Source organism: Hakea prostrata, chromosome 4 (assembly GCF_041222555.1).
Source record: "Hakea prostrata isolate BN-2017 chromosome 4, UWA_Hpros_2, whole genome shotgun sequence".
Taxonomy (NCBI): Eukaryota; Viridiplantae; Streptophyta; class Magnoliopsida; order Proteales; family Proteaceae; genus Hakea; species Hakea prostrata.
Genome location: NC_142603.1, coordinates 35,019,171 through 35,091,259, shown reverse-complemented (window position 1 = coordinate 35,091,259; position 72,089 = coordinate 35,019,171). Strand labels below are relative to the sequence as shown.

The 72,089-nt window shown below is 39.4% G+C and overlaps 1 protein-coding gene across 6 annotated transcripts; it reads right to left on the bottom strand.

Annotated features, from left to right (window-relative positions):
• Nucleotides 1-24,608: 24,608 nt before the first annotated feature.
• On the bottom strand, nt 24,609-65,670 carry LOC149018734 (GTP-binding protein). Of its 6 annotated transcripts, XM_089152893.1 has the most exons (12): nt 64,835-65,219; nt 64,280-64,434; nt 63,951-64,007; nt 62,819-63,107; nt 61,726-61,870; nt 61,354-61,578; nt 60,938-61,191; nt 58,454-58,656; nt 39,880-40,005; nt 28,439-28,624; nt 26,052-26,189; nt 24,609-25,924 (listed from the first exon to the last, which is right to left on the bottom strand). In XM_089152893.1, exons 4-12 carry the CDS (start codon nt 63,021-63,023, stop codon nt 25,622-25,624), a joined length of 1,785 nt encoding a protein of 594 aa, XP_089009019.1. In that variant the 5' UTR covers nt 63,024-63,107; nt 63,951-64,007; nt 64,280-64,434; nt 64,835-65,219; the 3' UTR covers nt 24,609-25,621. The 6 variants fall into 6 exon arrangements, with proteins under 6 accessions (XP_089009019.1, XP_089009018.1, XP_089009020.1 ...); XM_089152892.1 differs by lacking the exons at nt 64,280-64,434; nt 64,835-65,219 and adding an exon at nt 65,394-65,670; XM_089152894.1 differs by lacking the exons at nt 64,280-64,434; nt 64,835-65,219 and adding an exon at nt 65,231-65,387.
• Nucleotides 65,671-72,089: the final 6,419 nt, after the last annotated feature.

Genomic DNA, 72,089 nt, shown 5'->3' with positions numbered 1-72,089 from the left:
GTTCATCGGGCTAGAGATAGACTTCGATCCATCAAACAAAATGGGGTCAATTTAATGGAGCCACCGAATATTGCAAATGCTTTTGGATCACATTTCAAAAGACTCTATTCCTCTATCTCTCCTACATCCAATGAGGATTACTTTAATCCAATTCGAAATAGGCTTAATGATTCAGATAGATCTTGGATTTTAAGGCCTGTCTTAGAAGAGGAAATAAGAGATGCGGTGTTTAGTGTCAACGCTCTGAACTCTCCACGTCCTGATGGTTTTCCAGGAGTTTTTACCCAAAAGGATGGGAAGAAATCAAGCATGATGTTCTAAGTATGGTCTCCCGATTCTTCAGCTCAGGTACCTTCTCCAAATCACACAATTAGACCTTTTTAGCTTTAATTCCAAAGTTGAAAGTCCAGAATCAGTTGGGGACTTCAGGCCTATCAGTTTATGCAATGTGAGCTATAAAATTATCTCCAAGATCTTGGTTAATCGATTGAAGAAGATTCTTCCTAGCTTAATTTTCTTTTCAGCAAAATGGCTTTGTCAAAGGAAGACATATTCAGGACAATATTTTAATTGCTCATGAACTGATGCATAAAATTCACAGCCATAAAAAGAGGAAAACAGGTTTGATGGCTGTAAAATTGGTTATGAGTAATGTAAAAGAAACGGAACACGAGATTACAGAATGGAAGTAAGAACTTCTAGGAGCGTTACAACGTCGCTTTCCTTAAGACGTAATTCGCCCTCACATCAAGGTGCTATGAGGTACTACGAACCGTCTCCCAGGATACAAAGAAGCCCAACTTCGAGTTGAATCTCTCAAGTTTTGCTAAGCACTCGCAAAACGCTAAGCACTCGCAAAACTCAAGTACAGAGAAGACTTCGGATTTTCGTATATTTTGCTGTTTTGAAGCTAGAAGGTTTTTATAGGCATTGAGGTGCCTCTACTGAATAGTTCATGAGTCTGTTCGTATGGGTGCACCTCTCTTCATACACTGCACACGCACTAGCGTGTCTCATTATTATAAATTAAAGTTAATAGGTGGTACCTATTAATTAACTTGGATTCTGACACCTTGGTTTCCAATGTGGGACTAAATAATAAAACACTTTCCTAAAATAAATTAAGGAAAGTTTCCGCACTTACAAATCCAATAAATATATTATTTTATTATATTAAAAATAATACAACAAGTAAGGCTTATGATAGAATCGAATGGTGTTTTCTGGAAAAAACCTTGAAAGCCCATGGCTTCCCGGAGAAATGGATACAATGGGTCATGTTTTGTGTCTCCACTGTCACTTATACTCCATTGATTAATGGGTCTCCTTCCAATTCATTCTCCCCAACTAGAGGTCGAGGCAAGGGGGATCCTTTATCTTCCTACTTATTTGTTCTTTGTGTGGAGTTGCTGACCTTCCATTTAGAAATGCACAGTCAAAAAAAGAAGTTAAAATGCATCAGTTAAGCAGAGGAGGGGAGAAAATATCACATCTAGCATTTGCTGATGATTTGATATTGTTTGGTTAGGCAACAATAAAAGAAGCCAAAGTCTTTGTTCAGGTCATTCAGCAATATTGCGAGATATCAGGACAAGAATTGAACATCAACAAAACAAGAGCTCACTACAGTCCAAACTCTACATCAACCAAAATAGAGTTATCTTCACAATTTCATATCTCCTCAACTTCATCGGAAGATATTTATCTGGGATTCCTCTTTAGCACTGTAGTACACTGGTTGACAGGGTAAATGCCCGACTTCAAGGATGGAAAGCCAGATTTTTGGCTTCTCTAGGAAAGGCAGTTTTGATTCAATCCACACTTGCCAATATGCCTTCCCACTTCATGTCGTGTTTTTGCCTTCCTTCGGCTATAATGGAGATTCTTGAAAAGCAGATGAGGAATTTTTTCTGGTCCAATGGCAAAAAACAGTAGGTTCACACCATAGACTGGGACACTATTTGCTTGCCTAAATCATTAGGTAGCCTGAACTTCAAATCTATTAGTAATTTTAACCTCGCCCTTCTGTCTCGGAAGGCATGGGATTTATCCAAAACCCCCATTCACTGTGGGGGAGGTTGATGATACAAAAATATTGTCAACAATCCTCTTTCCTAGATGTAGCTCCTCAAGCAAAAGATTCTTGGGGCTGGAAATCTCTTCTCCTAGGTCGGGATCTTCTCAAAAAAGGTCTCATGGGGCAAATTGTCAATGGAAATGACATACATCCTTGGGCAGACTGTTGGATTCCCAATATAGATAAAGACATCGGATGTTTTCCTTTTGCACATACGGCCCCTACAAAAGTAGCAAACTCCATTGATCCTCACACACATTCTTGGGACAGAAATGCTTTACACCAATGGTGGCCTCCAGAAAAGATAAGTCAAATTCTAACACTTCCCGTCTCAGTGTCTGGACTTTCGGATAGGTTAATTTGTCCTGGTAATACAGATGGGAGTTTTTCAGTCAAATCTTCATATAAACTTTCGGTGGAATCAAAAGTCAATTATATAACATCATCTCAGACACAAATGCTTCCCTGGATCCAACTCTGGAAAATGCCACTAAATCCAAGAGTTACTCACTTTATCTGGAAACTTTTGCACAAAAGCCTTCCAACAGCCTCTCTTTTACTTCAAAGAGGATGCTCCTGCTCCCCCATATGTCTTCAACGTGGAGAACGCAATCAAACTCCAGATCATATTTTCATACAATGCTTATTTGCACGGGATGTATGGCAGCTTTTTCAATACTCTTCCATGATCACCAATGGGAACCTTCAGCATATCGTTATTTAGTTGATTGCACAGAGGTCTTTCACAAATGACTCAACTTCCACATACAGGTTTTTCACTGCACTCTGGTTATATTGGAAAGCATATACATCTTTGATAGACAAACCTGACACTTCATCTACTACACAAGTTTATTTTCAATTATGGAAAGGATTACAATTTTATTGTCCTTTTATTGAGGAACTTACTACTCAATGTGATCCAATTACCATTAAGTAGGAGCCTCCTATTCATCCTCACATCAAGTTAAATATGGATGGCTCATTATTCCATAATAAAAAAGTAGCAGGATATGGAGGTATAGTGAGAGATCATCAAGGACAGATGCTATTTTGTTTTGGTTGAGGTGTGGAAGCGCAGGACATCCTCAAAATCGAAGCATTAGCCATTAGACAAGCAATGATCTGGGCACGGGACTTCAACTTATCCCACATCGAGGTAGAATCAGATAATCAAGCAATTATCAACATCCTGCAAAATCCCATTATGCATGCTCCATGGAAGGTATATCCAATTGTTGCAGATATTTTGCACTTGAAGGAGACTTTTGAGTTTACCTCGTTTAGACATGTTCTTCGTGAGGCTAACATGGTAGTGGACTCCCTAGCAAAGGACAACGCTCTAACACAAGATGCATTCTTAACTGTAAACCCCCCCACCCCTTATTTATTGGCTTTTACTGTTTGACTTGTTAGGAGTAGGTTGTAAAAGAGGTTTTTCTTTCCAATAAAGCATTCCTTTCTTACCAAAAAAAAAAAAGAAAAAAAAAAAAGAGAAAGATTTGAATGTGTTAGAAAGCATGTGGCAAAAGGGAAGAGAAAAGGGATGCACAGGGTTCTTGGGTTTTGGTTTCAAATTGCAATAGTTGTATTTTATTTTTTTCTCTTACTTTTTTGTCTTGCTGGGTGTTGTTTCACTTGTTGCATGGAGGCTGTTTTGCCAGACCACATAAATCTTGTCTCTCTTGTGTGTGACTAGTTTTACTTTGTTACTTCTGTTTGTTGTTCCTGTAAAATTAATCTTGTGATGCTCACATCAAAAGTAGAAGGTTGCTTCAACACTAATATAACATTCAGAACTATGAAACCTAAAAATAAACAAATATTACATTAGAGAAATCTGTAAGTTGGAGATATGGTGATATGAGTCTTTGCTTATGTGAGGATTAGGTTCTTCAATGAGAGAGTTTTACTTAGAGATTTTTATCATTAAGTTTTAGTGGAAGAAGAGAACCATCCACCAGCCATGTATGGCTTTGTTCTAAAAGAAACAAACGACTTCTTGTGCATAATTTGCACAAAGTGTTCATTTCGGTCAAACCTGGTTTATTCGGACACACATTCATCTAGACATAGGTGAAAGGAGTGTGGTTGAACCCACATGTGTCGAGGACGCTTCATGTAGAGGATGTCTTTTTCGAGAATGCTACCTTGAGCAGGTCCTAGGATATACTCCGTAGGAATACATTAAATGCAGTGTATGCATAAGGAGATTCCCCATTGTTGAGTATATCCACTTGAAGCTTGCTTCCCACTGGTTTGTCGGGGGGCTCCAAAAAAAGTGTTGTCAAACTGATGGCAAGCTTTAATTGCTGCAAACACTTGGGCAAATGGAATGAGTCAACCTCACTGAGAGAGACCAAATGATCCTCGTGCATCCGACGATCCACCATCATCAGGCAAGACTATAAGTACCAATCATTTGACAGGAATCTGGCAACACTCGTTAACTCTCAAAATCCACCCAACAACTTTATCTGCTCTAGAATTCATTCCTCTTAGCAAGGATTTGTGTTTTCCTTGTCTAACTTTACCTTTGGAGGAAATTGCTTGACCCTTGAGTTGGCACGGTCTCACTTTCCTTCCTTGTGGAAGTGAACCAAAGAGTCTCAAAGCGAATGCATCAATTCGTTGCAGACCAAAGTTGGGAGATTTTTGGAACAACATTTGACGCCATTTATGGGAAACGAGTGTCAAACAAACCTCTAGTTAGTTATTCCTACCCTGTTTTGAGCACGATGGCTAGAGAAGCTTCAGGGAACCTCGCTTTGTGTCTCGCGGGGGTGATGGAAAACAAAAAGGGAAGAAGACACATACCCGCAAGGAGGTTACATCTAGGGATCTCCCTTAGTTGCCTTTTCATGGAGAAAACCCCAAGGGCACGAGACGGCTGTCAACGAGGACCTCCAGGTGCAAGAGGCATATGCCTTCTTGGATTTTACCCCACACGACTCCAATATGTGATGGAGAGTTAGATGTTGGAAATGGGCAATGTCTTCAAGAATATGATGATGCAGCTAAGTCAATTGTTGCCACCAAGGGGTCCTACGGTGGCTCTTCCTAATGCTATAGTTCCCTCCATCGATCAACAGGTTAGGGCCCAGGGAGCAGGTGGAGTGGCATTACTCCCAACTCATTTCGTTTGAGCTCGAGAGGAAGAAGCTAGGCGACAACTCCTGTAGCATGAGGGATCCAAGCTCACTCGTCAATCTTCTAGAGACTTGGCAAGCACAAGCACCCACATTTTGTCCCTCTTGGAGCCTTTGTGTGAAATCCTCACATCTCGAGGAACCCAAAGAAAAGGGAGGAGAAAGGCGATGGAGCCGAATCAAGTGGCTCTATGAACGTGGAAATTTCTATTAGAAGGCCGAACAACCACCGTGATGAGCATCTATATCGAAAAATTTAGGACGTGAACAAAATGTTGTGCAAGCTCAACAAGAAGGTCACTGATGAGATGCATGATGTATTCAACCTAGGCCCTTTTATTCTTGAAATCATGGAGGTTCCCTTTTCCAATAGGCTTCAAAGCACTCGTCTTCTCTTTGTACAATGGGACTACCAACCCCTTGGTGCACGTCAACCACTTTAATGTAGTGATGACCATGTGTGGAGGAGGAGAGGCTCTCAAGTTTCGATCTTTCCCTAGGTCTTTGCCCGGGCTAGCCACCCCTTGGTACTCTAGTCTTCCTAGGCACTCTATCCATAATTTCACTAAGATGGGTTATACCTTCACCACCACCTGTTTCAAAAACGGAATCAAGAAGGACAATCTGTTGACTTTGAGGCAAGGTTGGACAGAGTCAATTCGAGACTTGATTACGCAGTTCAATAAGATCTTGATAAAAATCAAGGATTTGGATGACAAGATGGCATTCAGAGACTTCAAGAGGGCGGTGACGAGTCAGACTTATAGCTTCAATTGTGGAGAAAAAGCCAAAGACTTTGGATGAGTTGCTGGATCTAAGCTAGCAACTGGCTATCATCAAAGAGGTCCTTGAAGCTAATAGAAATGGCAGCAAGGATGAAGGGAATTCTGGAAGTACAAGAGGAGTGATCGGGAGGAGACCTTAGGAAAGAAGAACAACTCAAAGAACCAAAGCGGCAAGCCTTCTTCGAGGAGTGAGCACGTGGACTTCGATAATGAAGAAGCATTCACACCTTTGAACAAGTCACGATCTGTTATCCTTTTGTAGATCTGAGACACAAGGCTACTGAGGAAGCCTAAAAAATTATATGCTCGCCCTGAGAATAGAGCTGATATGTCCAGTACTATGCCTAATAGCCTATCACAAAGATAAAGGGCATCACACGAATGACTGCCGAATGTTGAAGATTGAGATGGAAAAGCTAATTGTCAGAGGTCACCTCAACCAATTTATAAATAAGACTAATCATTCTAGTGAACGTTCTCCATTGTGGAAATGGAGTAGATCTCGGTAGGAGGGAGGAAATATGCTCAAAGAAAGGAACTGATGTTCGTTTTCGATGAAGAACTCCCCAAGATAAACACCATTCTCGAAAGACCTACACCAGAATCTCTCTGGCAAGTCAAAAGAAACACCCTATTCATGGGGATGGTGAAGGTGTCAAAGAACTCAAGGTTCGTACATTGTGAACCTATCACCTTCTCTGAAAAGGAACTAGTGGATGTCAGTACCCCACACAATGATGCGATCGTCATCAAAGTTTGACTGGCCATTCACATAGTGTATCGAGTGTTAGTGGATATTGGGCTGTCCGAAGATATCATTTCCTTAGAAGCATTCCACCATATTAAGATTCATCAGAAGGCTCTAACACCAAATGGAACCCTCTTGTATGGCTTTGCCCGGACTTCCACAAGTGTAGAAGAAAATATTTAGCTAGACCTTATTGTTGGGACTTATCCTCAGCAAGTAACCTTGCCGACCACTTTTATGGTCGTGTGCAGCTTCTCGGCCTACAATGTAATATTAGGGAGACCAACACTGAGCACCCTGGGGGCCATTGTTTCCCTAAGACACATGATGATGAAGTTCCCAATGGAGAATGGGTTGGAGTATGCAAAATTGACCAAATATAGTATCGGAGTTGCTACCTAAACTTCATCAAGAAGCAGCCACCTATGTCCATCGTTAGAATTTCATCGGATGTTGAGGTTCGGGATGATAGAGACAAGGAAAATATGCAAATGAGCTTGTTGAAAAATTGAAAAAATTGAAGCCTGTTCAATTAAGTTCAGACGAACTGGCGAAAGGGACCATGATTGGGTCCGAATAGAGCGAAGATTTCAAAAAAAGGCTATCAAGTTTCTTGCTAGATAACTCTGATTTATTCGCATGGTCTTCCAAGGACATGCCTAGGATTGATCACCAAGTAGTAGAACATAGCTTGTGGATATGTAAAGATGCCAAGCTAGTTATTCAAAGGAGGAGAAAATTTTCAGTTGAAAAACATCAAGCCATCAAAGTAGAAGTGGGGAAATTGGAGAAATCTGGTTTCATCCATCCTGTAGAGTGTTCGGCCTGGTTGACCAATATCACACCCCACTTGACGGTGTCGGTTCAACCCCGACAACTCGTGGGTGTGATCCACAACCACAAGATTTGGTTGCACTATCAGTAATAGATAAAACACAGTCCCTTAATCGAGAGCAAGAAATAAACAGTTCATCAATTAAACTAATAATAAAGTTCCAAAATCCCAAAATGAATACTAAGGAGTAACTAAATAAGAGTATGTGAACTATCACATCCACCTAGCTAGGATCCGATCCACCTGAATACTTGAGGGAGTGATCCATAGTCACAAGATTAGGTTTACATTCAATCACCAAACCAATCCACACACTAACATAATCCTGAGCAAGAACAATAAAATCCAATAATTAATTTGTAATAAAAGTCAAGAGTAAAAAAAAAAAAAAAAAAAAAACTCAGAGATGCGGAAGCGTAATCAAAACTAATAGAATGTCTATTTAAAAACGGAAAGTCAAACTGGGAAAGAAAGGGGAGTTGAATAATACCAAAGTTTATAACTTATATGTATTCTTAATTAAATGATAAATGTGATATTCTAAAGTCTCGGTCATAAATGTGGGACTAAGCTCTGTATGAATAGTCTAGACATGCACATGAGTCACCGTGCACCTTGTCATTCCAGTAATCTGGTACGTCGTACACATCGGTCTTCGGGGTCTTTGATCTTCATATGATGAGGCATCGTGATTTGTAGAAAAGTCTAGAACAACATTTCCACAAGGGATGAGTTCCAAAGAATTCAGCGAGTAATTCAACAATATGCATATCCACATATTCAAATATTAGAAAGTAAAGTATGATGATATGGTATGTAAGTGCAATGCAATAAAGTAATGCTCCTATACTCTAACCAATGCAAGTCTGTATCTAGGTGGACATGCATTAAGGTAAGCCATCAGCCTCCTTTAGGTAGTCTCACACATACCCCAACAGCTCCAACCAAACTGGGTGTTACGACCGTTGTATAGGGATATCAGTCCTCTCATCGACCATGGCTAGGGTTTAGGGCCACACTCTCTCACCACGACTATTGGCATAAGCACTAGTGCGTGTTAGGGTAATACCTAGCCCAATGTAAGTCATCTACTTAATCACATCGTTCTAGGTTTAGATACCTCCCCTATGGCATCAACCAATTTTGTTCAGTATCCTTCCCTATCTAGTCAACGTATCTTATGGCACCAACCAACTTGGATTATGCCTTCTCTTAAATCCATTGGTCATCCACATATGATTGGGGACGGGGGGAGGGAAGCTCACATGCCCTCTTATGGGTTGGTTACCGGTCTTGAACGCCCATCAGCCCACCCCTACCATATGCAACCCTACAAATGAATGGCCCCCACAGTGCGGCTGTGTCTCCTTACGGGTTGGTTACTAGTCTTGGGCACCCACCAACCCAACATTGCTGCCACAATTCACTCAGCATCAATACCCCCACCGATAGCGTAACGACATGATGGGTGTTACCTAACCATATACAACTAGACATCCTAGATTTGCAACCTAAACTACATGTCCATTCTAAGGTTCGTAGGGCAATGATCATGCCACAACCCTAGGTCAAGTCCATAAATAACGTTGTTATTCTCAAACTCAACCATGTCACATCATAATTCAATGTAGCAAGACTAGAACATGATTGTAACTAATTTTAGAATACAAAGTGAATGAAAGAACTATATAATAGTAGCATATAAGTCATTATGCATGTCACATCCACGCACCTGGTACCCTATCTGGCATACCCGAGTGTGTGATCCATAGCCCCGAATGTGAAATCCCCCGGATTTCTACCCCTTTAACCCGTGGCTTCAAAATCGAGAAAACCGGGCCTCGAGTTGACGGAAAATGTGGGCCATTCAAGTGGAGCTTGAAGGGTTGGAAATGGAACCAAGGTTGGTGGATGACCCTTGTGATGACTCATCAACTCTCCTAAAGTTTAATTGAAGAGAGAAGATTAATCTTGATGGTGTAAAAAGGGTGATCTTGGAACGTCCGTAGATCGACGATGGAGAATCCGATTGATGCAAATAAGGTATCAAATCGAAGATCGTCGAAATACCTTTCCAACAAGCCAAAAATAACCAAAATCGGAGTCCATTTGAGGGGTTAAATTGGGACCGGTTGAACGGCCGGTCGACCGCCCCAACCCCCCAGCCATTTTCCAGCTTCGGGGCAGAATCGGGTTTTTCATGTTTAAAACCCTATTTTGAGTTTCTAACCTCTCATACTCGCATTTTAGCAGGCTAGTACGAAGATGAGGCTAAATGAGGAAGAGAAACCAAGGGAAAGTAAGGTTTCTAACCATCTGGACGCGTGCTAACACCCGGATCATTGCGAAAACGTTAGGAAAGGTAAGAATCATCAAACCCTCTTCTTTAAGCTTAGTTTTTGGAGTAGTTCTTCGCAATAAATGATAGATTTGAGTAGTTGTTGCTTGATAGGTGTTTTGAATGCTTGCAAATAGTTTCGTTTATGTTTCCCTCTGGTTTGTAAGTGATTTGTGCGAGTCGTTGCAAACGATTTTGCATTTTGGCTCTCAGACCCAGCCGAGAGCACTTGCGAGAGCCCAAAATTGGGGCTTTTTGATTAAGATGGAATTAGATCAAATTGAAGGTATACTTAGGATCATATTGCTGCCAATTAGACATTCCCAAAGTTTCGTTTCGATTCGACTTTGAATAGATGATGAAATTTGATTTTTGCCGAAACTAGGTTGAGAAAGGTGGGTTCAAAACTAGTTGGCAAATTAAGCTTTTGTTGGGTGATTTTGGAAACTCTATTAAAACCCAATTGACTTCTAATTTATGTCTACTGATCTTCTTACATGATTAGGTTTATTTTGATTATAATCACCAACTCGTAAGTGTGACTTTGTGTAACTTTGGAGAGCTTATGCTAACTAAAAAGGTGAGGAATATACTCAACCTTATCTTGTATGTTTAATTATGTAATTAAATTTCATTAGTGATAATATTGCCTTGTTTTAATATTTATTATCTTGTGATTATGTGTGGGACTTTGCACGAATGAAAGGTAAGCAAGTATATTTGCTTCTATTTTCAATATTCTTTGAAAACAATATGAGAATGTATGGGATGGATGAGACTGAATGGATTGAGTGTTTCTTTTACTTTCAAATTCTAAATCATTGATATGAAGATATATGGATGATGTTGAATTAAATTACTCTTTTTATTTTATGTTTCAAACTAGGGTTGTGGGTTCGCCCATTACCCTAGTGAACTTACATGAGTATGCATCTAGACTTAAGTACATGAATGCTAAGTGTCTAGAAGTGTTTGGCTAGGTAACCTCATGAGTACTACTACCCTTCCGGCAGGGGTATTGAAGCCGGTTAACCCGTGATGTTAGTGGCTGGGTCCTGAGCGTCAAGTAGGCCCATTATCATCATAGAGAGGTAGGGTTGCATATAATAGATAAGGGCTCCTGGGCGCTCAAGACCGGTGAAATGATCCGTGAGAAGACATGGAGAGCATCATGTCCATTATATGTGGACGATCACTGGGTTAAGGAATGGGATCCAACAGATGCCTCCCGTTGAGGATTCCATTTATAGGTGGAAAGGTATTGAACCAAAAGGGCACTAGGCATGAGGGGAGATATCCGGACCATATGTAGTACGAGACTGTATGACTTTGCACTGGGCTAAGGTTATCCTTGACATGCGCCAATCTCATACCAAACGGTGATGTGAGAGAGTGGTGACCTATACCCCAACCATGGCTTGACAGGACTTTACCCAACAACCGCGGAAAACCCAATAGACGTCTCTTGTTGAGGGAGAGTGACTGAGACCGCCCAAAGGAGATTGGTCTACAAACTTAATGCTTGTCTACCATAGAGACCTCATGATATAGTTAGGAGCATAATATCATAATCATCATCATATCACTATCATTAATTACATTATCGATACTCAAGCTATATGTGTGATGTGGAATCTTGTGTACGAATGCATGATATGATGTGGAATCTTGTGGACGAATGTATGATAAGATGTTGAGTTGACCTCACTGAGTTCTGTTGAACTCATTCCTTTTTATATGTCTATGTCTATTAGAATATTCTGCAGGTTATGAGGACTCCTTCCAAGTGGAGGATTCGTTGTCGGCAAGCTTTCTTGAAGAAGTGACTGAAGAAGATGTAGACATGTATGGAGCTTCATGCCTATGCAAAGACTATTCTTATGAGGTTGGATTCCATTAGGGAATCAGTTTAGTTTAATTTCCGCTACAACAAACTATGTTTCATTCAAACTCTGATGTCCATTTTGATTAACTTTAGATATATGGATGACTGTAACCTTTTGATCAATCAAGTTTGATAACTTTATACTTGAACTTGATTTATTCTTGTCCTTTTAATTATGCTATATCTTGCGTTGTATGGAATTGTCAATGAACCTAGGTCCTGCGGTGTATCACCCTCACGGGTATTCGGGTATGGCCGGATCTGGCTGGGTGGGGTGTGACACCGAAGATCAGTATCGAGGAAATCAACCTCCCACATTCACAATAATATAATCAAGAATAAAACTAAATCAATGTTATACTATATTAACTGAAAGATCAAGATACATGTATAATCAGAGTGCGGAAAAAGAATGATACCAATATAATAATCAAATGTAGAGTGTAGCGGAAAAATCACTTTATAGTACAGCGGAATTGTAGATCGAAAGTAAAAAGAAATATTACAACCGATTTCCATAAAAGAAATAGAAAGAAGTAATCAAAACTAAACTAATGTCTCTTCAAACCTATAGAGAACAATTATAAAAGTATAAGTCTCAGTATCTAGATAACGCTGAACTAGCATATGGGTTCTACTAATCCTGGTACGATACATTGTCACCGTGAAATTCTTCACCTCTTTTCAACTCTTGAAATGTCTTTTCACAAGCGTAAGTCCATACAAACTTCTCTTCATTTCTAGTTAGCTTAGTCATTGGGGCAGCCAACCTAGAAAAGTTCTCAATAAACCTTATGTAGTATCCCGCCATTCCTAGAAAACTTCTTATTTCTATCATAGTCTTCAGTCTTTCCCAATTGGCAACTGCTTGTACATTTTTGGGGTCTACACGAATACTTTCGGCTAAAACCACATGGCTTAGAAATACTACCCTTGAGAGCCAAAAATCACACTTGCTAAACTTAGCATAAAGCTTCTTTTCTCCTAGTCTTTGCAAAGTGAAATTTAGATGTTTCACATGCTTTTCTTCACTCTTCGAGTAAATCAAGATGTCGTCGATGAAGACTATCACAAACTTGTCAAGCACATCATGAAATACTCGGTTCATGAGGTCCATGAACACAACGAGGGCATTAGTCAAATCGAAAGGCACAACTCTAAACTCATAGTGACCATATCTTGTTCTAAAAGCTGTCTTGAAAATATCACTTGACCACTCTGTCAAATAAAACATCTTAACATGTTATTCCAAGTATTATGCACATGCTAGTATGTTCAATTTGCATTTTCCCCAAAATCGAAAATTTTCAAAAAATTACGAAAATGCCCTTCTTGCTGAATTCTTCGTAATAACACTGACAATTGATGTCCTTTGTCTTTTCCACAGACATTCACACTATGCAGGGACGAGGACGAGGTCGAGGATGAGGTTGCCTAGTGGATGCCAGGAGAGGTAGGGGTCAGGTTCCAGCTCAGCCACGAGCGGAGGTTCTACGACTTGATCAATTCGACACGCTGCAGGCAGAGTTCCTGTACGAGGGGTACTTTGAGTATTGTCGCATCGAGTTCGGTCGACTACTTCACCTACCGCAGCTCAAGGTATTTAGGATCAGGCAGAGGTTTGACACTATGCAGTGGACTCATCTCTTCACGGCTGACTTGCCCGTGTATCCCGAGCTAGTGAGGTTGTTCTTTAGCAACCTCTCATCTACTAAGGACCCCAGAGGTCAGGGTCATCCTTTTCGACTGATCATCGAGAGCTAGGTTCGGAAGACACAAATTAGGTTTTCCATAAGGACGTTGGCTCAGATTCTCTAGGTGCCTTATTATCCACGCGAGTGTAGGTGGATACCTATAGGAGTTGAGGTGGACAGCTACCTATTACCATATGAGCTTCACGAGATATGTTCCACTCTTTGGAAGAAAATTGGTGCTAAAGTCGACGGAATAGTGGACAGATGACGGATTCGGCTAGAGTTATCGGTCACATTGTGGGCCGAAACATCATGCCGAAGGCTGGACATCATCATCGGGTCACAGTGATGGAGGCCCTAGTCATCTACCGAATTTACATGGGATTTCAGATCGACTTGTCCTACATCATCCAAAACGTCATGATAGATCTGGTAGCGCATCCGAGTACAAGGAACCTTTGTTTTGGACGATCACTGACATTGGTCTTCCGACACTTTGGGGTGAGGCTAGAGGACACACATGTGGTCACTGGAGCTCTGGAATATGTTATTAGGACGAGGACTATTTGACATATGCAGCTCACCTAGACTGAGAGATCTAAGGGTGAGGATGTTGATGACTCAGAGGAGGAGGGTGACGAGTCAGATGGTGGTGGAGAGGATGTGGGTTCAGATAGTGATGATCAGGCCGGAGATGATATTGAGATGCACGAAGCTGATCCGGAGCATCACGAGATTCCCACATCATTGCATTTTGAGATTGGAGGTCCATCACACATAGTTCCAGAGACTTCGGATCTGAGTTCACAGATAAGATCCATGATTTCCATGCTGGAGAGGACGAAGGTCAGATAGGAGCAGATGTACAGTACGATGGAGTCGAGGCAGGAGCATATAGAATTGAGACAGGAGCGGATAGAGTCTCAGCTCACTCAAATTGCCGAGGACGTCAGAGTACTTAGAGATCAAAGACGATCACCTAGATAGATTGTACTTAGGATTTTTCCTTTTATGCTTTATCAGATGTACTCATTGTAAAAAATTCTTAAAAGTAATGAAGTTCACTTTGTTTCACTTTATTATTGTGTATTTATGCACTTTCCTTTTATTGCATTAAGTGATGTTTGTTAAATCATAATTATTGTGTATTATTCAAATAACAAATTATGTTTCATTAATTAAGTTTCTAGTCCAAGTGTTCTATTATTCACTTCTAAGAATAATTATCTCATATTTTGATCTATGACTCAGGAATGTTTCATCATTGCTTTTTGTGGTTAGAATTTCCTTGAACTTTGGGCTTTGATACCACTCTATCACATCCACCCAGCCGGTACCCTACCTGGCATACCCGAGTGTGTGATCCACAGCCTTGAAGAACAAGTATCAAGGAAATCATCCTCCCACATACACAATAACATAATCACGAACAAGATATAATCAATGTGTAATAATATAAACAAGAGATCAAGATATGAAGAGAGAATGCCAATATAATTAGATTGCGAAAATAATTATACCAATGTATAATAATCAAAATGTAGAGTGGGCAGAAAATCACTCCATATAATACAACTTAATGTAGTTTGAAATCTAAAAAGGAAAGATTACAACTGATTCTCAAAAGAAAGGAAAGAAAAGAAGTAATCAAACTAAGCTAAGTTCTCTTCGGTCTTATAAAGTATGTCTTCATAAACATAAACAAAAGAAACTAAACAGAACCGCTTCCATTCCAAAGTAGGGCTAATCTTGGTAAGCATCATAATCATTTGAGGGATCTTCAATGTAATCTTCGTAACCGCTAGCACCTTGAGTGAAGTGTGCTTCATCGGTTTGCGCCTCGTAGTACTGGCCTTCATATTCTTCAGTACCTACAGGATAATCTAACAAAGATATTTGCACAAAAAGGAGTGAGTTCGAAAGAACTCAGCAAGACAAGTTATTCCATAATGACGTAAATAACATGATAGCAAAACATAGTAGATGCAATATGATATAAGACAATGCATGAATGAATCTCACTCTATGTATGCTGGTCTCTATAGGCAGACATGCTTTAAGTCATAGTACTATACTTCTTTGGGAAGGTCTCAAATCACTCATTATCGGTTGGTAATGGGTCCTGCATCCCTTGGGACATTCCATGGCTGGGGTTTAGGTCACCGCTCTCTCACATTACCATTGGTCTAAGTATTGGCGCATGTTAAGGTAAAGCCTAGCCAAATGCAAGTCATTTACTTGGTTATATTAAGTCAGAATCAGATAAGTCCATTCCTCGCCCGGGCGATCCTTTCCAGTATCCTTCTCACTAAAGTCAGCATAATCCCGGACTACGGACTCATCAACCCTATTGGTCATCCACAATTAATAGACGGGAAGCTCTCACGTCCCCTCATGGATATAACTCACTAGTCTCTAGCGCCCATGAGCCCAGGTCTACTATTTGCAACCCTACCAATGAATGGTCCCCACAATGTGATTCATGTCCCCTCACGAATATAACTCACTGGTCTTGAGCGCCCATGAATCCCCATTGCTACAATGGGTTACTCGGTCTCAATACCCTTCTGAATCGGGTTTGATATAACGGGGACATCCTAGCCAAACACTGCTAGACAAGCCCTAGGTATGACATACAATAATCCGAGAAAGCGTCAAAGGGCACCATCGAAAATATCCCATACTATCCCATTGATGTCCAAGGACATAAATGTCAAAAGGACACTCCCCAATCCCAAATCATACATAATCAACCACATTCCCAATTTAGTCACAACATACACAAGCGATATCTCATCACATAGAAAGATACATATAAACATGATCAATTGCATATGTAAATGACTAGGATAAGTAATCATACATGATTCAAGTAACGAAGAAATACATGAATGAGGTACTAATGTACTTGAAGTACTTACAGTAGTAGCATCACACTAAAAAGTATAAGAATGGCAGTGAATCTATGAAATTCCCAAAATAGAAACTAAGATTCACGCAATCTATGTTAATATGGAAACAACTGTCTTTACCTTAAATAGCTTCGATGAATATCCAAAGATCAAAGAGAATGATTCCAAACTTAGCAAATAAACCCTAAACAAGCGTAGATACAACATTAGGAAAGAGGCCTAGAAGATCAGAGGTCAAACAAATCAAATCGGACGAAGAATGCAACTACTGTCAGCCTTGGTCGATTGGGTGGTAGCTTGGCCCAATCGATCAAGCAATCAACCACCTGAACAGTATGCAGCAGAAATTTGATATTTTATCCGAAACTCATTCTACAAGATTCGAAACACTAGGAAACTTGGAGGAAACCTCTAAAATAGTAATCTAATACTAAAATAGCATAGATTAGACACTAACAATGATAAAAAGCAATACTTACTAATTTGGAAACATGACTTTCTAATTCGGTAAAAATCATAATTTTTTATGAAAACATGCTATGAACTCAAGAAAATAACTAGAGATGATAAGATTTCATTCTAGTAGATCATAAGAGTAGATCATTCATGAAACTAATCATGCAAAACAAATCTAACATGCTAGAGAAATCAAATCAAAAGAATGATCATGGCTTCATGACGAAATCACAAGGATCATGATTAAGATCAATATGGAGATCATAGTACCATAAGAATAAATGGAGATTGTAGAAGAGATGATTGCAAGGATGCATTATCTTCTTCGTAATCTCAATACTGAGAATAGATCATAGTAAAAGTAGATCAATATCATACAAGAGAAGATTACTAACCTTTGATTGAAGAACAAGAGATGAAGAACTTGAGATCTTGCAAGAGTTCTTCACAAATACCAAGGAGAGGCTTTGAGAGAGGCTTCCCACGTTCTATGAGGGTTTTGGAAACAAAGGAGGCTAAGAAACACGTACTTCTATTATATAGAGCACCACAAACCTAACAAAGGATCTTTGGCAGATTTTGTCCTTGTTGGTCAATTGGTTGGTCGATTGGCCCAATCGACCACCCAGTCGATCAAGCAAGACAACAAGGCCAAAACAGGTAAATGAAGGTCTAAATCAAATCAAAATCCAATGAGCTTCTCCCAACACAACATATGACTTACCTAGTATAGAGGAATGCCTTCAAATCATATCCAACTACACTTTAAGTCCAACAACTAGTCTCATCCTCATCAAGGTGCAGTTTCATTTCTAATTCTGTCAAAGCTTCCAAGTATGGAACACCATCATCAACTTCCATGGGTTTTGGGTCAAACACCATGTCTTCCTTTGAGATGGCCCATAGTTGGCTACTTCCCTTACTTCGGGTCTTTGGACCTACAAACAATAGGGTTTTCGGGTCAAGGCTAGGGCTGGGTTTCACAGTCACATTGGAGGAAGAGCTCTGGCTTATAAAATTCTGAGGCAAGGATTTTATTGGCCGCGAATGCAACGCGATGCAATGGAGTATGCGAATCAATGTCATTAGTGCCAAATTCATGCTCCTATCCAAAAACAACCAGCTGATCAGTTCTCAATCCAGTGCCATTTTCTATGTGGGGAATGGATATCCCCGGACCATTCCCAGTAGCCTCAGGAGGAAGGAAGTTTATCGTAGCGGTGATTGATTATTTTACCAAATGAGTGGAAGCAGAGGCCTTTAACGACCATTAAAACAATCAGATGGGGAAGTTCTTTCGGAATAGGGTGATAAATAGGTTTGGTCTACCAAAAGTTCTACTAACAGATCACGGCAAGCAATTTGATAATGAAAGATTCAAGGAGTTTTGCGCACATTATCACGTAGAATACAAAAAACTCTTATGTTGCTTATCCACAATGCAATGGACAAATTGAGATAATGAATAGAACACCTAGTGGAATTAAACAACAGTTGGATGAAGAGAATACTCAATGGGTGGAAGAATTGCCACATGTACCTTGGGCTTACAGAACTACTGCACGAACTACTACATGCGAGACCCCATTTAAATTAACATATGGATCTGAGGCCTTAGCCCAAGTGGAGGTGGTAGCAGGATCGGAGAGATCATAGGAGTTTGATCCAGTGATGAATGAGGAAGGGATAAAAGCGAACCTGGAATTCATTGACGAGGTAAGAGAGAATGCGTTGTATAGAAATATAGCGTACCAATGAAGAATAGTAGCCTACTACAATGCAAGGATTAGACCCAAATCTTTCAGAGTTAGAGGTTTGGTCCAGAAAAGAAAAAAAAAAGTTAGCTTCAGATCCAAGGAATTGAGGAAAATTGTTAACGAACTAGGAAGGACCCCACGTAGTAGTCACAATCATTAGTTGAAACACTTATTGGCTTAGAGACCTACACGAAAATTGATTGAGGCGACCTTGGAATGTTATTCACTTCAAGAAATTATCAATAATGTACTCAAAAGTCATTTGGAAGTTAATGGGGATCTTGTACTTAAATTTCTCAACATTCATAATGAAATTTAGAACAAGGCTCTTCACTAGCCATTTTCTCAACAAAGTCCTTCATCAGGAATTTTCTTATAAAGGCTCTTAGTCATCCATTTTTTCAAAAGGCTTCTCTCTAGCCACGGAGGCTCTTGATCAACCATTTTTAATAAAGGCAATACACCACTAAGACTTCTCACAAGTCACTCAGACTTTTCATAAGTCGCTAAGGCATCTACTTAGCCATTTTCATCAAGGTTTTCTAGTCAAGTATCTGCAAGAGTTCCTAACTAGGCCAGCGGTTCCCATCAAATAGCCTGGTCAACTCATCAGAAAGAAATGCAAATATTCGAAAGAATTTTTTTTTTTGTATAGATGGTCATACAACTTCTTCAAGGGGGTATAATATGTGTGAACAACTGATGAATGAACAAATGATGTGTTGCATTCCCATCTCGACAAATTCAAAGTGACAACAAGTGATCAAATCAGCAAAAAGAGAGGGAAAAAAATGTTTGAATTTTAGGGTTACGCATCATCTCCACCGTCTTCAGCATCATCCTCTTTAACAGATTCATAACTTCCAGAACTAGAACTTCCATCTTCAGAGTTCCCATCTTTAGGCTTGTCATCATAACATTTTTCTTATCCTTATTCTTCCCCTCTTCAGTCTCCTCCTCCCTAGACTCCTCTTCCTCTAAACCACTCTCATAATTATTTTCACTTTTAGTCTCTTCTGAGGAATCGTCATCTTCCGGATGACGAATCCCACGAATGCTGAAGAAAGCCCAAGTAGGAAGGAATTGAGAAGCAACTATCTTGAAGTTGAAACTAGGTTGAACTCTGAGCACTTCGCCCCATAGGCCCATACTTCATCACAACAAGTCTTGAGCATATTCCTACAGAAACCCATAAAAGCAAGATTCTCCTTGGCTTGTTCAATGGCCTCACCTATAGCTTTAACAGAATTCTCATAATCATTCTGCAATTTGTTTCTTCTCTTCTTCAAATTTGGTTTTTTCTTCTTCAACAACAACTTTCTCTTGAAAGGCAGTATCCAAAGTGGTATGCAGGCTGTTTCTTTCAATCTCCAACTCAGCTTTCTATTGAGTGGGGGAATCTAGAACCTCTTGCATCTGTTTGTTTCCTCTTTCCAGGTTGAAGTTCTCATTCTCAACCTCACAATCTGTTCAACAATTCATTCCGTTTAGCTTCGAAGCCTCTGGACCATGTCATGGCTTGACTTAGCTTCTAACGAAGTTCATCTATATCTCAATTGGCATGTTTGGCTCTCTCCAAAGCATCAGTTTTCAATGCCTCCAGTTGGTTCATTTCTTCTTTTTGTTTATGGAGAGAAGATTTCAGACCAATGCTTTCTTCCTACAATGCATGACAATGATTAGAACATAAATTAAAATCATCTTGCAAACCATCAATCTTAGAGTTTAACTCTTTCTCCTTGGCTTTTGCAGTCTTCAATCTTCTTTGAGAGATACCTATACTAATTTTGAGATTTTGTACCTCGTTAACCAGTTCAAAATTTCTTTTGAAAAGTTCCTGGTTTTCAATAGAAAGAGTTCTTTCCCTCTCCAACACTTCAGAAAAAGCATTGAAGGCAGCACCAAAACATCTGTAGAAGGGAATAAACAAGTTCAGGAAGTTGATCAAGATCTAATTTAGAAAATTGATCATGCAATTGGAAGGAACAACATAAAATCTTACCCCCATTCATGAGAGTAAAGTCTGGAATTAGTCATGCAAGCAGTCTCTCTTTTGTCTTGAGAGATTCTGCCCTTAGTGCCCCACTCGCAAGCAACTTCCCAATTCCAGTAGGCAGTGTGATTTTCTCTTAAATTCCAGTGGTCCCCAGAGTCAGCAACACTATGACTATCTTCAACATGAAAAGGATTAACAACATGTTCAAGAGCAGCACTAGCAATTTCTTGGTCGTGAAGGACTAAAGCGGCATCATTAGAGGCAACCCAATGGTCAGCCACTTCAGCCGCTACATTTTCTTGATCTCCAACCTCAGCTTGAACCTAGACAAAAGGAGGGACATCAGTAGGTGGATCCTCATAAGCAATGGGCACTTCTCTTTGATCCTCACCTTCAAAGAGTTGATCAGCAATTTGTTGATGACTTCACCTTCAAGATGAGCAGCGAACTCCTCAGCCACCTGTCTGATATGATCAATCAAACCAATATGAGGACCCTCACCTCTTGTGTCTTGATCTAGAAGTCTCTCCGGAGAAGTGTGAGGTTCTCTAATGACCTCATTAAAAATTGGCAAGACAGAAATGTTAGTATTTTCAAAAAAACTCTAAGGAACGAACAACTGAGACAATTTCTCTACTGGGAGAAGGATGAACTGATGAAGATAAGGCAAAGACGTTAATTCCAGAGGGCTGGACAGGAGTAGCTGCCCCCTTTGTGTTCCTCTTATCCCCAAGATTCTCCTTAGGAGCAGGATATTTGGTCCACGTCTTCTTACTTTTCTTTGGAATGACCAATTCTTAACCTGAGGATGACCCCATGGAATGGAGCCCTCTTCTCTACATCTGAATCCTGCTGGAAGATTTATGGGCAATATTTCCGTTAATCCTCACACCAGTGATTTCGATGTCATCACCCTCTTCCACATTTCCGCTCTTTCTTTTTCTATTCACACCACTCTCCTCGTCATCAGCACATTTCTCTACTTTCTTTGACTTCTTCTCTTCAGATTCTTTTTGCTTTTCAATTTTTTTTCTTTCCTTTGTTGTCATCACATCCCTCATCAAAGCCATTTCTGCTCTAATTAGATTCCCTATCTCCTTCACTTGGTCCTTTCTTCTATTGAACTTGACACGAGCTACTTGAAGGTTTCTTTCTTTTCTCTTCTCTCCAAGTGCAGCTTTAGCTTCTTTCTCAACATGGACATCTTGTTAGATGTCAAAAATACTGGGAGCGTTCCAGGTCTCAACTCCTTAACAGAATGTGGGAATCAGTCTAAAGAAGTCATGAAGGATGGCAAAAAAGAAAAAATGATGCAAAAAACAAAGAAGGCATACCTAGAAGAAGGCCATAACGAGCCAATCCTTCATCTGTCTTGAATTCATTAACATCAATCTGCTTCCCAAAAGGAAACAGGTCCCATGTCTCTTGATCATAATTGTCTAAGTGTGGTCTTTGATTAAAAGGGGGCCAAAGACTCAGTTGAGTGAAAACCCAACTGAGAGCGATAATTGGGAAGACGGCTACCACAAAAGAAATATTTCTCCCTCCAACCTTTGTTATCATGGGAAATAGACATGTTGACAGAGATGGAATGCCCATCAAGCTCAGTGCTTATGCTGGTTCCCTTGGAGAAATGCAAAAAACCATGCTAGCTAGAAACTTTCAAATTATAATAATTCCGAAAAAGATTGACAGAGGGATTACGTCCCAATCGCTGAACAAATGCCCAAAAACAATTGATAAGTCTCCAACTGTTTGGAGTCAGTTGGCATGGGCAGATTTGGCAGTAATCAAGAATGAAGTGAGCCCAAGGATTTAAGGGGATCCAAAATCCAGCCTCTAGAGATTTAATATAAATGGCAATCACACTAGGATCAGTGAGAAAGGCATGGTCAGAAGGTTCAAGAGCCCAAACTTTGTACTTAGGAGAAAAACGATAATCTCAATGATAAGAGGTTAGTTTTGCTTTCTTGATCTTCTCAGGGAACCATTCAGGACCAGCAGTCTTGGGATTTTTCTTCTCCTTAGTAGTTAGTGTCTACAGGCCTATAGGGTTTGATGACTTCGTTGTGAGCATAAGGAACAAGGTCCAAATCAGAATTGGGGGCTCTACTGGCTCTAGTAGAGGAAGGATCAATAGGGGACTTTCCTGAAACAAGATTTGTAGAAACTTCAACTCTAGGGACAGAGTAGGGGTTGGTAGGATTATTGGTTAGGTACATGAAGGCTAAAGTAAAAAAGGAAGGCAAGAGTGGAAAGAGAAAGATGAAAGAGGTTCACAAAGTTCTTGCACAGTAACAGTACTTGCAAACAAAGTTTAGAGTTTAAAAAGGCAAAACAGAGATGAGGATGAAGAAGAAAAGATTTAACTGAGAGGAAGTAAATAAAGGAAGTAAAATGATGCAAATGAAAACTCTTTGAATTCGGAGGGAAGATATACGATGCTTTGAATCAATGGATGTGACTAAACTGAATCGACACTTGAGAAAGAAAGGCCGAATCATCCACATTTTGGAGGGAAATAATTGAACACGTGGAAAGAACATATTAGTCAAGAAAAATGGTATAGAGCTGTACTTTGGAGGATCAACCATATTGGATAAAGTGAGTCTTAGCATTTATGAGGGGAATGCCAAAGGCTAACAAGACGAAGCTTTCATTATACTTTTGAAATGATTATGGGCCTGAGCGTTACTTTTGAAATGATTATGGGGACTAAGCATTTTCTCAAGGTAAGAAGATCCAGTTCCAGAGAGACTCGAATCAAGATGTGACTCATAAATAATTTCTCGAAGATTCTCAAACGTTGGTGAATTTGAATTTGACCACGTGGATAGTGAAACTCAAAGATGAAGTTTGAGTCAGACAAATAATTCTAGAAAGAAAGGACGACCCTAATGAATCCAATGCTCATTGATGATTTCTCCTAGTCAGAGAAGAATTCAACGTCAACTGATGAACTTTGCTGATCAAAAGGATGCTCTGATGAACTCTTCCGAATAAAAATGAGCTTAGGAATCCCTGATGAAACTTTTTTAGTCAAAGGAGAAATAAATTCTTATGGCTGGAGATGAACTCAAGTACTGATGAATTATCATTAATGAAGAATAGACTCGAACAAATCAGACAAAAATGATCATGCTGATCAAGACCAAAGTCTAAACCTACTAACTAGAATCTCAGCCAAGGTCAACCTGGTTAGCAGGTTGGGGGCTCGTGTTATGGATAAACCATCAATCACCAGTTTATGTCAGACCAACTGGCAATCCAAACATGATATGAAGCTGGACCATGAACCATGTGGAAATCTAATCATAACCATTGATTTTGAGACACTCAACCAACGGTCCAAATTAGGCCTGCTCAGTGAGGAAAGCTTATCAATAGGAGGGAAAACACAGACTGGAAGGTAGGACATTTCACTCTCTGGCAACCTGCAATTTCCCGCTCTTATGCATTTGAAAACTTAGAGTTCTCTCGAGCTCTAGAACCACCACATTCAATCTTTACTGAATTAATCGTCGGAGACGGACTGCCTATTTCAGCGATCGGCTCTATTTCTAACAATTTCTCCCAGTGATCTTGCAAGTAAACGAAGCTCAGACTAGATCAAACCAGATTTGTATTTTTTTGGTGTAAACCACGGTCTGCAACTTCGGCAATTGACACCAACATCTTGAATACGAAGCCAATGGCAATCTGAGTTAGAATTCGCCAGGCACAAGCGATGTACTTGACACGCATCAGACATGAGCTGACACAGAGAATGCTGCTCAAATGGTCAACAAGAATTACTGTACTCCAATGTGTAAGACAGTGACTAAGTATGTGTGATATTTTGTAGATTGTACCTTTGTACATCATGCGCATGAGATCAACTTCTGCGCAAATTTTAAAGCTGAGTTTATTCAACACACATAGGAAATTCATCTTCATCCTTCCTGTCAGCTAAGCCTTTCTGACATTTGTCAGGAAAGACGCTAATGGTATGAAGTACTCTAGATTGTAACCCTTGTATTCTCTTAGTGATAAATACAGCTGATTGTAAAATCACCAGGTCCAAGATAGAAGAGAAGACATCCATCCAATAAGGAAGTCGATAGGTAGCAGTCAGCTGTGTGAATCGCAGCAATTAGATAATGGAACAACCATACACTAAGGAACCTAATACGCCGATACAATTGTAGTAATGAGAGAAATTTATTTGGTATTATTGGATGTATCTTTAGGTTGAAAAATGCTTGTATTCTCTTAGTGATAAATAAAGCTACCTTTTCCCAAATGAAAAAAAAAATTCAATTATGCGGAGGATCAATACCAAAAAGTCAGAGGCAAAATTGACCAAACAATCATTTCTCTGTTGATGTTTTCTCTACCTTTTCTATGTTAATATAAGTTTTCGGTTCTACATGCACACATACAATCGAAATTAGCAAAGCAAATAATAGAAAGAAGAAAAAAAATCCAAGTCAATTTATCCACGTTTTTTAACCTAATTGCCCAGTTTTCTAAACCTGAATGCACTGGAGGAAATCTGCATTACATTTTTGCAGTCAGCTCTCTTTATGGTCAGCTGAGAGATGCAACCCGGAAATGGTGGTGCACTTAGACCCCAAGTTGTTGCTACAACTCTTTCACCCCAACACAGCCAGCTTTATTTCCATATATAGCTCAATTTGATTTGAGCTTAATGAAAGATCAGATAGAACCTCTGGATTAACCAGATGAAATTTATTAACCATCTCAACTTATGGCACCCTTGTACTTCAGCATTCCCATGTGTTTTAAGTAGTTAGAACTTTCCAAACCGTTGACTTCTCTTCCAATTACGGAGCTCTTCTCCACCACATGGTTTAGTTTAGCCTACCTGAACAATAATTCTGGGGGCTGGTCTAGCTCCAATGTGGCAGGGACAGTGCCGGTCAATCAGCATACTCAAAATGGCCATATACAACTTCTTCCTAGCATAGATAAAGCGGTCATATTTTGTCAAGCTGTGATAGACCTCTTATCAGACAGTTTTCTGTTGGTCATCCTCCCAGTAGATTGGCTTTTGTTACCACCACAGTTTCGTACTTTCTTTGGGATAGCTCGCTGCATGATCCTGATGGGTATCCCACCCATGTCAAAATCTTCCTTCAAAGACTTGATTAAGAATCTCTTATCTGTATCTGCAAGCAGTGTCTTTCCACTCAAGAAGGCCAGAAAGGTAGGTGGGCGTGCCTTCACTTGAGTGAAATACTTGATCTTGGGCTGTGCAGCTTGATCTTTCCATGAATGCCGTCTCATAACCTGCCTTAACCAAAAGGATCTGTCAAAACTATTATATGTTGTGCACCTAAATGGCATATACATTGCCCGGATATACTTGAACAGAGAAATCACAATATAAAAATATTACACCGCCTTCCAAACTTACCTTATGCAGCCAACGGTTAAGACAAGCCGTTGAGAGTCTTAAGCACCATTTTTCATAAGTACTAACAACCTGATGCATGACAGCCATACGACCCCTTCCTTCCAGGGCTGAAACAAAGACAACAGGTATACCAGTCACCTGCCAAAAAAATTAGTCAGTGATTCAGAGTCAAGGCTAACTTGCTTAGCTTCAATAAAAGCAAGCTGGTTAATGGAGGAGAGAGGTGGACACAGTTAATTGATCATAGATCATCTGCAGAACTTGCAAAGGAAATTGGGAACTGAATAACATAAAACAATGAGCTATTTATGTGTATATATATTCTAGTGAAAATGGATTGGAAATGTTGAAGACTTAATATCAGTCTACAATAGTAGAACTCTACAGTGGGACTTGGAACTCAGCCTGTTGTGGTGATGTGGCAAGGTTTTGTTAATTTGATGGAGCATTCATAAGGCATGAGGCATCCCACCATGAAGAAGAGGAGGGATCCACACAACATTCTTTGTTTTTGTTTTAAAAAGGTTACTTCCACATAAGTACCTGAGTTACTGTTTTTATGAATAGTGATTTGGCGATAGAGGCAGCAGGTCTCTAATCTCTATATGGTTAGAAGCAGTCTCCTTGGCATGATTTGGCTGGCTTATTGAAGGGTTCTTGAGTTTGAAGACTCACAAGCAGAAAAAGTTCAGAGGATCTAGCAAGTTTAGAGTATTCTTTGGGTATTGAAGTTGCTCATTCGAGCTTCACCCAATAAAGATGTTGCTCAATCAAAGGACGAGAATTGTGCTTTCTCAGGAAAAGTACATTCTAGACCTACTACAAAAACAGAGATGCTAGGGTCTAAGTCTAGATATTCCCATGGATATGAATATGAAGCTAAGGCTGAAAGTGGTGACGTCATAGAGCTAGAAGATCCTAGACATATTGAAGGTTGTTTGGAAAATTGAATTACTTAAACTGCAACTCAACCTGATATAGTTTTTCCTACCAGTGTTGTCAGCCTTTGTACTCTCCTCATATATCGCACTTGGATGCTACTGTTCATGTTTTGAAGTACACCCTTGCAAGGCTCCATGCCATGGTCTCAAGACTTCGACCACAGATATGGACATAAAGAAGGCTTTGGTGATGCTTAACAGTTAGCATCTCTTGTTGATAGGGGGCCAACTATTGGGCACTGTACTTTTGCTGGAGGGAACCATGTATCTTGAAAGAGCAAGAAACAAGCAGTTGTGGCTACTGCTAAATCAAACAAGAAAGCTGAATATCAAGTGCATGTCACTCATGAGTTGGTGATCCACAGTGAAGACGCTGCTGCTTGAGCTTGGGTTTGAAAATGCATCGTCTATGCAATTGTTTTCTGATAACAAGCTGCTATTCATATTGCCTCAAACCCAATTTTTCATGAGACAACAAAACATATAGAGGTTGACTGCCACTTCGTAAGGGAAAAGCTATGGCAGAGTGGTCCCAATATGTCATGTTTGCACAGGTGAACTTTGGAGATTTTTTAAGAAGTTGCTTGGGGAGGGTAGAATTGAAAATGTTTATAACAGGCTAAGCAAGATTATCCATACTTAAGCTTGATCACAGCACTGTTCACATGAACAGTAACTTGTGAATCGTACCTGAGAAGAAAAAAAGAGCAGTAACCCGTGAACAGTGTTTTATTTATGGTGTATTTCTTTTTGTATATCGAATGAAGTAGCAGCCTTAACAAAAAGAGCTGTGATTTCCATCGTTACACTTACAAAGCCATATCTCTCTTTTTCTCTTGTTTTTCTGTTTATTAATTTACAGTTTAAAATCTAAAAAATGATTTATTATGCAAGTACGGATACTGATTCTGGGCTTTGGTGATACTATGTCATTGAAACTTAAGCCGCAGGTCTTATTTGCAATCAGAAGACACATTGCTTAAATATTTGAGGCAGAACAAAATAAGACAAACTGTGTGAATCAACTCCAAACATTTTGAATATGGATCATATTGATGGATTCAAATGTTAAACGGCGTCACACGTCAGTTTTTATAGAGCTGACTCAATAACAAATTAAGTTAAGTAAGACTCATAAACATGTAGGTACTTCATAGGTTATACATGTCCATGAAAAACTCCAAGATTAGGTGACAAACTCTTTCTCAATTCCATCCAACACCATAGCAATTAAATATCTCAGCCATGGTAGCACAAAAAAATCTGTCATTAAGAACAATCATCTTTAATAAAGGGGAAAGTGGTGTTCCTAGTCTAAAATGACAACCTTAATAATTGATTTTACTTAGGAGCATATTAGTTGATTTCATATTTATAAGAAACAGCTGAATTTAAATAGTTAGATATACAGGCAACAAGAGTGCGTGTTTTTTGCAACAAACAAACCTGTGGTATGACTGTCTGAATTTCTTCTGGAACAGCTTTTATGACCTTTTCATATAATTTGGAATTTTGCTTCCCTCCTAGAAGATCCATCTTGTTCACAATCACAACCAGACCTCGACCTTCTTCGATTGCTTGCCGTGCTATAACAACTTCAGCATGTTTCATGCTACTTCGTGCTCTTGCAACCTAACACATTCAAAATGTTCCATTAATTGCAGGCAGAAAATAAGTCAAGAATGTGTTTATGGAGCTGGATTCCGAAGTAAAACATCCTCAGACAATGGTAAAAATACAGATCAATTTAATAGGAATATATTCTACTAGTATGATAGCTACAGAAAATGAACTGAACAAAATCAAGAGATGAATAAAAATTACTGTATGATGAGAATAGACATTTGACTAAGGCTCCATTTCATTTCAATGTAAAATATGAGCCTGTGAGCAAGTGACAAAATATGAAAATATAGTTTGTTCCCTCAGCAATTATGTGGAAATGCAACCTTGGACCATCCCAAACCCAATCTGGTTTGCAGACCAATATGAGGTGGGTCCAACTTGAGTCATGGGTCTAGTAGAATTCTAGGAAACATATTACTTGAGAAAATCATGTCTATGCTTTATTTTATTTTAGAAATTAGCTGCATAAGGTATTTGATTCCTATATCCTTCTAGTTTCTTTGTTTGAAAAAGAGTCCTAGTTAGAGAGTTGAGTCTTATTTCTTTTCCTCTCACCCCCCCCCGTTCTGGTTCAGGAAAGGGTCAATGCAAGGTGCTGTAAGCCTTCGAAGCAATCTCTGGAGTTTGCCCTTATCCGAACGGGTCTTGAAGGAAGGTCTTTTAATATATATGATATGATGTAATCCTCCATCATTATACAGAGATTGGGTCTTTTTTCCTCTTATGCAATTTTCCTCTTCCTCTTCCTCTAATTCTCCTCTGTGCAAGCCCGCCATAGCAGGCACTTCTTTAGTCTGTATTAGTAATGTTAATGTAGTATTGTATTTGATTGATCAAAACAATAGCCAAATAGAACCTTTCACAGGGAATCAAGTTCGGATTTGATAGACTTAAAATGAAACATAAGTTAGATGTGAAAGAGGGCTAAAACTAGAGTGGTATTATAAGGATAATAACATAACAATACAGGTTGAATAGATCTTTAAAACAGGGGTAGAACTATGATGAAGAAATCGAAAGGACAATATGAGGGAATTGAAAATAACAATATAACACCCGAGCTTCACACCACAAGGTGGGTCGATTGGATCAAACACCAACCTACCTTGATCAAACACAAGGAATCTCCATAGAGAAGGAATGCTAACAAAGCAATTTGATTTCAATAGATGAGTTGTGTCTTCACTTCTTACATAAGTCTTTTTATATAACATTCTAAAGAAACAATAAGCATTAATGGTAACATTCAACCACTAGCTAACACCACCTACCTATTAATAACTCAACTATTACCTAACTCTTTGACAAAGGAAAACTCCTTTGACAATGAGTTCTTTTATTTTCAAACCACAGCCCCTTTTATTGACTTTTCAAAATCTAGACTTGGGCTTAGGTCTGACTATGAAGTTCAACATATGTGGGCTAACTTTAATCCACTAAAATAGTCCTAGTCCATGAAAGCCATGGGCTGATTTGGGTGATAGCTTTAGGCCTTTGATGGGCCTGATCCAATGGGCTTCTTTCTTAAATATGTCTTCAATTCTGCATCAAATGTAATTCTAGATTTGAAGGTACCCAACTAGAAGCTAATAGCCAGGATCTAGACTGAACTGGTATGTTCAGCTAGGTAGGTTTGGTAGGACATAGAATTTGATGCTAAGGTTAGGTCAGGTTCACACAGTGGAGTGTAGGGATGTGTTACATAAGTTTCAATTGAGGAATGTATGCTGGAATTGAACTGGAAAATGTTAGGATCAGTTGAAGCAAGTGTCGAGTGAGCCGAAGCATTGGAGAGGGTGAAAAATCAAGCTGAGACCAGTAAGGCTAGCAAGAGGCATCCACTGAGCCCACCTAGGCAAGAAAAGGGGCTTGGGTGCCAAGGCAACAACTAGCAACACGTTGACAACTATGGATAGGGATAGGTTCCCAAGATTTTGAAGGGTGCGCACGGGCCTGGAAGTGTTAGCCCCCTTTGCGGCTCTTGATGGGCCTCTTTTTCTAGTTCACATCACTCAGCTACTGCCCAGCTGCAAGAAGGTGTGTATTTCACACTTAAGATTCACAGATGATTTGCTGATTTTTGTAAAGGCAAACCAAACATCGGTCGTGGATGGCATGGGGGAGATCTAGATGAATTTTTGCTACTATTTCCGGATTGCACCTCAATAGAGCTAAGCCCTCTATTATTTTGGAGGTCCTTACCCAGAAACGTATATGTGGCTATATCATTGGACTTGAAGGAATGTACAAGGAGATCAACAAACTAACCTGATGTCTGGAGAGTGTTTCCCCTTGGTGGATACGCTAAGCAAGGAACATGCTGATTTACAATGTGGAGAAGAACAGCCACAGGTCCCTTCATAACAAAGTCTCTCTCAGAGTCCATTCAGCAAGGTGGTTTGGTTTGATAACAACATTCCCAGACAGTCCACTGCCTGGAGATGCCTTAGAGATATGCCTTACCAACTAGAGACAATTTGATCAGATGGATGATACAACGATGCTGTCATTGTTGGGCAGGGATCAGCTCTTCTTCAAGTGTCCCTTAGGTTCCTTTGTGTGGGCAAACAGTTTTACTAAGCTTTCAAATGAGAGAAGGGTATGTGAAGGGTACTGCTGTCGAATGGGTGAGACCAATTTGATTTGACTGAGATTCTAATAGTAGCGAAGCAGCTAAGCTGCCATCTTGTGCAATGATTCAGTACATTGGAATGGGAGAAAAATGCAACGATCTTTAGAGATAAGTACGAACAATGGACCAGTTGGTGGTACCAATTTTGGAGGATGTTCAGACTAAATGTGGGGCTGTCCAGATTGCCAGTGAGAAATCCCAAATCTAATTATATAGCTGGGAAGTAGAATATACAGATACCCTTGAAAAATAGAATTCCTAGAGCCTGCTCTTGGTTTAAGCATCCACACATGAGATACTCTTACACAGTGATGGAGGTCTTGTAAACTTAGCAGCCTCATATGGTGTAGCAATCAGATCGGATATAGGGGAGGCTTTATGGGCTTTTGCAACAGGGGGGGTGGGGGAGGGAGGATGTCTGTTGGTATTGTCAATGGAGGTACAGGCCATAATCACAGGTCATCAGGATCAAATCTGCACTTGAAAGGGTTGGAGGAACATATCCATCAGACCTGACTCAAAGTTGGCAATTGAATATAATCAATTGAATGCTCAAGGACCATGGAGGATTCAGCCATCCTCCAGCCAACAGAGGGAAGAATCAACCAGATGGCAGCTTTACTACATAATAAGTAGTTTAATCATGTTTGAGAGAACAAAATCAACCAGCGGATTACATGATAGGATACAGCTGAGACAAACTCGGATGCAATGGGAGCCCAAGAGTTTCCTCGAGAACTTATAGACCTAACTCGGACGCAGAAGCACATGTTTATAACAGATTATAGTTTGGGTTGCCTACCAACATAGGATACTGGCTGGGAAGGAATGTCTTTCTTGGGAGGATTCTCCCCCCTCTGCCCTTGGGGGTTATAGTAGAAGACCTTCTTGGGTAATGTTCCTTTATTAATACAAAATTAACTTACCAAAAAAGAAAAGTGTTTGAGGGTGTCTATCCTACTTTCCAGCCATATCTCCACATGTTTCGACGGGTCTAAGAAGATTTATGTGTTTAGCTTGAAACTCGCAAAATACGGTTGACACTAGAGAATTTTTCAACTCCACTCATACTCAAGGATGTCAAAGCATCCGCCTAGGCTCACCAAAGCGGCTGCCTTGTCACCTAGGTCCATTTTTGGGTCAAGGCAATCTGGTATCACTTGGTTTCCGTTGCCCTCTATCTCCTCGTCTTGTCGCCTTGACAACCATGCTCATACTCATCTCGACTTCCCATGAAACCAAGAGAACTCACAAAGTGTACTCTATACCATGTATGTATGTAAACTGTAAAGAGTAACAGATAACATTCTAATGTTATTGATAACTATGAACTGCTCTTCAATTTAACTTTTTTCATCTATGTGTATTTTTGTTGTCAATTGAAATCACTTTTTGCTAGACTTCCACCACAAAATAATTTGTAAAATAAGCTGAAAGTACATAGCAGGATAGAGCATGCAATTGCCACCTAGGGATTGGAGTCCAAAGCCAAAATAAATTTTGGGTGTATTACTATATGACAACCTAAATGCTCAAATATGTTTAGAAATGCTTAATTAGCATTAAAATTCAAGGTTTGGGTCAAAATATGGTCGTTTAGTCACTGAAATGCTCAGCCAGGATATGACAGATTTGGGTCAAATTCAATGAAGATAGAAGTTTCGGGCCAATGTATTCCCAGGTTGAAATTTTAATCTCCAACTATGACACCTATTAGACAACTTAACAGCAGAACAAATACCAACTTGTCATGTTGCAATATACCATACCTAAAATTCTTGTCCCGTTCCAGATTCCAGCAATTCCTTTGTGTTTATAAGCAATAATTATTCAGGTGAATGAAGACCCATTGACCCCACCCACCATCCCAAAGTTTGTTTTATTCTTTTCCTTTTTCCATATATTTAAGAACGTGGGGCTTTATATTATTTTACTGCGGTCTGCTCTTCACTCTTAGCTACGTTAACTGACACTATTGTTGGGAAAACAGAGCCCGTGGCTCATGTTGAAGAACCTCTTTGAGAAGGTATGTATCCCCACTAGACTCTCTCTCTCTATCCTCACATGTCTCTCCTTAACCATGTTGTTTTCTCTCTCCCTGACTAGCTCACTTGATTTCCTCCCCACTATATATCTACTGCACCCAGACCTTGTTAGAGAAATAGTGAAATCCCTGTTTTCCTCGTGATCTCCCCGCCCTCCACTATTAAGCAAACCCCCTTTTACTCTCAAAACTAGGGCTGGTCAAGACCAGCATTGCGGATGAACCTGAGTATCCGCAGGTATTAGGTATTTGACCAGTAGTCCAAAAGCTTTGAAGCTGATGGAACGAGTTGAGCCAAGCCCTTTCACCTATCTAGTTCTAGGTTGCATGGTGGGAGATCTCGCGAGATATCTCGCCTTTTTAGAGAGGCGAGACGAGATCTCTGGCGAGATCTGCGAGATTGTAGATCTCGCTCGAGATCTCACCAATATCTCGGCGAGATCTCACTAACGGGACTTTTTTCAACACTTTAGGGGCTTTTTAAAGCCCCTGTCTCGCTCGAGAGAGGCATATCTCGACTCTCTCGAGCCTGTCTCTCTCCTTTATCTCGCTGGAAGCCGGAATTTGTTGGGGATTCAACATAGCAACATCATCAACTCATCTACAACAACAAATTGAAGCATATTTGTAGTGATTCAAGCCTATTTCAAGGGATCTTCAAGAAATGTAAGATTTTCCCCCAAATTTGATTTTTTTTCAAATACAAGGTTCTACAATGATTGTATGAGTGTGATATAAATATATGTTGATGGTCAAGCTTTGATCTACACTTTCATGGAAAAAAATTTAATTTTCTGTTATTAATTTTTTTTTTTTGAATTTTCGTATTTAAAAAATATATTATCTAAAAAATTAAAATTAAAGATTATAAATAAATACTTATGATATGAATGTGATTATTATTTATGTTAAACTACATTTAGAGGGCTACAATCTCATGTATTAATATTTTGATTATCATGCTTGCTGTATTTATTTTTATCTTTTTTATTTAAATAATTAAATAAAATAATTATGAAAAATAATATTTTATTACAAAATTATCTTCTTCTTTTTTTCTTTTTCTTTTTTTTTTTTATATTTTTAAATGATGCTTATATTATGTAGTTTATTTTAAAAATACAAATAAGTCTTATTGAGCATTGTATATATGTTATCTTAGAACAAAGTGTGTGTTTTGTTGTTTTATAAGTTATTTTTACATAAAATAATTATAAAAAATAATATGTTATTAAAAATTTATCTTTTTTTTTTTTTAAATGATACTCGTATTATGTAGTTTATTTTAAAAATACTAACATGTTTGTTTTAGCAGTGTATATATGTTATCTTAGAACAAAGTGTGTGTTTTATTGTTTTATAAATTGTTTTTACATTTTTTATGTATCTAAAAATTATTCTAATGATTATTTGGGAATATTCATAATTCATGTATGTATTATTGTATTTCAGACTTTCAGTGCTGTACATTTGAATCTTAAATGGCAACTAGTGGGAGTGGCGGCACTGGTAGTGGGACTCAGGACATTGCTTGGCAACATGGGGATCCACTGACTGCTGACAAGAAGAAATCCCGATGCAAGTATTGCCTCAAGATTTTGAATTCTGGTGGTTCAACCAGATTAAAGCAACATTTGGCTGGTGGTTATAAAGATGTTGCCAAGTGTCCCATGGTTCCTTTTGAAGTGCAAAAAGCAATTGTAGCAACTTTAAGGGGAGGGAAACAAAAAAAGGAAGAGATGGCACAAAAGCAAAGGGAATTTGAGGATACAGTGCTATCTAGACCTACTCTTGATGTTGATGAGGAGTCAAGCGATGATGAAGAGAGGAAAAGGGTTATGGGTGTTGAGTCACGAGCCGAATGGAGACAGATGAAGGCTGCAATGGAAGCTAGCAGACAGTCCTTACATGCTGAGAGTGTGAGGCAATATGAACAAACAAGGGGAGCAGGTGGTTCGGGGTCAGGGGCATCCATTCCACCTAGACATAGTTTTCAGGGAACTGAGACTGAGAGGACCGAAAGGAGGAGGAAGACTACACATTATGATTCCACATTTGACCAAGACCCCTCCCTCTTCAACCAACAAGACATCTATCAAAGAAGCATTCCCTATATGTTTGCTAGAGGTAGAGAAGGCAGTAGGGAGGAGGAAGCTAGGTTATCAATCAGCAAATTCATGCTCTATAACAACATTGCACCCAATGTAGCCAAAACACCATACTATCAAGGGATGATCAATGTAGTTGCTAGGGCAGGTGTAGGGGTTAAAGGCCCAACAGCTTGGGAAGTAATGAATAAATATTTACCCAAGGTAAAGCAGGAGGTGGATGAATACATTGGTTCATTAAAGGAAAAATGGAGTACATATGGTGTTACTGTGATGGCTGATGGATGGACTGGTCCTATTAGACAGTCCATCATTAATTTCATGGTGAGCTGCAATGGAAAGACATCCTTCCTCAAGTCAGTGGATGCCTCAAATAAGATCAAAGATGCTGACTACCTTTACAAACTTCTTAGGGAGGTGGTCCTCGAGGTAGGGCCAAAGAATGTTGTCCAAATTGTCACAGATAATGGTGCTAACTTCAAAAAAGATGGTGAAATGTTGATGAAGAAGAAGAGCAGCAGGATCCACCTCTTTTGGACACCATGTGCTGCTCATTCGATTGATCTTATGTTGAAGGACTTGGGGAAAAGAAAGTCAATCAATACTGTGGTTGAGAGGGCTAGAAGGGTAAGTAATTTTATTTATAACCATGGTTATGTGCTGAAGATGATGAGGAACCACTGTAAGGGTGATCTAGTCAGACTTGGATTGACTAGATTCGCCACCAACTATGTAGCTCTGAAAAGCTTCCAAAAGAAAGTGGTGGGTCTTCGGCACATGTTTGCAAGTGAGGAGTGGTTTGCTTGGCGTGGATCTAACCATCCTGATGCAAGTACTAGCCCAACAAACCATTGCTGATGATTCCTTTTGGAGGCAGCTGAATAGGACACTGGGCATTATAGAGCCTATTGTGTTTGTTTTAAGGATGGTGGATTCGGAGAAGAAGCCCACAATGCCCCACATATATGCTGCCCTCCAGCAAATGAAAGAGTTGGTAGAGCTGCGCCCCTAGCACCTCAAATCCTACGAGAGGATCATCGATAATAGATGGGAGATGCACTTGATGCATCCTTTGCACTTGGCTGGTGAGTCACTTTAAGTCTTTAAGTTTTTGTTGTATACTTTAATTTATATTCTTTATTTGTTATAACTTATAACTTATAATTTATAAACAAGTAAACAACCAAATCACTAAGTCACTAACCAAATTTTATTTCCACAATGCAAGCTACTAACTCAACCCAAAGACCATACAAGAATGATCGGGGCTGATGTAACGTGATGACGCGGTGCAAACGGTGGTGGAGAAGCTGTGTCAAATCCCGTCATGCAAGGGACAATTAATGGAGAGATAAGAACTTATTCAATTGTTTCTTCAACTTATTGCATTAGTGCATTAAGCATATACATAATACAATAATGAAGAATTGGTGTATAGACGGGGACGGGGATGCCTCGGGAGTTTTGGAAAGCCCGCGGTGCAACTAGGAAAAAATTGATCCCGGTAAATAGTTCACACCATAAGTCATTAGTCATAGACTATAACTCATAAATGAAACGATAAGTATATAAATATAAAGATTTACGCCTAATGCATTCTTATTTTGGTTATGCACGATGGTGGTTTCTATATGGAACTAGTGCGCCAAATCTCGGGGACAAGCAATTAAAGTACTCTCACGGACTTGCTCATCCTCGGTTGCGGAGGAACTGGAGCACCTTCTCGCTCATCCATAGTAAGGTACGGAACAAATTGGGGAGTAAGAGGCTCGAGGACTTAGTGTATGTGCATTACAACATGAGATTGAGAGTAGGGTACATACAAGATAATATAGATGACGACAATCGTGAACCGATTGAGTTGACTGATATATTCCACGAGCCCCCCGCAGAAGATGAGGAAGATAATGTCATATATCAGTGGGTTAGGGATCGAGGTGGCCAAGTGATGGATGGGCCAGAAAGGCACCCTGATCCTACCATTGCTGCTGCTATTGGCCCAGATGCTGTGGCTGAGCACTTATCTTCTGATGAGGGTCAGGCTGCTGTAGCGGCATCAAAAGGATCAGCTGTACCATTTGTGGAGCCACCTAGTTGACTTGAAACAACTGAGGTGACAACTAGTAGTGGGGATTCAGATGATGATGCCGATGATCCTAGACGGCCAAGTGGCCCAAATCAGACATCGAGTTCGAGTCATGGAGGCAGTCAAGCTGGTCGTGTTTCTAGTGGAAGTCAGCGTCAACAAAGGGAGTCATCCACCAGGTCCGAGTCATCCGACACATGTGAGCCACAGTTCCGCTATCTCTCGGACTTATAGTAGGAGTAGGAAGAGCAGATCAAAGCAGGGGTAGGGGCAAGGGCAATCGAATGATGATGCGAGCATGCATAATCTTGAATTGAACATGGGAAGCATGAGCCTAGATTAAAGTGATTCACAACAGTAGAGCCTGTCATCGGGGTACCAATACGGGGATCATAGCATCGGGTCAGATTACAGTGGGTATTCTTCTTATGGAGGTCATACTATTCCTCAAGACCCTTCACCTGGAGAGTATTCATATGGGAGTGAAGGTGGGTTGTTAAATGAGTGGTTTAGAAACCCGTACCCATATACTCAACAACTATATGAACAACAACAAACAATGGCTCTTTCACCCACCCACGATTGACGGTTATTCCAGACTGCTATTCCTCCAGTATTCTGACATGCAGACATATAATGATCATATAAACCGATATGTGACATACTTCAGTGATCAATTGACTTGGGAGTCATATGTGGCCACCGTTCATAATCAATTGATGTGGAATGCTGAGTGATACTCTTAGTCTTGTAAGTTGTAAGTTGTAAGTTGTAATCTTCTTAATTCTTATGGTTGTAAAATTTTGAAGACATTTAACAATTTATTACTTTGAATCTTTGATAGTTTGAACTTTGAACTTTGATCACTTGTTGACTTGATTCACTTGAATACTTGATGTGTAATGTTATTGTATTTGTATATTTGTATTTGATACTTGATACAGTTGATAGTTGATAAATGATAACTCATTAACTTGAAGTCTTGAATTACTTGATATCTTTACATAATTACATTACATGTTGTCTCTGACTCTCTAAGACTCTAACTCTATATCTATAATCTCTATTCTTTAAGACTCTAACCTTGCATTTCACATAATTTCGGTTTTACACATAGGGTCGACTTAGGAGACATAGTTAGGGTTATTTTCTCACAAATCTAAGGCCACCAATGTGTTCAAAAGGCCTTAAATAGGCTAAATACCAAGTTTCAGCCCAACCAGAGCCCTAAAACCCACCGAGATGGGCCACCGAGACTACCGCCAATTTTTTGGCATATCTCGACCGAGATCTCTCTATTTTGGAGTGGCAAGCATGCATACACTAGAGTGGTCCCTAGTAGGTATATAACATACCACCACGCTTCCACGGTCGTCGTCCAACGCGCTCTCACTCCAAGCAGCACACACTCTTGATTGTAGGTAGCCTTTTCTTGGTAGCTATCACTCTACTCCAAAAAGCCCTTTCCTAGAGAGCCTTTTTGAGATTTGCACCCTCGAGGTGGTGCAAGCTCTGATACCACATGTTAGGTAATTGACTAGTGCACTAAAAGCTCCAAAGCTTATGGAACGAGTTGAGTCAAGCCCTTTAACTTATCACACGCTAGGTTGGCCCAATCTAGCGCCCACACTAGAATGGTCCCATTAGGCATATAACAATTATGGTTAAACTGATTTTTGGGGAAGAGATTTGAGGGCCTAGGTTGTACACAACTATGTACTCTTGAACAACCCAGAAAGTAGCAGTATCTTGCCAAGAAGTGAAGCGTCCAAGTTCATGAGTTGCACTCCATTCTTAGAGATATCCACGACACCGCTGTGGCTCCATTATGCAATTTCTTGTAACACCAAAAAGGACCAAATGTAGAGCATTTCACTGCATTGTCCTTAATGACAGAGCATTCCTCCCTACCTTGGTCTATGTTGAGTTGTCACACAATCGATTCCCTTCTGAAGTCTGGGAAGGACCAGAGTCACAGAACCGGTTGGCCTCAATTTCTTTCCCTTTGATATCTTGTGGAGTTTTTCAACATAGCTCAATTAGTTTGGCTGCCAAACTTCATCTACTTAGGCAAAAGGACTCTGAGTTTGTTAGTTGTTGTATGCAAGAAAGTGAAACCTTATTGTTATCACTTCTCTACTGCACGTCAATTGTCATGACAAGCTTCCATACTTGGGCCTAATGCCAATTTGTTATATCTTCTCAAATCTTCCATAGTGAAGCAGAACTTTATGCAGAACTTACTATCTACCCTGTTCGTTAAGGTTTTTGAAAAGCAGAATTAAGATAAGCCTACCCGTTCCAAACTTTAAAAAAATAAAATAATACCACAGGATTCAATTTTATTTTTTAGAAGAGATCATGCAAGAAAAACAATAATACATAGCACACCTCCTCTGCATCAAGTACCAAAGCAACCACATGAGCCCGAATAAGGCTTTTCCTCGACTGCATTACACTCAAGGAAGCAGGTCCATTATCATGCTTTGTCCTTTGCAACCATCCTGCAGTGTCAACCTGGATAACGAACCCAACCACAATCATACTGCAAGTAAGTAACAAGCTTCAAAAATTTCACTGCTGATTGTAATTTTCTAATCCTCAGGAATAAAAATAAGAAAAAAGTTTCACCGAAAATATTAGACCAGAGAAAGTGATGCATAATTCCAACAAAAAGAAGAGTATGTTTGCTGCAGTTTGGTTGGGTCCACCATGCAATTCAAGGATGGTTCAAACCAAGTTCTTCTATAAATAAGGAGTATGTAACACAGTTTACAGACCATTCAGAGACGCAAAGGGGTGTGGGCGGGTGGAGTAGCAGGAGAAAGAAAGAAGGGCATAAACATTTGACAGGACCATTGAATCGAGCCTTAAATGGATTCAATCAGACACACAAAACATTCAAATGTCATAAACAAGATCTGGAAAGTAAACATAGATGGGCAATACTATAGACTCAAAAATAGAAATCCATTACAGAACTCCCCAAGATCTGGAAACTCCACCCAACATGCCCCAACCGAGGGTCTTCCCCCCTCTCTGCAAGCAAGCTTTCCCAACAAAATTACTAATTGAATCCCCCCTTCCCAAGTCCTCTCTTCCCCTTAATATAACCCCAACAAAATTCTAACAAACTACTTTCCATGTAGATGAGCATGAGATCCCTTCCCACATATGGAATTGATCCCCTACAACAACCTCTTACCCCTACCCCTTAACTTTGGTGTCCTAATAAGGTTACAGATGAGGGAAGGGTATAAAGTTAAAAGTGAAGGGTAATATTTTTCTTTTCTTTTTTCAGAATTTGAACACAAATCAGCCAATATGGATCCGGTAGATAAAATCCATAGTTATCACAGTGCCAAGGTGGGTGCAGGGCATCTCCTAGACAGTCAAGGCATTATATGTTATATATATATATATATATATATGCTAAAAAAATATCATAATTCTACATATATGCTAAAAAAATGTTAAAAGAAAAATAGCGTACATAATTACAGAATTAGTAACCACATAATCTACATACACAGTGACAGAATTACAGCCTGAAAAATCAATGAGTAAATGGTCATATAATCAGAGACTGCATAAATAGAAGTTACCAGAACATAAGCATTGCATGATTATATTAACTGCAGCACAATTCACATAAATCCCAGAATTACAACCGCAATGACTGATAGCAGCCAAAGCCACTGGCTACAACTACCAAATGCATTTGCAATGTATGATATGTGGTATACAATGATTACAATCTTTCAACAAAAGTAAAAATACAATGGTTACAATCCAATCTAAACGCTAAAAAGTAACCAAAATTACATACAATGTCTAATTAAAACATTAAATACAGGTTTTCTTCTAAAATAATAAATAAAAGGGGTTGCTCTTAGGACCCAAGGTGTACCAAGGCAAACCTAAGCATCCTAATGCAACGAAAGGTGCTCCACCATTTTTCCTTAAACAGAAGTCCCCAGCCACCCAGCCCATCTAAAACCACCTCAGCAACACCTTGACATATATGATAGAATCTTTCAATTTTAAGGGATGGGTGAGTCAATAGTCAATATGCAAGGGAGGATGTCAGTTCGCCCATAATATTACTGCTAATTAATCCACAGTTCCTCCAAAGGGTCTAATGAAAATTTTAAGTCATCCCATCAAAAGGGAAGAAAAATTAATTCCTTCCGATGGGACTCCTTGATTTCTTGATCGAATTGAAAATTAAAATCACCATCCCTATACCCGGATGTGCAAAGGAAAGAGATTGATATGGGTAAACATTATGTTGAATGGTCTGAGAACTTCTGACTTGTGTCAGAGAGACACAATCAGTCTTTATTAATGGGAGAGTACAGGAAGAAAAATAATTCCTGATGCGGACTATTATAAATAATATCCTAGAGACAATTCTACCATTCTTAGAATCACAACACTCCCCCTCAAGTTGGTGCATAGATATCTATCATGCCCAACTTGCTAGTAATAATATAGCCAAAAATGTTAGTACTCAAAACTCTTACTAAAGATATCCGTCTTATATTTGTTAGATGAGACAAAGGAAATATTGACCAGCCTAGACTCAATCTTCACCTTAATGAAGTGCCTATCAATCTCCAGATGCTTGGTCCGATCATGCTAACCATGGATCTAGGGTTAGGATTTAGATTGCAATCTCCCTAGAATGTGGCTGCCTAGGATTATTCCAGCAATAGATAGAGGGGTTTTTGGGATTTTAACACTATCTAGGTCTGCTGAAAGTATAGTTCCAGATCTGAATTCTATAGGAGTTAAGATTCAGATTGAAAATTAAAGTCCGAGATCAACCGGGATTCAAATAGGGTTTGGGGAATAGCTGCATTCCTGTAGTTTCAGCACTATCCGAGCACTATTCTTCAGTTTAGAACTGATTCAGATAAGCAGGGTTGAAGTTTAAAGTGTTTTGAGTTTCTACTTGGAAAAGATGAAGTGCAGAAAATCAGTAAACCAGAATTTAGGGCTGCTTTGGGGAAAATAGGACTAGGACTTTGTTCTCTATGTTACTGCAATTGTAACAGTGGCTGAATGGAGGGATTTGGGGCTGGGAATTAATGAATCCTAAGGGGGCTGGGTTTGGTGCCACAGGGAAGAAGGAAGAAAGGGAAGGGTCTCTAGGGTTTGATGGAGAAGCTGGGAATGCAGGAGATTTAAGGGGAAGGGGCAGGGATTAGATGCAATGGGATTAGGGGAGTTTCCAAGGTCAGACAAGAGGGGAAAGGGGCTGGGAAAGGTGCGTGGGGTAGGAGAGGTAGAGGGGAGACTTGCACGGATGGGGGTGGGGCTAAGACTTACTTGGGATGGCTCAAAGACTTGATGGTGGCTGCTGTATTTGCTGTTTGATGCTTCAAAACTTGATGGGATGCTTGCTTGAATGCTGGAATTATCTCAGAAAAACACTCTTAAAGACAACCACATAGTCCCCCCTCAAAAGAACCCTGCCACGCTCAGGCAATTAGACACTCAAAAGTTTTGTTAATTCATCCAATCTGAAAATAACTTACAATGAGAAGACTATTTATAGCCTAAAACATAGGACTCTTAACTCAAACTGGGATCCCTTTAAGTGATGGATCCTATTTCATATCAAATTGGACTCTTATCTAAACTTAAAAGGGAATCAAATTACTACTAGATCTCAACCCTTGGATTGGGATCTCTCACTTTAATCTTTAATAGCACATGCTAATTAGACAACCTATGACTCAAATAACCAAATTAACACCAAGCTGGACCTCTTCAAAGCACAACTTCAAATCACAATCAAAGACTCCAAACAAATCCAAATTGGACTTGGACTGACTTAATGAAATTTTGAAATAAATCCTAATTTAATTTTAAGAGTAAATTAAGGGCAAAAATGCCCAAAATACCCCTCCTGTAGGGTTTGGCCAGCCTATGGAAGCTTCTTACATCCTTCCTAGAGGCCGCAGTTAGGGTTTTGGCCTAGGGGTATCTTTATGTTCACATCAATTCACCCCCTCTTGAAAACATTCATCCCCCATGAACAGTTGCCTTTGGCTAGGACTCTGAATGCTTACATCTTCTCACTGGGCCTTGAAGGAGTCTTGTTGGGCTGGTTCATCAACACTGGCCGGTTTTGAGTAGGACTCTGCTGGCTGGTTCGCGTGGCTTGTCTCTTGTTAGTTTCTTCATCAATGTTCAGTGGGAGTAGTACAATTTTCTGCCCTTCATGTTCGAAGATGCACTTATTCTCCTTGCCAGGAATGGCGACGTCTTTATCAAACAGCCATGGTCTTCCAATTATAATATCAATGGACTTCACAGGGATAACATCGCACCGAATGGAATCTAAGTAGGAGTGCAAACTGATTGGGATGAGGCATCTAGCAGTTACATCCAACCTCGAATCATTCAGAAGTGCTACTTTGTAGGGCTTTGGATGCTTCTCTAGTGTGAGTCCTGCCTTCTGTAAGAAGTCTCCAGCTACTGCATTTATGCTATTGCCACTCTCCACAATGGCTAGGGCTTTGAGTCCTCCTGCCCTAAGTCTGGCATGGAAGATGGTGTTTCTCTTCCAGTCTTCTTCTTCAACAGTAGTGGTTGACATCAGAATTTTGGAGACCACGTTTAGATAGGTCGTTGGCTATCTTGTTTACAATGTATTCATCATCTTCAAGATCTAGAGGTGGACACTCATGGGTCTCTTCAGTGGTGGGGCTGAGTTGAGGTGCCTCAAAGATAGCTAATCGCCTTCGGTTAGGACACTCTGGCAAAGTGCCCTCTCATTACAGAGAAACATATCCCAAGGTTATTACTAAATACAACGGTTTTCTGCTTTAACTGGGGGGTTACAATGGTACTGGGATTGGGGGGTTTGGGGATGGGTGGATCTCTCCTATAGTCCTGGTTGGACTGCTTCTTTTGGGTTAACAGTATTTAGCCCTTACTGCTTCATCAAACAAATCCCTTAGGTCAACAATGTCAGTTAACCCCCAATGCCAACTGGATGCCTGGGTTTAGACCAAGTCTAAATCTAGTTATAGTCTGGAGCTTGCTCTCCCTTGTACCAGTTCCAAAGGCCAAAGAATCAAACTATTGAATATTTGAATGTGATCAGCCACTAAGGAATTACCTTGTTTCATTGTATGAAACCTCTCTATAAGCTCTCTTCTCATCTGGTCCCATGTAGTGGGTTCTCTTCCTTCATAGTAGAGCTCTCTGGACATAGTGTTCCACCATTCTCTGGCTGCCCCAATCAGTTTAGTCTTGGCTAGTTGCATCTTTCTCTCCTCTGATAGGTCATACTGGTCAAAGTAATCATCTTGGGCTGCCCTCCAGTCATAAAAAACTTAAGGGTCAAGGGACCCATTAAACTTTTTTAGCTCCAGTTTTACCTTTTGGTGATCTGTACCTCTCCTTGGTTCTTGGCCTCCAGTGAAGATGGCTCTCATGTACTCTTCAAATTTCTGTTGGGTAGTCGTTTGCCTTCTCTGTTCCCACCATTTGGCTGATATCTATCATTGATTATAATTTTAATCTACACTCCCTAGTGTGGTCGTTTCTGTCTCTATCCTGTTTGGGTGGTATTGCTCTAGCTCTTCGTCTCTATATCCCCTGGCTGCACTAGTTCCTTCACCACATGATACATAGACCTAAGATTGAACTCTGATTATTGGAGGTGGTGGTTGGGGGGGAGGGGGTGTAGTTTGCACATGGCCTGGTGTCCTTGCTTCGGCCAAGCTGGTAACTCGTGTGTTCATCTCTATCATCTGTACAAGCAAATCTTGCTGGAGCTTCAAGAGGTGCTCCAATTGCAGTCTTGTGTCTGGTTCACCCATAGTGCCTTGAATCTCTGGAGAGTTGCTGGAATCACAGATCTAGGGTTAGGGTTTAGATTGCAATCACCCTGGAATGTGACTGCCCAGGAGTATTCCAGCAATAGATAGAGGGTTTTTAGGGGTTTTAACACCTTTCTAGGCCTGCTAAAAGTATAGTTCCAGATCTAAATTCTATAGGAGTTGAGATTCAGATTTGAAAATTCAAGTCCTAGATCATCCAGGATTCGGCTAGGGCTTGGGATGGGTCTAAGGTTTGGGGAATAGCTGCTGTCCTGCATTCAGCACTACCAGAGCACTATTCTGCAGTTTAGAACTGATTCAGATAGGCAGTGTTGAGATTTAAAGTGTTTTAGGAATTCTCTGGAATTTCACAAAATTCTGCAATTTCTACTTGGAGAAGAGGAAGTGCAGAAAATCTGTAAACCAGAATTTAGGGCTGCTTTGGGGAAAATAGGATTAACACTTGTTTCTCTAGGTTACTGCAATTCTAACAGGGGCTGAATGGAGAGATTTGGGCCTGGTAATTAATGAATCTTAAAGGAGCTGGGATTTGGTGCCGCTGAGAAGAAGGACGAAAGGGGACGGGCTGGGAATGCAGAAGATTTAAGAGGAAGGGGCAGAGACTAGATGCGATGGGGTTAGGGGTGTTTCCTAGGTCAAGTCAAACAAGAGGGGAAGGGGCTGGGAAAGGTGCGTGGGGTAGGGGAAGTAGAGGGAAGACTTGCATGGGTGGGGGTGAGGCTAAGACTTATTTGGGATGGCTCTAAGACTTGATGGTGGCTGTTGTACTTGCCGTTTGATGCTTCACACCTTGATGGGATGCTTGCTTGAATGCTGGAATTATCTCAGAAACACTCTCAAAGACCACCACAGGGTCCCCCTCAAAGAAACCTGCCACACTCGAGCAATTAGACATTCAAAGTTTTTTAATTCATCAAATCTGAAAATAACTTACAATGAGAAGGCTATTTATACCTGAAACAAAAGACTCTAACACAAACTGGGATCCCTTTGACTGATCGGATCCTATTACATATCAAACTGGACTCTTATCTAAACTTAAAAGAGAATCAAATTACTAAGAGATCTCAACCCTTGGACTAGGATCTCACACTTTTAAGTTATGTTTAATAGCACATGATTAATAACCAACTTAACACCAAACTGGTTCAAAACACGACTTCAACTCACGATCAAAAACTCCAGACAAATCCAAATTGGACTCTGACTCACTCACTGAAATCCTGAAATAAATCCTAATTTAATTTCAGGAGTAAATTGAGGGCAAAGACCGCCCAAAATACCACTCCCGTAGGTTCAGCCAGTCTATAGAGGCTTCTTAGATCCTTCCTGGGGGCCTAGATTACGGGCTATGCTAATTTTGCTGTCTGAAAACAACTGTATGGGTGCGTTTGAATCTGTACTCAGGTCTTGAAGTAACCCTTTCAACTATAACACTTCACAAATACCCTATGCCATTGCTCCAAATTCTGCTTTGGCACTGGACCTAACAACCACTACGCGTATCTTACTCCTCCAAGTTACTAAGTTTCCTCCCACATAGGTGTAGTACCCAGAGGTAGACTTCCTATCATCCGGGCATCCTGCCCAATCCGCATTTATGTATGCCTCAATGTTCAAATGTCCATGACGAGAAATCAAAAGTCCTTTTCCTAAGGGCTGCCTTTAGATATCTTAAGATTCTATTAGACAACATCTAGATGTGTCAAATAAGGATCATGCATGTACTGAGTCACCAAGCCAACAGAAAAAGTGATGTTTGGACTAGAGGGAGAGAAAATTAGCTTCCGAACTAATCTTCAATAGCTGGTCTTGTCCACAGGTTCCCCTTTTTTGGCCTTCAAGTGTTAGGCTTAATAGGAGTTTCAATTGGCTTCCATCCTAGCATCCTTGCCTCTGCTAATAGATCCAAAGTATCCTTCCTCTGAGAAAGAGAGATGCCATTACTCAAATATGCTAGTTCAATGCCCAAAAAATATCTGAGCTTTTTGCCTTCAAAGCCGAAATCTTTGCCTCATTACTGCCGATAATAACAATATCGTCCACATATACCAGTACTATTGTATTTAAGTGCTAATCTTCTTGATAAACAAGGTATGATCAGCATTACTCTATTTATAGCCGATAGACACCATGGCTCTATGGAATCTTCCAACAATGCTCTTGGGAATTGCTTCAACCCATACAAATCACGTTTAAGTTTACATATGTCACATCCACACAACCGATATCCATTTACCCAAATACCCAAGGAAGTGATCCACAACCACAAGTTTCGATTTCATGTCACATCACACACTATTCCACATAATAACATAATCAAGAGCAAGAGTAAATCAAAAGTTCAATGTCAAAAGTAAAAAAAATCTCGTAAGTAGTCAAAGGATCTCAAAACAATAAGCAAAAGCGAAGACAAACTGTTTAAATACTAATCCTCAAAGGAAAGGTTACGCTAAAAATGGGGGGGGGGGGGGGAAGTAGCACAGTCTAATTCTTCCAACGATTTGATTTCTTCTCCAAGCATTTATACACTTGCATCTTCGAATCTATATCTAACTCGTAAGCCTAATGGCGAATTAAGTGAGTCCTATCACTGTTGATTGGGGCCGTAATAGCACTCTATACTGGCACTCATATTGTACCACAAGTCACAATAAGCTCCCATCGATTCCTCAACTGTACAATCAAGGGGAAATACCTCCGAACTCGAACTCGAGGTCTCTTGTTCACCTCTGTAGACATCTAAAACAACAAACCACAAGGGATAAGTTCCTAAGAACTCAGCGAGTAATTCAAATAAATACGCATATCCATCATTCAAACGTGGGATAACAATAAGTATGTGTTGATATGATAAAAGGTGTCATGATAATGCAATGCGATAAGATAATATCCTATACTCTTAACAAATGTAGGTTTCTATTTAGGTAGACATGCATTAAGATATAACGCCAACCTCCTCTAGGTAAGTCTCACCACTCTAATACCTCTCGGATACTGGATAAGGGGAACAATCCACATCGTCAACCTTGGCTGGGGTTTATGTCACCACTCTCTCACCACACCATTGGCATGAGCACTGGCACAAATCAAGGAAAAGCCTAACTCAATGCAAGTCATATACTCAATCATATTATTCTAGGTTCAGATACCTCCCCTTATGCATCTCGCCTTCTTGGTTCAGTATCCTTCCCTATCTAGAGTCAATGTAACCTATGGCTCCAACCAACTCGGACTACACCTTATTTTGACCTTACTGCTCATTCACATATAATGGGCGGGAAGCTCTCGTGTCCCCTTGTGCATATCGCCTTCTTGGGCGCCCACAAGCCCAAGCCTATTATATGCAACCCTACCAGTGAATGGCCCCCACAATGTGATAGTGTTTTCTCACGGGTTGGTTATCGGTCTTGAGCGCCCACCACCCCACACTGCTGCCACAAGTCACTCGGCATCAATAACCCCCGCTGATCAGATAATGACATGATGGGGTGCCTAACCATGTTTCACCTAGACAAACCTAGAGATGCCACCTAAGCTACATGTTCCTTCTAAGGTTCCTACGGCTATGGTTACTCCACAACGTCAAATCAAGTCCACTTTTATTCTGACTCAACAATAACACTTATAATTCAGTAAACAATCACGATTCTACAATTTTAGAACATTGCAAGAATATAGAAGTCTCTAAACAGTAGCATATAGTTCAATATGCAAGTATAATATCATATTAGGAATTAAAGATAAGCATAAATATATGAAGGTCCTCTACTTGCAAGTGAATTTTACTTCTTTAAAAGACACAAAAGATGCTCTAACACATCCCAAACAATCCTATTTAAACAATGGTTGAAAGTTAGAAACCATCCTAGAAGTCCTATATAAAAAACAGAGTCGAAAACAAACACTGTCGGGTACGAGTCTCGCAAACAGTAACGGTCTGGATCTCCTTAGGAGACCCTGGTCAATCGACCCATGGGGGTATGGGTCGCTTGAACAATACCCAACAAGGGTTGCCTAAGGAGACCCTTGACGAGTACGGACATAATTTGATCCAGCATTCAGACGACCATGGGATTAGGTTTTAAACTACTACCAAAACAAAAAGGAAATTCTAAAAACACCTAAGAACAAGATCTATCAATAGAAGACATTCAAAAACTCAAATCGAATCGAAAACCTAACGAAATCTATCCAGAAAGAAAAAAGCAAAATAGTGATTGTGGAATCACTCTAAAGTAGAAATAAGAATAGGGTTTAGGTCTTTTTTTTTTATATGGTTTAGGTCTCTTTTAATTAAAGATCTCTCCACAAGGATCCATTAACGGCGAAAAATCAAACGGAGGAGTTAACTAACCTTAAAAAACTTAGTTGGAACATGGAAAGCTTTTCGCAACAAGGCCTTTGACGTTCTCTAACGGCTAGGGAGTGACTAACACATTTTAGGACAAAGAAATCATTAAATAGGGGGTCCAAAATACCAAAACTACCCTTTTTTACTCGCGAGCACTAGTATGGGTCACCCGGGGAGACCCATACCCCTGGAACTATTCCAAAAGCAGTTTCAAGGGTGGTTCTTCCCTTGGCTCTTCTTCAACACTTAGCCCACACCTAGGGGGTTTTACCTGATCTTTGGGACTTCCAAACTTGCCGCCAATGAAATCTTGATCCACTTTCCATATCCATCATTGTTCGAGTTAGATCTTCTTCCAAACTTCAACAATACTCCAACTTCAATATCATCACCATCCACTTCCATTTGTTCAAGTTCCAACCCAATGGCTTCTATCTGGATGACCCACAGTTGCCTTTTACTCGTGTTCCAAGTTCTCGGACCTACAATATGGATTTTCGGGTTAGGATCGTAGGGGATTTTACAACATACATTCCCATGAGTTTTAGTAGAGGTATACCTTGGTGGTAGATCCATACACTTCCTTTTGAATCTCCCCATGAAAGAAGGCATTCTTTAGATCAAGTTGTTGAAGATCCAATCCTTGATTCACTACACATAAGAGCATCACCTGTACTGTATTCATTTTTGCAACTAGAGCAGAGGTCTCCTAGTAATGAATTCCATAGGTTTGAGTAAATCTCTTAGCCACCAGTCTAGCTTTATATCTTTCTTTAGTACCATCAACTTTGTGCTTTATAACAAACAATCATGTACATCTAACATTCCTCTTTCCTGTAGGTAAGGTTACCAAATTCCATGTTTGATTTTGTTTCCAAGGCTCTCATCTCTTCATCCATAGCTTATTTCTATGGTGAATGAGGTAATGCTTCTTGTCAGGTGTTAGAATAAAAGTAGAGGACAGGAAGAAACAAAGCTTTGAAAAAAATAGGGATAGTGATTTATATGAGATAGTTAGAAATAGGGTGCTTAGAGCATGCTCAGGTTTGCTTCCTTAGTGCAATTGGTAAGTTTAATGAAGGACCAAAAACTGAGACAAGAACAAACTTACCAGGATTAGTCTTTATAGGACCATGAAGTGGAGCTTCCAATTGGCTAGGAATGGCAGAGGGAATTTCCAGCACTGGTCATTTTTTATATGTTTCCAGAGGAGATTGCTATGTAACTTATTGCTCCCCCTTGTATATCATTGTCCTTGCCCATTAGTTGTTGGGCTTCTCAAATTACTACATCTTCCAAGTGGGCATCATCAGCAGGAATGTTAGTAGGGATTTCCATCAGAGGGATTAGAATTGGAACCTCTTCACTAGGCTCTCTCTTCCCTAAAAAGGTGCAAAGGTAAAATAGGGAATGTAATCCTAGAAGATTGCGTCCATAATAACAACCATCCTTCGAGAAGGCATATGAACTCTTGTACCCCTTTCAAGTGACACATTAGCCGAGGAAAATACACTGTAATCCACGAGGATCAAGTTTAACATGAACATGATGGTTTTGAGCAAAGGCAACACACCCAAAGACCTTAGGAGACAATGTAAAGGAGGTAGACCCAAGGGGAAGCGTTGTTGGAGTACACGGGATGGCATTCGATTGATGATATAGGCTGTTGCAAGAGTGGCATCACTCCATAACCGAAGTGGAACCTGCGTGAACCTTACTGACCTACCAACTTCAACGAGATGTCTATTCTTGTGTTCAACCACCCCATTTTCAAGTGGACTGTCAACACAACTGGTTTGGTGGATGATGCCATGATTAGCAAAATAGGTTTGGAATTCTCCAACTGTATATTCAGACTCAATATCAGTGCAAAGAATTTTCACGGATGCCTCAAATTGGGTGATAACCATTTTGTGAAAATTTTGAAAACAATAAGAAAGAAAAAATCACTCTTCTGGTAAATCAAATAAACAATGTGATTCTAGTGCAATAGTCAATAAAAGTTACACTCAGGCTGCATTTGTTTGCAAAGGTGGGATGGAAAAAAGGGGTGGGAAAAAAAACATGTGGACCCATGTGTAGTGGGGTGAGGGAGAAGGAAAGGAAAGGAAAGTGTAGAAAAGTATTAATTGTGGGTCCCACATTTTACTTTTCCACACTTTTCCACAAAGTCCCACACATTTTGTGGGGTTTTGAAAAGGCTTGGGGTGAGAAAGTTGGGTTACCACCTCACCAGACATTAAGGAAACTTGTCTCTAACTTTTTCACCCCAAGCAACCAAACAATATACACTTTCAGGATTTAAAGGAAAAGTAGGAAAACTTTGTTTTTTTCAAGAATTTTCCCACCCCACTTTTATTCCAGCAAACAAACGCAGCCTCAATGATATCTTGAGAAGGAAACAACATAGGAAGGACTCCATCCATCTGAGTGAATAACAGAAAAAGTAGTGCTACAATTATCATAAATAGGATAGATATGTCTGATTTGCTTTGCTTAAATGCAAGCATCACAATGAAAATCATTCGGATTTTAAGGTTCAACTAAATTAGGAAAAAGCATAGCTAAGTAAATAAAGCACGGTGGCCAAGACAACAATGCCACTGAAGCAAAGTGAATAAAGTAGGAGAAGAGGAACTAGAGACTGTAGCTAACGCCGATGGAGAACTATCCAGTAAGTAAAGTCCCCTTGTCTGTTTACCAATGCCACTTGTACACCCCATTTCCAAGTCCTGAAAAATACTAAGAATGGAATAAAGCTATTTTGCCATTTAAGTCCCAAGTGATACTATTAATAGCAGAAGGTTAGTAGAAAAATAGGGAACATACAAAACCAAAGATAACTATGAGGATGGTGAACAGCTAATGGATCCTTTCCAAAAACTAGGGAAAGGGACCCATCAGCAATACAAACAGTATAATTGGGAGAAACATAGGAACATGAAGAAATAAAGAAGATGAACTAGTTATGTGATTGGTTGCCCAAAAGTTAATTATCCTCGAGGAAGAGCTCAAGGATACACTATGGCAACCATGGTTGTCAAAGCATCCTCCTAGGTGCGCCTAGGCGGCAAAGCAGTTTTTGAACCGCTTAATTGACACCCAATGTGGAAAGGAACTTCAAGGCCCAAAGTGACATAGAACTTAGTTACACCCCCGCCGGGGCGGCCTCCCAAACCCCCACCCGCTCACCGAGGAGCGGGACCCCCGTGCCCATCGGCAACAAAATGTGAAGCATAAGCCATACTCAACATCAAGAATCAATGAATCAGTAAATGCCTGGGTGGACGCTTTGATAACCATGGTTTGATTAGATGAACTTATGTTTGTGTTCTTTTTTTGAATAATTTTTCATATTATGATTCTTGAATGCTTGTTTCTTTGGGATGAATGTGACTATTGAATATTTGTTTAGCTTATTATAGAAAGTAGTTGTATTGAAAAAATTTAACCCGACCACTTTTGTCACCTTATTGCCTCAATGCCTCCTAGGTGCCGCTTTGTCGCCTAGGCGGAGCCCCAATTGTTTTGGTCGCTTTTGTCACCTAGACTAACATGATGGCAACCAAAAATACCTAAGTTGGAAGGAGGCTCAGAACGGGTCACCACAGCAGAGGCAACACTAGGTCACCGTGGAAGAAGATATCTCAAGTCTGGTCATCAACTAACCAAGATGTTGGAGCTCATGAGGAGAGAGATGTCGGGTGCACTAAAGTCTTCCAGATGCACTTGATTAGCAGCTTCCTAGGAATTTCCACGATTGGCTCTGTCCTCCACAAGAACTAGGTGGGTCGGCCATGCAACTTCTAACACTTATCTTTTGTGTGATGAGTTCACAGCCACAATACTCGCACTTGACTAAAGCACAGGAAGAGTCATCAATATAAGTCTGAGAGTTAGTCTGAGACCCAACTATACCAACCACCAAGGCAGAACTCTTTTCTGTAAATCCACAAGTGTCCAGGTATTCCTAAAATGTGGAGCCTCAATTTCAATTCCATAGCAGCTTTCCACACCATTTCATTGTGGTCTATATGAGAAACTAGATTGATGAAAATACCTTTCGTAGAACATGAATAAAAAATCACATTTTACATATATACTCCGAAGCATTATCCGTACAAAAAAATTTAATAGATATAGTAAATTATGTAAAACTTTTGGCAAAAAAAAATCTATAATAATTTTTAAAACTTCACTCCGAACCTTCACTAAAATAATCACGTAAATTTAGAAAAGTCGTCTACAAAAATGATAAAGTACTGTAAACAAAAACGATTAGGGATGCAACAAGGCCCCCAGACATTAGAATAAACTAAAGAAAATAAATTGTACTTCAGTTCTAGTAGTAAAATTTGTCCTTCGATGTTTACCTAATGGAATTTTTTTTTCTAAGAAATAAAGAATTATCCTAAATTCAAGATTTTTTTTTTTTTGTGAGCATGGAATAAATTTTGGTCGAAACTGGGGAAATTTCAACTGAAATGCTTGCAAAATTTGAAACAAAACGAAATTCACAAAAATTCTTACCCTTACAAAGTTTCGACCAAATTTCACAGGTTTTGACACTACAACTTGTATTTCCTTGGTTTTTGTTGATTTCAATCCCATCTTCACCTGATTTCCAAAACTCCTTTGTCTTCAAACACCTTTTTTGCTTTCAAGCACCTCTTAAGCCACAACAGCTACAGATGAAACTCCTTCGGCAATAGCATATGAAGCATGAGCCATACCCAACAATTCCATTTTTTATTTTTTTTTACTTTTGTTTTATGCATGCCTTAAATGATCTTGTATTGCTTGCCTTAAATGATCTTGTATTGCTTTGAAATTAACATATGTTTAGTCTCAAACTATAAGCCATGATTGTGTGTATACATGATATATGGGCTTGAACTTATATGTGAGACAACATCACTTGATCTAGTTGGTCATTCTATTTTGTTGACTTGTCGTATATGCAACAATTCTATTAAACAATTCATGTATGCTAATGATTTTATGCTTGTATGCAATACAATTTGTACATTGTCAGAACCAATCATTTGTTAGTATACTTGGATGATAAATTTTCAGTGATTTTTTGGGCAAAATACTAGTTCCATTGTGTTTATTATCCTTCGAATAGGTAGGAGCAAACAAATCAAATGAAATGGAGGTCATATAAGACCCGAAACCTAGGGTCCAAATTTCAAAAAAGTGTCGAAACCTAGAGATTTCAGTTTTTGCCTGGGATGGAACTTAGGTTTCGACCGAAATTTGCCCCATGGGCGTGAGCTAGATGTAAGGATCCTGATTGATGTTATCTTATTTTGACGGACTTCAATTCAACCTACTTTTGTTTTTTGTGGTGATTATTCAAAGTCTATCACATTTTTCTTTCTTATGAATAGACTAACAGTATTTGGGCAATTGGACCTTTGGGATTAAAAACTGAATTTCTCTCTCGTAGGTCCTCAATTCATCTATGCAATTCTCTGTTTTCTTACTAACCTTCTGGTGATCATCTTTGACCTTTTGTAGATCAGCCAGCATAGGCTTTATCCGACCAACTGCAACAACAACTCGGCACTATTCAAATTATCCTTGGTTTACCTTGTTGAAAATATTCTCGAAAGAATTTTTTTTTTCCAATCTTTAAGGCGCCACTTCAACCTTCAACACTTGCAACAGAAAAATTCAGTTCAGTAAGAGAGGCCTCCTTCAACTTCCCAGGATTGTTTTTGCACTTCTTCTACATGACTTCCCTTTCTTCCCTCTCTGAGATCTTTTGAAGTCATTGTGCGGATTTTCTTGTAGCCGATTCTAGCCACAGGCCTTACGCGCGCCGAGCACACACCAAATGGGTCCCTAGCTGACTGCCGGTCGTTATTGGGCATTAAGGTCATACAATTCGCCTTCCTCGATTGGAGGATGGGAAAGGGGAGTCGCCACCTGGAATATATGGGTCCTGATGATCAGTCAGTCTCCGCTCAACTAACAAAGGAGATCGGTTAGGGACGGATGGAACCCTGAACTAGCGGCTGGTCGAACCAACTGGATCATCACAGTTTCCAGCTCTTCAATTCTTTGTTTTCTTACTAGAAACTTGATAGAATTACTCTCAGATGGATGTTCTCAGTTATTATGATTATGTACTACTTTGTGTGGATGATGCGCAATGATGTGTTGCTCAATTATTTGGACCTGATCCCTTACGGGTCATATTTCTTATGTCTAAACAAATCAATGAGCAAGGTATCGATCCACCAAGAGCCCAGGAGCCTAAGTCCTTTGATTCATGTTATCGTAGTATTGTATTTGCTCCTTTACATGAACCAATATCTATTAATTATACTATTTTAATGTGTGCAAGGGTTCATAATTCACAAATGAACAGGACAAGGTGGGCCTTAGTGCAATGGTTGGTGGACCATAATTGTAGCCTTGAGGTTAAGGCATCGAAACATGCTTCTAGAAAAAAATTGTTGGGGTAAGATTGTGTAGGAAACTACCCCCCCCCCCGACTCTACTTGTGCAAAAGCCTTTGGCACCAGTTCACCCTTTTTTATCAATGGCCTTTTTTGATAATGACAATTTTTCACAAGATGTGCTTTCATGCATAACCTTGGGACTAGATCATCCTCTCCTTTCTCAAACCAGGGTCAACCAAATCTGGTGCAATCAGCTAGAAGTCCTTGATCTTCTCCCAAAACCTCAAAGTAATGTATGGCCACAAAGTGCTATCTCATCTCTGGTTAACATTCTAAAGAAGGATCTAAATGCTGATATAGGGTCGTTAGGAATGATTTTTTGTTAACCTGGTTCACTAATTTTGGCTATCCAATCTTGGTTAGTGCTAAGTATAGGAACAAGCATGATGCATTGGTAACGGATCTATGTAATTGTGGTTATCTCTAATAAAAGTTTTGTTTTCTCACCAAAAACAAAAATTACATTACTAACTTAATAACATGATTGTCATCATAGAAAACCTTTCCAATAATTACATACATACTTGTAAAGTTTTAATAATATTCTCCAATTTTTAAGTATACAATAAAAAATAATTAGCATTTTTTTATTTTTAAATAATTTCAGAATATATTTAATAATTTTAAATAATTAAAATACATAGTCATCAACCAAAAATTAAATTTGACACAATCAGAGCGTAGATCGAGTGATGGTGTCTCACATACATTAAATTGAATGCCAACATCATATATAGAAACCAATTTTTTTCAAAATACATAATTTTGGAAAGATTTTTTTAACCAGAAAATAAAAAAATAAAAAATAGCGGCATTCATCAAAAATAAACCTAACACACAATCATAGATCGACCTCCTAGACTAAGCATATATTAATCTTAAAGCAATCCAACATCATTTAAGCCATTAGTGAAGAAATAATCCAAAATTCCACAGCAACAACCAAGGTGAAGGAATACAAAGGATTGATGATTTTTTAGTGAAAAAAGAGGATACAAAGAAGCAAAAATGGGAGAAATCACCAAGATTTCGTTGGGTGGTACCTGCAAGTTCTACAAAATTCCGCAGAACTCAAACAAGGTATGGAAACTTTATAAAGGTTGGTTCGGTCTAGTTCAACTCGATCAGAAAAGGGTTTCGACCCATTTGGGTCGAAAAGAATATATCGACCCCCAAGTTTTGTCTCGGCTAGCAAATAATCCAAAATTTTGGTGGTTTCGACCGATATTTGGACTATGTTCTCACCGAAATTTCGTTGGGTGGTACCTACGAGTTCTTTGAAATTCTACAAAACTTGAGCGAGATATGGGAACTTCATAAAGGGTTGGACCGGTCTAGCTCAACTCGGCCGACACAATGGTTTCGACCCATCTCCGTTGAAAATAATATCTTGTCCCCAGGTTTAACCTCGTCTGGCAAAAAATCTGAAATTTTTGTGGTTCAAACTGATAGTTTGACACACCCCCCCCCCCCTCTCTTATTCTTGTTACTTGAATTTCCTAAAAGATCAAATCTTCCTATCATAAATTCAACCTACAATTATTTTCTAAAACTGTAAGTTGAATCATTCCCATCCCCAATTCTCCCTTCAAACCTTCTAAATTCCCCAACCCTAAATTCCTTTTTCTTTCTATATTCATTTTCCTTAAACCCATACTAATCATTAGAATCCATTAGAAATCCATCCTATAGCCTATACCTATCATCCCCTTCTCTTTTCTTATTGGTTTTCTATTTTTCTTGTATTTTCTTAAATTTTCAGACTTTTTTAGATATCCAAAATTCAAGTTCAATTCTACACCAATATAATCAATAAATGTCCCAAACTTTAGGAACATCATCCCCCGAAACCTGGTGACCTTTTATCCTAATTCCACCTTTAATGGACCCACCAAACCCTAGATCAAGAAACTCAATATCATCACCCTATATCCCTCCAAAATCAGGAAACCCAATATCTCCCAATCCAACCCATCCAAAATCATTAACACTTGGAAGTTTTATCCCATTCCCTTAAGTTTTCATCCCATCTCAAACCTACCCAATCTCAAGGAATTTATCAACGCCCATTGGACGAGCTAAGTAAAATCAACCATGATGAATGAAATCAAAGTTTCATATAAATATCTACATAGGGTGAGGATGTCTCATTCACCACATCAGTTTAGGCTTACTAATCCTGTGACCATAAAACATGCCTATTCAAATAAAAATGGTAATGCAATATCTTCAGATTATAAGATTATTCAAAAAGCATATTGAACCTTAAAACTCACCAAGTATATAGTCCTCCCTTGAAATTGAAAATGAGCTCTGACCGAGTCCCTTGTCAAACCAGCTTCTGGCCCAGTAAGAACACGATCTTGCTGTAATAATGCATTCAGCAGTGTTGATTTTCCAACATTAGGTCGTCCTACAATTGCCAACTGCAAAGGTACTTTAGAGTCCTCACCCTCAACGGAGATATTTTCCTGAGTTTCTTTGTCAGAGAAAGAGAAGGGGGGAGATCAGAGCTCAAGGATCACTAAACAATTCCAACATTATGCATCTCAAGATTGCCTTTAATAGCTACCCAACAAACAGAGAATATAACAATTTGTTTGTTGAAGGGAAAAAGAAGAACAAAAAAAAAGGGTCATTGAGCAACAAAATGAAAATAGCTTGTTAGTGAGCAAATAGTTGATATGTTTTAAGATTGAACCAGTTGAACTAATGGTTCAATTTAGTTAGCATGTGACTAGCACATGACTGATAGTCAAATGAAATTAGGATTTATTGCGCGTCTATTAACTTTTGAAGTTTTCTGAAATTGCCGAATATGTTAAGGAATGGGTTAGGCCTTTCCTTGTTGAAGTAGAAGTATATTTTTGAGGTTTTTATATAAGGACACAAGGTTATAAATTTACAATAGGGTGCACTAAAAGGGTGAACCCAGTGCCAAAGGCTTCTGCACAAGCAGAGTCCCGCCGGGGGTGGCAGTTTTCCTACACACTTGACCCAACAATTTTTGTTGAAGGCCTGTTTCAATGCCTTGACCTTGGGGGTACAACTGTGGTCCACCATCCACTAAACACATATTTTATTATAAAAATAGTAGATTGCAGACTTGGCTGTTGCCTTCCTTCTTTGTAAGAGACATCTGTCTAATGTTTGCAAGCCTAGACCGATTAGCTCCCTGGAGTTTCAGGCCCAAGTTGTTTGTGCTTGGTGTTTAAAGTCCCAAGTATTTATCAGTGTTCATAGTCCAAGAGGTTATCTGTGCTTGGTGGTTAAAGTCCAAGATTGATTCCTTAATGTAAAAAGTTGAAAGGGGTTACTGCATTTGGTGTTTAAAGCCCAAACTGTAGAATAGCTTGTGTCTGAAGTTATAACTCATTTGGAGCTGATACCATCAAAGGACTGCAACTAATATGAATTAAATTTGAACCTCACACTTTTTCTTGCCTAATCTCCTAGAAGAACACAAGCAACGTGTTTTCGGAGAAGACTCTTCACTCCAACTAGACCTATAAATGGATAGTCAAAATCTGCCCCAAAAGAACCCTACAACCCACCAAGATGAGCCACCGAGTAAGGTCAAGACGGGAGAAACTTTCTCCATTCCAGTTTTTTGGCCACCGAGACGGCCATCAAGATCGAGTTCTCTAACCTTGATTGATACAACTAATAACAAACAGAGAACTCTTCTAAGTTCTCTTACGGCCAAGAATGTACTTGGAACTCACAAAAGAAGAAAAGCCAGCATTCCCCTAACAGTAGACCTGTAAATGGATAGCCGAAATTCGCCTCCAAATTCGCATTCGTATACGTCTAAAGGTATCCATAACCGGAATTTTTCTTACCGAAAAATATCCGTATCCGTCCGTTAAGCAACCAGATTCGGATTCGGATAATTGCTTATCGGATCAGATAATATCCAGATAAAAAGTTATCCAGATAGAATAAAGGATTCAATATTTTTTCTATGAAAAAGGATGATAATCGGATTCGGATACTGGTGATCGGTAACTGGATAATCAGAAATTGGAAATTATCCGGTTAGAGTAAAGTATAAATACTTTTCTCTAAAAAAGAAGCTAATAATCAAATTCGGAAACCGGTAATCGGTAATCGGAAATTGAAAATCGGAAAACAAAAATAAATAAATAAAACTGACAATCACCAATTAGTAATTGGATAGTTTATCGGATATCCAATGAAGTTCCGGATTCAAATTCAGATGTCTATTCTAAATTTCTGCCAGATTCGGATTCAATAGCGGTTTTGCTAATTAGATTCGGATTCGGATTCGGATTCAGATACTGGTGTATCCGTGCCGAATCCGATCCGTTTACAGGTCTACCTATCAGTCTATGTAAAACGAAGAAGCAGACTTGTTACCGATTACCATTCCTACATATATACTAGTTACCACAAAGTTCTCAATTTCTTAGAATATCAAAGCAAGGTAAAACCTAAATAAAGGAAACTGCCATAAGAAAACCAAATAATGATGCAGTTAAAATTGGCTCACTTGTTGCAGGCAACACAATAAAGTAAGGATTTCAAGGGACCATAATATTCAAGAATGAAAATTTTTAGATTAATAAATTTATCTGACACAATTAATGCCAAAATGTTTGGTAGACCTAAAATACATTATACATGTAAGAAACTCCAGCAATTGCATCTTATACAAAATCAAGTCAATGCATGCTCTTTTACCATTTATGTAGGCAATTAAGTCCACCACATTGAATTTTTCACCAGAAATTTCTTACCACTTAAAATATGAAACATGTAGCCCTCAAGCAAAGGCCTAAGAGCTTCATAGAGTTCTGCCATACCCAATCCAGTCTCAGCAGACATTGGAATAGGGTCACCATATCCTAATTTGTAGGCTTCTCCAGCTGCAGCAGTGACATTTTGGTCATCAAAGGATTCACATTTGTTCATCACTAAAACAGTACGGAGTCCAGGTGCATGCCTGCGTAACCACTTCCCAACCTCAGAATCTAATGGCTGTAGGCCATCTCTGTAAGGAAATATTTAACAGAAGTAAGATAAAAAGTTACAATGGCCAACACAAAAAAAAAATCTGCAGTAGGCCTGTCAGTATCGGCATATTACTTATCCATGGGATAAAATAAACAAAACGAAATGTGAGGCTAATGCATGTTTAAAAATAATCTCTAACCTCACATCTATTAAGAAGATCGCAAAATGAGACCTCGCCAGAACATTTGCTGTCATTCCTGCAGTTCTGTCAAGAATACTTCCTGAAGATGCTGCCATTTCTAAGCCAGCTGAATCCAATACCTTGAACCGCAAATCACCCAGTTTTGCAACACCTTCACGTATGTCTCTTGTAACATGGTCATTAGGAGTGTTGTACACAAGAGCTTCTCTCCTCCGGATAAAACTAGCTTTGCCAAAAAATCCAAGTAACTAATCTATAAGGTTTTCTTCTCCCTGTTTGTTTTGGGGGATGAATAAATCTAAATAATTTGCTCTGGTAAGTAGTACACCATTCCAGATAAGCCAAATAATAGCATAATTAGCCAATTACCGGTTAAAAAGCGCCGACTTGCCTACATTTGGACGCCCAACAAGGATTACTGTTGGAAGCAGCTCTACATCAACCTTGCTGAATTCTACAACTGATTTTTTGGAAACATTCTTGACTTTTTTGGCTTTAATAGCAGCAACATTATCTGCAGAAAATGTACCAACACAGAGATATCGATACAACTCAGGTTTTTCAACCGCCAACTTGGTCTCTAAGACTGAATTCTCAAACCATTTTCTCAAGTAAGCAACATAAATTTCATGGATTTCAAGTATAAACAATAATATCACAACTCATGGCCCCTTGACAAGATTGCTAGGCTCTCCAAAACAGAAAGTTAAAAAGTTGAAAAATAACAACCAAAAAGGAAAGAACACAAGCAGACAGTACTCGAATAGAAACAAATGCCTAACAAGGACTTACTAAAACTAACTTGCTTGTGTAGAGAGCAATCAACATAGGAAATAAAATAAAAAAAATAAAGCAACTCATCCTTCTAGAAGCTGTAATCAATCTCCACTCCTAGCTGCTGAACTGGCTTCTAAATAAGGAAATTTTAGGGACGTATTAAGTCTTCAACTTGGGTGTTCTATAAGAGCAGGGCCAGACCAACCTAAACTAGGCTCAGTCAGACCAGCTGCTAGTCCTGGTGCTTCTTCTTCCTACAAATATTGTAGGCCAGCAAAGGGAACTACATCAGAGGTAAGTGAACTAGCGAATTTAGTAATCATTGTGTTCCTTAAAAGAATCCAAGCTGATACAATCAAGCACTGAACCACCATGCTGATGCAGTGCAAAGGAAAGTGTTTAACTTTCAGCTAGAATCTTTGACGTTTAATTTAAATCATAACTTTTGAGTTTTTTTAAATTGCAATTGTTATATTAAGACAGTACGGGTATTTTTCCTTAGATCTACAAAATAATAAAATCAATTACAAGTAAGCAGGTTAAAAGAAAAAGGTGCAACGAAGCACCGTTAAATGAGTTACAGAAATTTTCACACCCAAAAAAAAAATTAACAGAAATGCTGACCTCTGAAACCATAAATATAGTGATTTAGGAACAGTAAAACGTAGAATCAATTGCAACATACCTTCAGCCAAATGGGCAGATGAGGACCATCCACGAAATATTAGAAGAAAGTGTCTCTCCTTCCAAGGATCTGCTACCTTTCCAACCAATTCAGAAGTTACATAATGCTGCTTGTGAGGCAAAACCCATCCAGAGATGAATGGTAGCCTGTGTGGCACTAATCTCCTCTCAATGATACCATGTACAATGTCCTTTAACCTGTGCATCCTTAGATCTTTGCTTGGTTGATGGGATTGAGATTACACTCATGCTCTAACTGATGTTCGATCCTTCATGAGACGTGCCGACTCCTGAAGTGTTAAAAGTTAAGATTCACCGAAGAGATAAAAGATGAGGATACTCAAAGTAGGTTCATAGAAAGTTTGGTAGTATAGCATTTTAACTGGAAATATATCAATATTCAGCATTTCACTTATTAACTTTGGGTGAAAGGCAAAAAGAAAAGCATGAATTTGGGTTGACAACAACTCTAAAACTTTGAAATGAGTTGAATGGTTAAAATACAATCAATGTAGTCAACCTCATTCAGCGGCGATTAGGCTTTGTTCACTCAGTTAAATAGGATTGTTTACGATTAAACAATGATGGAAGGATAAAAAGTGATTCCAAGGGGATCCCTAAGAAGCAGTGTGTGACGGTGGGTAGGGAATTGACTGATGATACATAAATGGCACAGACAATTGTTTTCAAGCAAAATCACAAGACAAGTTACTGTTTATATAATGTGGATTCACCAAACAAACATATTTCATGGCCGTGGAACCTGATTTGAAAAATAACTAACCATAATTCAATAGCAGACAAGGAAAAAACAAAAAGGAGGGGATGCATGAATGGAGACTTCCCGCCGCCATCGATCGGGAGGAAGAACGGACTACGAGCATCTGTAAAGAGGAAGGGACTTACAGAGAACATAGTCCAGAGACTCCTTTTCTGCCACTACAGTAGACTGAGATTCTGGGACCTAAGACTAGCAGCAGATTTGACTTGGAACAAAGATGGAGAAGAGAAAGAAGGCATGGAGCTGAAAATAACTCACTGACCTTCGCTGATATATCTTGGGACAAAGACGTGAAGAAGAGGAAGAACAAAAACTAAATTACTGACCTAGCTCCTCATTTTGTCTTAATTACCTGTTCTTCTTCTCCATTTTGCTGAATGACACCTTTAAGATGTTTGGGAATGGCAACCTACAAGCATGGAAACATATAACAGACATTCACAACCTAATAAACAAAATAATAGCATATACAAAATCTTGTTAAACAAAAAGAAACCTACACAACATCCATCACACGATCCATGACAGTCGCAAGAAGTGATGTATCCTAACAGATACACATATGATGATTTGAACAGTAAACAAAAATCTAAAATCTCTGTCCCAATTCGCTGGGCCATGCAATTTTCACTAGCGGGAGTCCATTTGGCTCTGTTGAATATGATGGAAAAGTTTATGTACCTGGCCAGGTCCAACATTATTATATCATTCCTCAACTTGGGTTTTCCCATACATGGAAAATCTGTAATATCGCTGACTCGTACTTTTGCCTTCTTGTTGGTTGCTTCAACCAATTGCACATACTTTCCCTGGATTTGGGTTGGGTTTGCAAGTTCCTGGTATAATCCGTGTGAGCAGTGAGATGCTTTTGGCAGCCGGTAAGTAAACCACAGGATTTAAGTGAATACTAACGGCTGGAGTGTACAGTTTCTCTTTGCAAGTCCTTTAACTATGTGAATGAAATGCAATAATATAATAGTCGGCCCAGTTACTGATCCCATGAGTAGGTTTAAATATTGAATGTTGGGAACATTTGGGTTTTCGCCACAACCTGCACTGGTGAAACGTAAAATTTCGAGAAAGGCCTCAACTTTCCTTCCTTTACTATTATCAGTAAGCAACTCTACAACGAACAAGTATTATTACAAGCCTTGAGTTTCACATTTTCTTCACACTGAAGATGTTAATGGTGACAACCTTAAATAATCCATCAACTCTGAGATTTATTGAACTGACCTTCAGTTAACAGCTCTCCTTCTCACAATCCTACCACCAGGAAACACCAAGACGGAAAAGACGGAAGAGAGATGAAGCGCTTGCAACCGAACAGAGAACTCACGGACTAGGTCTCCAGAACGGGGAAGAAGAAGTGGAATTGCCTTTGCAACGACAGCGGGCCAGCGGCTGGTTTTGAAGATTTAGTCATAAAGAAGACGAGGAATTGACGTTTGGGTTTTCCGTTTCGTTTTGAGTTTTTTTCAACCCAGACACTGGCCTGCCCATTAGGCGCATATTTATATTTGCGGCAGCGGCTGCTATCGCAACACCACTGTACAGAAACTAATCTAATGGTTGTAATGAAAATCCATGGACTTAAGTGTAAATATAATTTTTCCCTTTACAAAAGCTCACCTATTCTTTTGAAATTTACACAAAGAAGTCCTTGTGTTCATGCGACTCAGATAGTCAGATGACCTCAATTTGGGGATTTTCTATTTCGCTTTCTAAGATCACAGCTCGAGCAATGAAGATTGAGAACAAAGCGAAAGAGCAGATATAAGAAATGGAAGCCAACCTAGAAGGTGACAGAGGCTAATGGAGCGGCCATGCCAAGGTAGAGAGTGGAAGCTCCCTCAGAAGCGACGCTACGGTGAAGGAGACTGACGGCAAATCAGGTGGGTTTAGAAGATTGTTGAAGGCGGATCCTCAGCGTGTCCAGAGGGTAGCCAAAGATGACCCATGCGGCTACCCCAAATCCCCTGCAACAAACTCTTTCCCCCAGCTGGTTGCTAGAAACTCTGGCCAGAAATCCATTTTCTTTCACTTCCATTCCACGAAGACACAGACCTGATTTCCCAATTTCCCAATTTCCCAATTCACTTCTCTAAGGGGCGGAGCCAGGATTGAATATGGAGGGGGCCGAATGTATGTGGGCCAATGTGAGACCCACTATAGGTCCCATCTCAGAATATATTATTATATTTTAATGTAGAGTCTACATTAAAAATTATGTAAATTAATAGAAAATTCGTGAGTGTGAGAGTGAATAATTTTAGAAAGAGAGAGTGAATACCTGATGTGGAGAAGATTTAGGAAAATTCCAAAGTTTGCTAACAACTTCAATATTTTGTGAGACGTGTGAGAAAAAAAAGAGAAAAAATAGGAATAAAAGATTTGATTCATGAGAGAATAAATAGAAATGAAAATAGGAGAGAATATATAAAGAGAAATTCATGGATCGTAAATTAGTTTTTAACTAGAATTTAACATTTTATTCCTTAAAACTAGGGATTTAATGATAACCATTAGATAGAGATTATGAATGACATTTGCACCCATCATCTTTATTTTTAATTTTTATTTTTAATTTTTGGAGGGGGCCAAATAGTGATATTTCACATTCAAAGATAGAGAAATAAGGAAAAAAAAAAAACAAGGATCTTTACAATTTCAAAATATTCGGGGGCCATGGCCCCCTCCGGTCCCAACGTGGCTCCGCCACTGCAGTTCTCTTCCTGATTAGCCAACAATCCAATCCCTATTCTTAAGATGCAGGGATCTCTCCGTTGTGTTGTATTAATAATGCTGATGGATAGAACTGGGACGAAATCCCATCAAATTAAACATACTCTTGGTTTGTGGAACCCTTTCATGTTCATGATCTCAGGTTGGCTACGAGTCTGTGTTTGATATATTTTCGAGTTCGGACATGCCAGCCAATGTTCTTGACCTTCATTGCTCAAGCTGATAGTGATATTATCACAGCAACCACTACTGTAAGAGCAGAGAAGGACATCAGACCGCGAAATAGGAAATCCCCAAATCGAGGTCATTTGAGTCGCGTGAACACAGGGACTTCTTTATGTAAATTTCAAAAGAATAGGTGAGCTTTTGTAAAGGAAAAAAATTATATCTACAATAAAGTCCATGGGTTTTCATTTTGAACCATTAGATTAATATCCTTACACGTGTTGCGATCGCAGCAACGGCTGCTGCTGCAAATAAAAATCCCACTTAAGCGGCCCATGTTATGTGTTGCCCAATCTGGTCAACTTGAAGTGTTACACAAGTGAAAAAAATATAGATTTTTTTATTTTACAAAATGTCACTTAATTTTTCAGATCATATCCTACTATCATATCATACTATCATACTATCATATCATATCATCATACTACTATATAAAAGGAAAACCTCCAACACTTGTGGCACGTATTTTCTTAGACCAAAATACCCCCAATAGACATGAACCTTCTCAAAAAACCCGTAATCAACCGACCACAGAAAACCCCCAACACTTGTGGCACGTATTTTCTTAGACCAAAATACCCCCCTCAATAGACATGAACCTTCTCAAAAAACCCATAATTAACCGACCGCACCCCTAGGAACATGCCCTTTGAAAACATCGCATCCATTAAAAGCCCACAATTCCACCACCTTCTCATACCCATCTCTTTCCACAATATCAAACTACTACAAAAATCATATCATACCATGATGTCAAAGTTCAAACATAATTAAGTTATGATATATTCTTTTCTTTTATTGACCATAATATCTTTCCCTTATTGCAAAATACCTTTTTCAAAAATATCTTACCCTTCATCCCATTCCACCATAAAAAATGACTTAATAGTTTATTTTTAAAAACACATCATACTATCGCATCTCATCGTGCGATAATATCTTATATATATATTGCATCATGAGATGGTATGTATTCTCAATATATGAAGATACCCCGCTCTAACAGTCCCATACCTTTTCGACATTAACGGTATCTGTCCAAACCCCCAAGCACCCATTCCCGCTTAATGAATAGGCTAAGCAGCCCAAACGTCACCTCCAAAACTCCCACAACGAACCCCACGTAGGAAGCCCAAGCGGCACCCCTACAAAAGGCTTTGGAGGAGAGCCCAACGTGCCAACTATGCAAGAGATGTTGAAGAACGATTACTGCAATTCCAGGATCAAGGAAGCAAGCAGCAGCAAATGGGAAGAAGGTAGCACGGATGGGATTTGCTTCTAAAAGTAGGGACTATCTAGCATAGATACATTGTGATCTATAGTTGTGGCTGCTGCAACAGTTTACATCTTCATTTCGGGAATAAAAAGAGACAACCATCACCAAAACCAGAAGCGTCGATTCCAAATCTATCGCGGACAACAAGGTCTGTAAAAATCTAATTGAATTTTTGCATCACTTGGATGAGATATAGAGATTTCCAGTCTTCAAATTTTGAACTGTTAGATCAAAGAAGTGGTTGATCATGCCAGCAAATTAACTCATGCTGTTTCGTTAGTGAAAGTTGTACTTAGGTCTTACGAATCCAGGTCCCCCATTCCCCTCCCCCCTGCAGTTGATTTTGACAAATGCCGTGATCTTTTTTGGTTTGATATGGTGACTTAGGTGGGTTTAAACATGATTATTGTGAACTCACTTTTATTCTTGCTAATCCTTCTTTTTCTAGACCAGCAACTCCAATCTTTAGCTTTATGTGATTGTTTTTTTATCCTAAAACAAAAGCATGACAAGGAATATTTGGAATTTGTGGAATTATTTCTCATCTTGGCAACTCAATTTCTCAGTTCAGCAGTAAGTTATCGGTTGCCACAACTGGGTCCTTGATTTGTGGCGGGAGGTAAACCCCCAACAAATTGCGGTGTTCATTTTCATCAATTACAAGGCATATTACTATTGTCTACCTCTCTTATTCTCCTAAAGACACTACCTAATTCGGTTTCATTCCTTTTCAGGTTGTCCATGTTGTTGCTTCCCAATTGAATCGAGAGGGCGCCGAAAAAACTGAATGAGGCCTAAGAAATGAATGAGGTCTCCATCCATGATGTTTATTTTGGCCTACAAAGCTCTTTTTTTTTTTATGGAAACCAGTGATACTAAAAAGTTTCCAGATACTTCTTTTGAATATACTAATTAGTTGTGGGTGTGGTAGAAGTTACTTATGAAAATAGAATAGTCAAGAGTAGTCAAATAACTGTTGTGGCCCGAACAATCTGAATAATATGGATTTTCCTAGGCAAAAAGTTGAATCTAGCACATAAAGCGACATTTTCACAGAGTATCTAGCATGATGGTAGAGATTCATGTATGTTCTTATACATTTCTTGGGTCTAGGCTACTTAAAACTATGTCAATAATTTTGAAAGTTGGTAATTAACTATTAATCAGAGTCTATGCTCTAGAAGTTGGACTGGCTGAACCGATGGTCTGAACAGCTCCTTATGATGATTTCCTATTGTCTTCATTATTTCTTTTCCCTGTTACATTTTTGGGATCTTTTAGTGCAGTTTCTCTTTTTAGGCATTTGGTTTCATGACGAATTGGGTTAAATATATTGTTGGATAGGAAGGACATGCATACTCCAAGATAGTGGTGAAACATCTGGCTTCTCAGTTTCTGGTAGGGTTGCCTTATTTTTATCTTTTTCCACCTGTAGTTGATAGTCTCTTGTGGGCTTCTGTTTGATCTTGAATATAATCAAACATTAGGAAGGTGGTGAAAACTCAAATTTACATAACTACTTGTTGGGGATTTTGTTATGCCTTGTTTTTAGGATATTTGGTTGATGTGCAAGGTTGGCAGCTAACGTTAGAAAACTTTCATTAAAGCCTTCAAATGTGGATCCTGAAAATCTGCTATTTTGTATTTGTTTTAAGAGAACTGAATTCATGAACATACATATAGGGGATTGGTGAAACAGATCATGGTAGCCAAACAAAACCACTTTAATAAGGAAGAGTTGAGTTTGGTATTCATTAAATTTACGCAGCTCTAGCGAGGTTCATTGGCACTATAGCATCCAAAGCATGAAGACCCACAGGTACAGATAAATGATTTCTTTTTTAGTATTTTTTGAATTTAAATTAGGTCATTACTAAATGGTGTGGTAGGAGTACTTGCCCATCAAATTTTTTCTGCCTTGTAGTCGGAACTGTTCAATTTTCCCAATGAAATCTTTCAATTTCTTATCTTACTATGTTCAACTAACGACCTCATTGAGTACACTTAATGCATGTGAATGGCGTTAATAGAGTTTTGAAGCATAATAATCATTATGCATTTATTCTGCTAGAAAAGGGTTGATCATACAAAAAAAATGACTCTGTTGAACAATGAATAGCTTGCACCAAAATAAGTTGTACGATCATAATCTCAACTTCTATACTATAGATAATAGTATGTGGTTAGAGACTTTTTGTTATTAATTTGAAGTGTTTATTATTATTATTCATGCTCAACTCCCTATACTCTGTTGATAGGTTTGGGATCTTGCAAGAAACATGAAAATAGGTATTGAACAAGAGAATGGATAAGCGAAAGTGATAGCAAAACTTTCCACCACTGGTGTTGGTAAGTTCAGCCACATACCATATTTGGTTTCTCCACTGAGGATCTCTTACATAACCATTTACTAATAGAAGGAGATATTAATATCATGACCTTCTATAAGTTTTTGAAATCATATCATCTTTCTCAAATAGATCTAAAGAGAGTGGTACAAGCTGCTTGGTTTCTTTATGATGCGTCCAAAATCTGCTCATCCCTTAGATCTCCTCTTGATGACCTGCAAAATGAAAGCGTCAGATGTGGTCCGACCGCAGGGGTCGGGATTCCACCTCTGAAGGCTAAGTCAGTTGATGAACTTGATCACAAACGGCTCTGCTAGAAGCACAGAGCTAAGGAATAAAGATCTGGAAAGGTGATCTAGATCGTAAGCCGCTGATAGTTTACGTCTATCAGTATGTATCTGAATCTGAGTCTGAGTATCAGATTGTGTGTGTCTCACCTCGTATGGCAGTGAGGTTTATATAGAGTGTACCTTCGAATCTCCTTCGTTGGATGTACTTGAGCCTTCTTCGGGTAGTCGTTGGATCTTAACAGTTAGATCCGTTGAGCAATAGACTTCTACTAGTTTGGACTAATAGAGGACTCCTGAAATAACCTTTCGGTTATGCGATGGTTATCCCTTCGATAATGGTTAGCCACAGCCGTCAATTTGAATCTGCCATCATTAGGGTAATCAACCTAATTCATCAGTTGAATTAGGGCGTGCTAGTAGCTGAATAAGTTTTCTTCCTCAGCAAGCCATCTTCTAAATTCGGGTCGCTCGGGAACAAGTCGGTTCCCTCTGTCTCGACCGGGGTCGAGGGTCGAACCAGGTATGAACCCGATTTGATCATAATTTCTCCATATCACGAGCCCCCCCAGATCAAGCGTTCGGTCGATCCCGAGGCTTGGTTTTTAATTGGGTTCTTCGTTAGGCGATAGTCTCTGCGTGTTCCATTAAATGTCATATCACATTTAATGTGATGGTCACTTTTCCTCGAGCGCTATGAGGGTAAGGCCACGTGTCTCCTTGCAGTCGATCTGTCATGGCTCACGTAATCCAAGCGACGGTTTTCGAACGCCTGTTTCGGATTCGTGAGTTCAAACTTTCAAAACGTCTTCTAATCTCGATCGTCGATTTTGAATCAATCTCGATCGTTCAGATTCCCGAACACTCGTGCGGGTGTTTTAAAAGCGGTTCGTTGTCTTCGTAGGTTTCATTCTTCCTGTCCGGAATTTGAACCTTTGTTGTCTACTTCGCGCCTTCCTGCTCTCAAGCTTTTGCCTCACTGAATCAGTAAGTTTAATGGTCTTTTTCTTTTTGTAGTTTACTGAAACAAGTAATGGCGGATAATAGGGCTTCTCTGGTACCCAGTGTTAGTAATAGTAGTGGTAATGAAGCTTTTGCTTCTCTTCCTTCCGAACAGTCAGATAGTGATAACAAAACCCTAACTGTCCTCTAGCGCGAGTTTGCTGAAGTTTCTCAAAAATGTTTAGAGAGAAAAACCAAAACTCCTTCTGTCCTCCTCGAGTCTGGATCTTCCAAGACTGCCGAGTCTTCTAGGCAGCCTCAAACTTCCAAGTCCGATGGTGGACCTGGCTTTGTTCCCTCCATTTACAAGGAGGAAACCCTTCTTTCAGCCATCCAAGATTTTGATTTTCCTTCCTCTTATCAGGTTAGGGCTCCCCATCCTGATGAGAGGGTTGATTCAACCCTTTCAGGTGAATTTTCTCTGTACATAGATGCAATGGAAAGCGGGGTTCGCTTTCCCTTTTTTAATCCTTTGTTCTCCATAGCTCTGAATCATTGGGACATTTGTCCCGGAATGCTCCTTCCCAAAAGCTGGCGTCTCATCGTCGGCTTCTTGGGTTTGTGTTTTGAACTCGGCATTATGCCATCTCTTTCTCTCTTTGTACATT

Bases quoted from the DNA above. Each gene is read 5' to 3' on its own strand.
- LOC149018734 (XM_089152892.1), bottom strand. From the start codon at position 63,023: ATGCACAGGTTAAAGGACATTGTACATGGTATCATTGAGAGGAGATTA. The intron at 40,006-58,453 runs GTGAGTTTTAAG...TTCGTTATCCAG, and splicing joins AAGGGAGGACTATATACTTG to GTTGACACTGCAGGATGGTT. The intron at 25,925-26,051 runs GTAAGTTTGGAA...TGGTTAAGGCAG, and splicing joins TTAACCGTTGGCTGCATAAG to GTTATGAGACGGCATTCATG.